The following is a 72,089-nucleotide window of genomic DNA, read 5'->3' on the forward strand; positions in this document are numbered from 1 at the left end:
CAAGCTCTGGTGGATCACAAGGGACGTTTCACCAACATCAACGTGGGATGGCCGGGAAAGGTGCATGACGCTCGCATCTTCAGGAACTCTGGTCTGTTTCAAAAGCTGCAGGAAGGGACTTTATTCCCAGACCAGAAAATAACTGTTGGGGATGTTGAAATGCCTATATGTATCCTTGGGGACTCAGCCTACCCCTTAATGCCATGGCTCATGAAGCCGTACACAGGCAGCCTGGACAGTAGTCAGGAGCTGTTCAACTATAGGCTGAGCAAGTGCAGAATGGCGGTAGAATGTGCATTTGGACGTTTAAAGGCGCGCTGGCACAGTTTACTGACTCGCTTAGACCTCAGCGAAACCAATATTCCCACTGTTATTACTGCTTGCTGTGTGCTCCACAATATCTGTGAGAGTAAGGGGGAGACGTTTATGGCGGGGTGGGAGGTTGAGGCAAATCGCCTGGCTGCTGGTTATGCGCAGCCAGACACCAGGGCGGTTAGAAGAGCACAGGAGGGCGCGGTACGCATCAGAGAAGCTTTGAAAACCAGTTTCATGACTGGCCAGGCTACAGTGTGAAAGTTCTGTTTGTTTCTCCTTGATGAACCCCCCCGCCCCTTGGTTCACTCTACTTCCCTGTAAGCTAACCACCCGCCCCTCCTCCCTTCAATCACCACTTGCAGAGGCAATAAAGTCATTGTTGCTTCACATTCATGCATTCTTTATTCATTCATCACACAAATAGGGGGATGACTACCAAGGTAGCCCAGGACGGGTGGTGGAGGAGGGAAGGAAAATGCCACACAGCACTTCACTTCAAAAGTTTACAACTTTAAAATTTATTGAATGACAGCCTTCTTTTTTTGGGGCAATCCTCTGTGGTGGAGTGGCTGGTTGGCCGGAGGCCCCCCCACCGCGTTCTTGGGCGTCTGGGTTTGGAGGCTATGGAACTTGGGGAGGAGGGCGGTTGGTTACAGAGGGGCTGCAGTGGCAGTCTGTGCTCCAGCTGCCTTTGCTGCAGCTCTACCATACACTGGAGCATACTGGTTTGGTCCTCCAGCAGCCTCAGCATTGAATCCTGCCTCCTCTCATCACGCTGCCGCCACATTTGAGCTTCAGCCCTCTCTTCAGTCCACCACTTACTCTCTTCAGCCCGCCACTTACTCTCTTCAGCCCGCCACCTCTCCTCCCGGTGATTTTGTGCTTTCCTGCACTCTGACATTATTTGCCTCCATGCATTCGTCTGTGCTCTGTCAGTGTGGGAAGACAGCATGAGCTCGGAGAATATTTCATCGCGAGTGCGTTTTTTTTTTCTTTCTAAGCTTCACTAGGCTCTGGGAAGGAGAAGATCCTGTGATCATTGAAACACATGCAGCTGGTGGAGAAAAAAAAAGGGACAGCAGTATTTAAAAAGACACATTTTCTAAAACAGTGGCTACACTCTTTCAGGATAATCCTTGCTGTTAACATTACATACATAGCACATGTGCTTTCGTTACAAGGTCGCATTTTGCCTCCCCCCACCGCGTGGCTACACCCTCAACCTTCCCCCCTCCCTGTGGCTAACAGCAGGAAACATTTCTGTTTAGCCACAGGCAAACAGCCCAGCAGGAATGGGCTCCTCTGAGTGTCCCCTGAAGAAAAGCACTCTATTTCAACCAGTTTCAGAGTAACAGCCGTGTTAGTCTGTATTCGCAAAAAGAAAAGGAGTACTTGTGGCACCTTAGAGACTAACCAATTTATTTGAGCATGAGCTTTCGTGAGCTACAGCTCACTTCATCGGATGCCGATGAAGTGAGCTGTAGCTCACGAAAGCTCATGCTCAAATAAATTGGTTAGTCTCTAAGGTGCCACAAGTACTCCTTTTCTTATTTCAACCAGGTGACCATGAATGTTATCTCACTCTCCTGAGGGTAACACAGAGAGATAAAGAACGGATGTTGTTTGAATGCCAGCAAACATACACTGCAATGCTTTGTTGTACAATGATTCCCGAGTACGTGTTACTGGCCTGGAGTGGTAAAGTGTCCTACCATGAAGGACACAATAAGGCTGCCCTCCCCAGAAACCTTTTGCAAAGGCTTTAGGAGTACATCTAGGAGAACCGCGAATGCCAGGGCAAAGTAATCCTTTCACATGCTTGCTTTTAAACCATGTATAGTATTTTAAAAGATACTCACCAGAGGTCCCTTCTCCGCCTGCTGGGTCCAGGTGGCAGCCTTGGGTGGGTTCGGGGGGTACTGGCTCCAGGTCCAGGATGAGAAACAGTTCCTGGCTGTCGGGAAAACCGGTTTCTCCGCTTGCTTGCTGTGAGCTATCTACAACCTCCTCCTCCTCATCATCATCATCTTCTTCGTCCCCAAAACCTGCTTCCGTATTGCCTCCATCTCCATTGAAGGAGTCAAACAACACGGCTGGGGTAGTGGTGGCTGAACCCCCTAAAATGGCATGCAGCTCATCATAGAAGTGGCATGTTTGGGGCTCTGACCCGGAGCGGCCGTTCGCCTCTCTGGTTTTCTGGTAGGCTTGCCTCAGCTCCTTCAGTTTCACGCGGCACTGCTTCGGGTCCCTGTTATGGCCTCTGTCCTTCATGTCCTGGGAGATTTTGACAAAGGTTTTGGCATTTTGAAAACTGGAACAGAGTTCTGATAGCACGGATTCCTCTCCCCAAACAGCGATCAGATCCCATACCTCCCGTTCGGTCCGTGCTGGAGCTCTTTTGCGATTCTGGGATTCCATCATGGTCACCTGTGCTGATGAGCTCTGCATGGTCACCTGCAGCTTGCCATGCTGGTCAATCAGGAAATGAGATTCAAAAGTTCGCGGTTCTTTTCCTGTCTACCTGGCCAGTGCATCTGAGTTGAGAGTGCTGTCCAGAGCGATCACAATGGAGCACTCTGGGATAGCTCCCGGAGGCCAATACCATCGAATTGTGTCCACAGTACCCCAAATTCAAGCCGGCAAGGTCGATTTAAGTGCTAATCCACTTGTCAGGGGTGGAGTAAGGAAATCGATTTTAAGAGCCCTTTAAGTCGAAATAAAGGGCTTGATTGTGTGGACGGGTGCAGGTTTACATCGATTTAACGCTGCTAAATTTGACCTAAAGTCTTAGTGTAGACCAGGGCTTAAGCAGTTTAAATTCTCAAATCCCATGGGAGTTGGAAACCTCACAGCTTTGGGTTCCTTTGAAAACCGGGAGGAAACTCTCTAATGGGTTGAGGACCTATTGTTTCTCAGGCGGGGTACAGAGCCCTCAGAGCCCAGCTCAGCAATATTTAAGTGTGGGCAATCTCTTGCAAATATTGTTATGTAAAATCCCACAGCAGTCTGGGGTTGGGATATTCCAAAGAGTTTAAGGGAGATAGTAGGGCAGGGGATGATTCTCAAGGATGCAAATTAATTAGTGATTTCATCTAGACCCTAGACCAATTTCTTAGGTCTTCATTCAGGGAAGCATTTAGGCATTTGCTTAACCCCATCTCTGTGCAGGACACCTTATCCATTTCAGCACAATTCATAGTGCCATGGATTTAACTTCACACTTAATTCTCAGTAATGCCTGTGGCTATTCAAGATCTGAAAGAATATTTGTCTCATGTTACTAAAACACATAGAAATCCCTAAATACTTACATGCTGATATGTGCACAAACATGCCCTTTAATACTGACTCCTTAAATAATTTACTATAATAGTATTTAATTTTAATTCACTGCTGCCCTCTGCAGAGTGTTGGCAGAGTTGTTACCATTTCAGCTCGGTTTTTGCTTCCTGCTTAATAGCTTTCTGTTCACTGTGTGCCCAGCACAGTAATACCGGGCGGTGTCCTTGGGCTTCAGGCCGGTCATCTGCAGATACAGCAGGTTGTTGGGGTTGTCCCTGGAGATGGTGAAGCGTCCCTTGAAGGGCTGTGCATAGTTGATGTTGGTTGAAGTTGGGTGTATTTCCCCGATCCTCTCCAGTCCCTTCCCAGGGGCCTGTCTGACCCATTGCATCCAGTAGCTGCTGAAGGTGAAGCCAGAGGCTTTGCAGGAGAGGCGGAGAGAGTCTCCGGGCTTTTTCACATCCCCTCCCGACTCCACCAGCTGCACCTGGGACCGGACACCTCGGAATAGAAACATAATGTAATTATCATTAGTATTAAGAGCAACAAGAGACTGTTCCCCTGCCCCGCCAATGGGTGTGAGGGGAGGAAATACCTTCCAAAGCCACTGCAAGGAACACTAACTGGAGCCAAAATCTCATTTTCCCTGGTGCTGGAGGGGAAAGTTCTCAGGGGACTGGCTGGTCACTGCACAGACCCAGGGGGCTGCGGATTGTCTCTCCGGGTGCAGCCTGGGCAGAGGGAGACTCAGATTTAAACAGGAAACTGTCCCCCTGATTTGCATATCCCGCCCCTTATAACACACACAAACTCCTTCCCTTGCTGATCTCATTTCTTGCCCTCCGATTCCAGGAGAGGGGGGTAAATGTGTGTAGCGCTCTGACCCAAATCCCATTGAAACCCAAGGGGATTTTTGAGTGGCTTGGAGCTACATGGGATCCGGTCCCACGTGTTTGTGTGGAGTCCAGCACAATTTGGGAACCCGGTCCTGAATAGCTTTGGAAATGGGCTGTCAAAGCAGAACCTGAGGAAGAATGGAGTGAGCAGAAAAGAGAGAAAGCAAGAAAGGAAGCTGCAGTCCTTTCAATCATCACCATCATCTTCAGTGCAGAATGAGCCCTGCAGTGGGGCTGTGCTGTCTTTCAGCAACACAGATTATTCAGCGAGAACTGGCAGAGGAGCCCCAGGGAGTCGGATTTGGGATAACTAAATGACTTGGGAACCGAAATCCTAATCACTGTCTCTGGGATTTAGGCTCCTAAATTTAAGTCACTATCGAAAGTTGGCCTTGGGCTCCCAGCTCACTTAAACTGTTCCCGATTTGCACAATGGGAATTATATTTCTCTACCTTAAGATTCACTAAGGAATCCTAAATGCAGCATTGATGGGAGCCTTAAAATGCCTAGATTGAATTAGCCACGTGGAGAATAGAGGCTATTAATAGGCAGCTGGATTTGGCAGCTGTCTCTGTTTCAGCTTTTCACGTTGGTTCCCCCTCAATGCAAAGACTTGTGGGTATGCCAGATATTCTTGTGGTCTGGTCTTTTCTTTGGGCAGGATCCTAAACAGCAGAATTCCGGTTGATCCACCAGGTCTAGAGGAAGGATCCTGAAATTAGCCAGGAAGCAAAACCAAAGCTTTATCTAGTCCCTCAGCGCATGTGTTTATGCACTGCAGTTCAGTCTTTAATTGTTCAGGACAGACGATGTGTTGTAGAAGCACCATTCAGTGGTCTGCGCAAACAGCAACAAAATTATGGTGTACAAAATCCTAGTGTCGGTCCGCCACAAATTTTAAGAACATAAGAACGGCCAGACTGGGTCATACCAAAGGTCCATCTAGCCCAGTGTCCTGTCTTCCAACAGTGGCCAATGCCAGGTGCTCCAGAGGGAATGAATAGAACAGGGAATACTGACCGGTGTCCTAGGATTTCAGGCTGGTCATTTGCAGATACAGCAGGTTGTTGGGGTTGTTCCTGGAGATGGTGAAACGTCCCTTGAAGGTCTGTGCATAGTTGATGGTAGTAGAAGTTGGGTGTATTTCCCTGATCCACTCCAGTCCCTTCCCAGGAGCCTGTCTGACCCAGCTCATCCTGTAGCTGCTGAAGGAGAAACCCGGTGGGTTTGCAGGAAAGGCGGAGGGAGTCTCCAGACTTTTGCACATAAGTTTGGGACTCTGGGATCTGGATCTGCGACCAGGCACCTGGGAATAGAAAAATATTATAAATCATATTGATAGTAATAGCGATAATAGACTGCTCCCTTGCCCTGCCAATGGTTCCCAGGGGAGAAGATACCTTCCCGAGCTGCTACAAGGAACACTAAATGGAGCCAAAGTCTCATTTTCCCTGGAGTTGGAGCGAAAAGGTCTCAGGGGATCAGCTGGTAACTGCACAGACCCAGGGGGCTGTGGATGGTTTCTCTAAGTGCAGCCTGGACAGAGAGAGGGACAGATTTAAACAGGAAAGCATCACCCCTATTTGGATATCCCGCTCCTTATAAGAGACACAAACTCCTTCCCTGAGCAATCAAATGTCTTGCCCTCCAATTCCAGGAGAAGGAAGGGGGAATGTGTGTAACGTTTGGACCCAAACCTCCCTGAAATCAGAAGGGATGTGGCCTTGACTGCGATTGACATCGGATCAGATCTTACATGGGGAGCAAATATTCATTTGAAACCAGGGGTGCTGGAACAGTTTTTATAGTGGGGGTGCTGCAAGACATTGAGCCAAACTGTAAACTCTGTATATAAAGGAACCACCTTCAAGCCAGAACCCCTAATTCCAGCCCCTATGTTTGAAATTCTTCCTTCCAATGCTGGACTACAAGACAGAATTATTATTAGATTACTACCTTAAAATGAATGGGAGTTGGGTGAGGATCCCTGCCTCGCCTGCTTAGAATGTTTTAGCAGAATTCAGTTATTCGGACTTCTGGGCTAAGTCATACAGTAAGAATGGACAGTCGGCACCCTGAAAGAATGTACAGATTAGGGTTATAATCCTGCAGGTGTTTGTAGGCCTCTGCAACTGAGAGTACTTGCCTTGCTTTGAGTGGGGCTAATGATATGAATAAAACAATTCAGTTGCATAGAAGTGTTCTATCACTCTTCTTCTTAGTATTACCATTCATATTATTTTCAACACCCACTATAAATAGGTAATAAAATAGATAAAAATGTCAAACTAACGTTTCTGTGGAAATGCTGGATAAAATAATACAAAAACAACAATACATAGACCTTAAAAGCTCTGCCTTGCGGCTGTGTTTATGCAGCAGGGTGGATTTTTTAAAAGGTCTTAAGCAAGGCAAATACTCAAATCCCAAGGGAGCTGGAACTTCACAACTTTGGGTTCCTTTGAAAATCTCAGTCTCACACTCTCTAATTGGTGGAGGACCTGTTGTTTCTCAGGTAAGATACAGTGCACTCAGGCACACAGCTCAGCAATATATAAGTGTGGGAAATCTGTTGCAAAGACTGTAATGTAAAATCTCACAGCAGTGCAGGGTTGGGATGTTCCAAATTGCTTAAGGGAGATGGCAGGTCTGTGGATGATTTTCAAGGATGGAAATGATTTCAGGGGGACCCTAGTACAATTTGTTAGGCCTTGATTCATGAAAGCATGTAAGAATTTGTTTAAACCCATCTCTATTCAGGATACCATTTTAAATTGAAGCACAATTCTGAAGAGTGATGCATTTAGACAAATAGGATGACCACACTCAGTAGATTATAAGCTTTGTAATGATACCTTACAAGAGACATTTTGCAGGAAGCATATTCCACTTACATTATATTCATAATCATTAGCATATTTTCATAAAATCATGTGGAGTGCAATGTCCCACAATGGGTCAAGGAAATATGAAGGCTCCAGATTACCTTCAAGTCCTCAGTCCCTTGGTTAGAATGCTCCCATTAGTATATGCTCATAGTCCAGAGGGTGGAGCAGAAAAGAGGTAAAATGGGGAGGTTTCGAGGCCAGGGCCTTTTAGCTTCTGCCAAGGGGCAAATAAAGGGAAATCTGTTCTCACTGTGAAAGATGGTGTTTGGAGTCACATGGGAAAGTTACATGTCCATCACCCCCACCCATATTCTAATGAGAACATTCACCAAAAGTCCATTAAGTGTAGACAGGCATTTTTCAGGGTTCATTGTGAGCTCAGTGTCCATTCAACTTTCCCTTCATGTGCTGGATCAATATCTTGTGGGCGTTACCACAGGAGCAAGCATGTAGTAAACATAGCTAATATTCATAACTTCAGATACCAAGATGAATACACATGCATAGAAATAGCATAATCATAAGTACCAGCTATTTCACCTGCATGACTATTCCCAAAAGAGATTCTGAAAAATCACACCACTTACCTGAGACCCCCTGTGCCAGCACCAGGCCCCACTGGAGTTTTATCTTTTTTATCTTTATCTGGAGTTTTATTTTATGTAAGAACAGACAGGGAGCCAGTGACAGGACTCTCCATGTAGCCTAAAAGGGCAAAGTTAATTCTGAGCTGTTCAGGTATGACTGCACCTTTAGTCCGTGAGGGCAGACTGGCTGGCCCACATGCAGGTTAATGGGCTTCAGTGTTCCTTTCCAGTTAACTTTCTAATGTTCATAAACCTGGCATGGGCTGAGGTGGTTTAAAGCATAACACAGCTTTTTAGGTTTGCAAATCTGTGAACCTCTGCCTCTTTGAGATTGTATTACTATTATTATTGCTGGTCATAATGTGGGAGGGTATCCTCTCCGCCCTCTGCTCATGAGGTTGTGTATGTGTCTTGTAGCACTCTTCTGAACACCAGTTGGAAGGAATTTTTTTTTTCCCAGTAAATGTGGACTGATTCTTTTCTCTTAGAAGGCATGTAATTTTCCCAGGTTCACACTGATTACCACAGAAAACAATCAGGGCTGTTAAACTTTTTTCAAATTCCATACAAAAATTAAGTTCAGCTATATTTTCCAGTACAGGGATGAAATGGGTGTTTGTATATACAAGCATCAACGTGCTTAACTACTCACTTTCCCTCCAAATATGTAGAATTTCAGTCTGTTTATATGGAATATGGGAGTTGGGTGAAGAGTCATTTCAGCGTATGTATGACTTATTAAAAGACAAATCTTAAGTAGAGCTGAATCCTAAACTGCATTATGGTATTGTACCCAAACATTGCATTTAAATGTGAGATTCAACTTCCTTTATAGGAACAGAACGGACTCCTGAAACTCTTACCACAAAAGTGGTACATAGACATGCAAATAGTCCCATTGTCTTTGTCATAAACCCACAGCTAAGGGTAGCCTAAAATCCCTCCTTTACCTGTAAGGGGTTAAGAAGCTCAAATAACCTGGTTGACACCTGACCAAAAGGACCAAAAAGGAAAGAAGATCCTTTCAAATCTGTGGGGGGAGGTTTTGTTTGTGCTCTTTGTCTGGTTCTCTCGGACAGAGAGGGACCAGGGCAGAAAAAGCCATCTCCTAAAACAATACCTGAAACAAGCCTCTAAGATTACAAAAATTGTAAGTAAAGCAAGGAAATGTGTTAGATTATCTTTTGTTTAGCTTGTGAATTTTCTCTATGCTAAGAGGGAGGTTTATTCCCCTTTTTGTAACTTTGAAGTTAAGCCTAGAGGAAAATCCTCTGTGTTTTAAATCTTTTTATTACCCTGAAAAGTTATCTTCCATCCTAATTTTGCAGCTGTGACTCTTTTACTTTTTTTTTAAATAAAATTCTTCTTTTAAGAACCTAATGGATTTTCAGCATCCTAAGAACCAGGGTTTGATCTGTTCTCACTTTGTAAACAACTGGTTAGTATATTATTCTCCAGCCTCCCCAGGAAAGGGGGTGAAGGGTCTTGGGGGGATATTTTGGGGAAACAGGAACTGCAAGTGGTCCTTTTCCTGAATTTTGTCAAATCACTTAGCGGTGGCAGCCATACCGTCCAAGAACAAGAAAAAAAGTGTGCCTTGGGAAAGTTTTAACCTAGGCTGGTAAAAATAAACTTTGGGGGACTTTCATGCAGGTCCCCACATCTGTACCCCAAAGTTCAGAGTGAGGAGGGAACCCTGACAGTCTTCAATGGGACTGATCAAATGATGAAGGGTTTACAGGATTAGGTCCCAAGTTTGTGAATTGTTCTAGATGAAACTGGCAAGGCCGGAGCTGTCAGATCAGAAGGAGCGTCATTGGAATAGAGTTGGGCAGATGTGGGTTACGTCTTAGCTCCATGGTTAAGATGACGAAGATATTTTCAGCAAAGTTCTTGGCAGATTCCTGAGGCAGCTGGTTTAAGGTCATCATTAGAATCTTCACTTACAGTTCTCTCATCCACAAAGCTGGAAAATGAGGCATTTGTTTGGCTGCTCCGGTTCCAGTTATCACAGTGCACGTTGGACTAGTTCGGCTGCAAAGAAGAATTCTCGGTACATGGGGACAACACCTGGTTCCCGCCAGGCTGCAGAGCTGGGCTGACAGCAGAATCCAGACATCCGCTGGTCAGGGCAAGCAGAGGCATTGCTCTCATGATCTGGACTTGACGTGATGCAGTATGGATGCCATGGGTAATTCAGACCAAGGGGGAGAAACCGAATCAAAAACACTGTTTAAAAAACTTCCATACCTTCCCTCCCCCGTCCCCTCCTGAGGATTCCTGGCCAGTTTAACAGCACGACACAGATGGTGATGAACTTAAACAAAGCCTCTGCGCTGCTAATGCAGCCTGGGCAGACAGCGGCAGAGATTTGAACAGGACCCTGTCTCCCTGGCCTGCATGCCCCGCTCCCCACTAAACACGTCAAACGCCTTCCCCGGCTGAGCTCATGAGCTGCCCTGCGGTTCTGGGAGAAGGACGAGGGAGGGGGAGGGGTAGCGCCCTGACCCAAATCCCCCTGAAATCAAAGGAGCCTCAGGGAGTCGGGTTTGGGGTAATTACATTATTTGGGAAGCTAAACCCTAATCCCTGTCTCTGGCATTTAGGCTGTGAAATTTAAGCCCCTTCTAAAAATTGGATTTAGGCTCTCAGGTCATTGAAAGGTTTCATTGAAACTGTTTCCCCGTTTGTCCAATGGGAATTTTATTTCTCTACGTTAAGATTCGCTCATGAATGTGAGACGCAGAGATACCGAGGTGATGCGGCCCTTAAAACACCTCTCCTAGATTAAATTAATCGCGTGGCAATAGTGGCTATTGACACGCACCTGGATTTGGCAGCTGTTTCTCTTTCAGCTGTTCCGCTCTTACTACAAGACCTGTGGGTATGCCCGTTCCTTAGAGAATGTTTGTAATCACACGCTGCGGGCCGTCACGACTCTCCCCTTTCAATCCACCGGCAGGCCATGCAGCTGGCTCGGAGCTAGGCCCAGACAGGGTCACCGACCACAGTAACTGCGTCTGCCCATGATCTTTAGGGCAGGTGACAGACCTCCCCATTAGTGATGACCGTGCAATCTATGTTGCTGCTTGAGGTCCAAATGGCTCTCCGGGGTTCGTCCTAGGTGCCTCTTTCTTGACTTCTCAGAACACCAAACATTTGCTGAGAATTGACCATGTCCCTGCGACTCCAGTGGGTGCTCTGTGTGCATGAGCTAAAATAAGGGAAAGGCCAATGGCGAATAAACCTTTAAAAATCTTCATAAGTGTTCTAACATTTGATAATTTTAGATCTAGCTTTAGGTTTCACTGTAATGCTCCCCCCACCCCCCCTTCTGTCTTGGTCTAAGATGCCACTATTAATAACATTGGCTTTGCGTTGTTCAGATTAAACTGATTTATGGCAGAAACCAATATACAAGCATGGAGAGGTCCAGAGGAAAATTCTCCTGTGGTCAGATTATTCCAGAACTGCCCGTTGCAACGTTCCTGCAGCTGGTGTTTACCGCTAGAGGAGGCAGGGGAATGGACTCGTTCGGTGCTTCTTCTCATCCATTGTGACAATTCCCATCTTCCTGCGTGAGCCTCCTTTGTCCATTTGTTAACTTTTTAAACAAGGACAGTTCTGCTTTCCCCCGCGGCTGCCCCTTGCCTTGGGAGGGGAGGGGAGGGGAGGGGGGAACTTGGGCAAAGCTACCTCAGTGTTTCCCTTCAAAGCTCTCCTAAAATACATCTTTGCCATGAAGCCTAGAAAAATACTTGTCTGTTAGGGGCTCTTTTGCTGAGGTCACTGATCAATATTGTCTTAGTGGTTCCTTGTCCCCGCCCCCATGTGTCTCTATTCCCATCTGTTGTCTTACATTGACTTCATAAGCTGCCTGGGGCTGTTTGGTCTGTGTTTGTGCAGCACCTAGCACAATAGAGCTCTGGTCCGTGACCCTGGCTCCTACGGGTCATAATACAAAATAACAATTGACTTCGCTTGGAGCAGGAGGAGGAACTACTCTCTCATGCCTGAGAGAAGCAAGTAAAAATCACCTACTAGTTAGTGCTGAACCGTGTTCCTTTCCCCACGTGTGTGTTTTTGTCCCTTAAAGGGCTGTGCGCAGTTGACGGTCGTTGAAGTTCGGTATATTTCCCCTATGCACTCCAGTGCCTTCCCGGGAGCCTGGCGGACCCATCTCATCAAGTAGCTGCTGAGGGTGAACCCGGTGGGTCTGCAGGAGAGGCGGAGAGAGTCTCCGGGTTCTGCACATAAGCTTGGGGGTCCAGGGGCTGGATCTGCGACTGGGCACCTGGGAATAGAAATATATAATAAATCACATTAATCTTAATAGGAATAATAGACTGTTGCCCTGCCATTTTGTTACACTAATAAAATAAGACCAACAGGAGCTTGTAAATGGGGATAAGGCAAAATGCTGCATTTATTGTAAATATAATAAAAAGATAGAAACACACAATGTTAGATCACTACTATTCCTTATTTATCCACATATCCATCCATACATTCATTCATGCAAGTTCTGCGTAGTAGTTATAGTTACCAGCCTAAAAGCTGCTCCTGACAGAGTCCTGGCCAGGCGGCCTGTACAGGAGAGTGGAGCCGAGGCCCTGTCAGACGCGCATCCGATGCTCCTGGAGGGTGGTGGCAGAACCAGAATCCAAGTTCCCAGTCCTCAGAGTCTATTTTGATAGGAATTTATTCCTATGCCAGTCCATGGGCGCTGCTTCATCATGCTGGCTGTCATGACAGCTCCATGGTGGCTGTCAGGTGCTTATCAGGTTTCTCATCCTTTGGGTTAGTCCGGTGGATTCCAGTTTGCTCCCCCGGGGTCCTCCGGTTGTTTCCACTTGGTGCCTTCTTCAGCCAAGCGACACTGAATTCCTAGGCTGGCACCTCCCTAACCATTCATTGGTCATCTAAACCAAGCCTTCATTCGCAGACATTCTCTGTCTTAATCTCATTTATTATTTCACCATCTCTTTAACTTTCGGGGTGTTACTAATTTATTTGAAAAAAGAAAAGGAGTACTTGTGGCACCTTAGAGACTAACCAATTTATTTGAGCATGAGCTTTCCTGAGCTACAGCTCACTTCATCGGATGCATACCGTGGAAACTGCAGCAGACTTTATGTACACAGAGAGAAAATGAAACAATACCTCCTCCCACCCCACTGTCCTGCTGGTAATAGCTTATCTAAAGTGATCATCAAGTTGGGCCATTTCCAGCACAAATCCAGGTTTTCTCACCCTCCACCCCGCCACACAAATTCACTCTCCTGCTGGTGATAGCCCATCCAAAGTGACAACTCTCTACACAATGTGCATGATAATCAAGGTGGGCCATTTCCAGCACAAAACCTGGATTTGTGCTGGAAATGGCCCACCTTGATTATCATGCACATTGTAGGGAGAGTGGTCACTTTGGATGAGCTATTACCAGCAGGAGAGTGAGTTTGTGTGTGTGGTTTTTGGGAGGGGGGTGAGGGGGTGAGAGAACCTGGATTTGTGCAGGAAATGGCCCAACTTGATTATCATGCACATTGTGTAGAGAGTGGTTGGTCACTTTGGATGGGCTATCACCAGCAGGAGAGTGAGTTTGTGTGGGGGGGCGGAGGGTGAGAAAACCTGGATTTGTGCTGGAAATGGCCCAACTTGATGATCACTTTAGATAAGCTATTACCAGCAGGACAGTGGAGTGGGAAGAGGTATTGTTTCATATTCTCTGTGTGTATATAAAGTCTGCTGCAGTTTCCATGGTATGCATCCGATGAAGTGAGCTGTAGCTCAGGAAAGCTCATGCTCAAATAAATTGGTTAGTCTCTAAGGTGCCACAAGTACTCCTTTTCTTTTTGCGAATACAGACTAACAGGGCTGTTACTCTGAAACCTGTAATTTATTTGAGACTCCCTCCCTTTTAACATTCATGATAAAGCGCCTTAAAAACTACAGAGAGTGGGAGTCTCTCTGTGCTATTTCTAAGAACAGTTGTTGTTACAAGGTATCACTTGCACAGCATGGCTTTGAGCGCAGAGTCAATTAACGGCTTCCGGAGGTGATTGTTACAAAGTGTCAATATCGGTTACAAAGTATCATTTAGGGAGCAGAGTCAATTAACGGTTCACAAGCTTTACACAAAAAGAAAAGGAGTACTTGTGGCACCTTAGAGACTAACCAATTTATTTGAGCATGAGCTTTCGTGAGCTACAGCTCACTTCATCAGATACATACCGTGGAAACTGCAGCAGACTTTATATATACACAGAGAATATGAAACAATACCTCCTCCCACCCCACTGTCCTGCTGGTAATAGCTTATCTAAAGTAATCGTCAGGTTAGGCCATTTCCAGCACAAATAAATTGGTTAGTCTCTAAGGTGCCACAAGTACTCCTTTTCTTTTTGCGAATACAGACTAACACGGCTGTTACTCTGAAGCTTTACACAGACACCTTCAGCCCCTTGCCAGTTAACAAGAGACCCAAGAGATCTTTCAATTGCTAATGCCCTGGGATTTAAATTGTGGGGGACTAATTATGGGGAATCACAGACCTTCTTCGATATGCCTACAATTTGAGGGGAGGAGCTGTTATAATTAAAACTTAAATGGAGCCAAAGTTTCATTTTCCTTGGGATTGGAGAGGAAACTTCCCTGGGGGATCAGTTGGGGGATTAACTGCACAGACTCAGGGGGCTGCGGATTGTCTCCCCGGGTGCAGCCTGGGCAGAGGGAGGCACAGATTTAAACAGGAAAGTGTCACCCCCATTTGCATATCCCAGTTGCTTCTTATAAGAGACACACAAACTCCTTCCCTGAAAGATCATACTTCTCACCCTCCGAGTGCGAGGGACGGGCGAAGAATGTGTGTAACGTTCAGACCCAAACCTTCCTGAAATCAGAAGGGACGTGGCCCCTTGACTGCCACCAACAGGGGATCAGTTCCTACGTGGGGAGCAAATATTTAATCCTGGGCGCTTTAATCAGACAGACAAAGGTATAACATGAGGCAAGGGCTGGAAGTTGAAGCTAGTCACATTCAGACTGGAAATAGGGTGCAAATATTTAACAGGGAGAGTAGTCAGCCACTGGAACAACTCACCAATGGTCTCAGTGTGTTCTCCAGCACTGACAATTTTTAAAGCCGGATTGCACTTTTCCCCCCTAAAAGATCTGCCCCGAGGGATTATTTCTGGGCAGTTCTCTGGCCTGTGGAGGTCAGATTAGATGTTGACAATGGTCCTTTCTGGCCTTGGAATCCATGACTCAAGGAGCGACCAGTAGCATGTGGACAATGGCGCTTATCTCCCTGTTAGCCACCGTGAGATCGAAGCGGAAGTGGTGAGGGTGATTCCCAGTCGCTTGTCTCTGAGAGCAATCGGTGCATCTGCTTCAGAAACTGGGGCCGTGCATCCCCCAGTGCGCAGTTATATGATAATTTACCCCGAGAGAGAGAGGGGGGGGGGTGTTTCTATTTCCCCTGGTTATTGCAGGAGGCTCTGGCCACAAAGGTTTTGGGAAGGACCTAGGGGGGATGGTCAGGGAGAAGGGGCGCTGGACCGGAACCCAGGAGAAGTCTGTCCTGCTCCCACCTGTGCGGCAGGCATCCTTTTAACCGTGGGCAAATCTGTTCGGAGGAGATTTGCAGAAGCACAGTCGGGGGGACTGACTCTCACTCAAAGTCGGTGATAGTTGGGTGCCTCCCTTTGAATCTCTCTGTGCCTCGCTCCCTTATCTGTGAAACGGGAATAATGCTTCCCTACCTTACAATTTACAAATGATGGTGAAACTCTCAGTGCACGGATAAGGTCCTCCAAAGTCCTTCCCTTAATCTACTGTGTAGCATAAACCAACCTATGATTTAGGAGAGTTTTAGAGAAATTTCCCGGTGAATAGACTGTTGCATAAATTCCCACAGCAGCCGGATTTCTTGCAATTTTTAATGGTCCCTAACAGAGACAGAAAATGGCCTAGTTTGTTGCCTGCTCTTGTCAAGTGTGGCGATTCTTATCTACCTCTGCAATTGAGTTCAGCTGGAGCGGTGGGGAGCACTACAGGATTCCTGAAAGGGCTAAACAAATAAGTAAATAGTAAAGGCTGTTTTAAAAGCGTCTTTATTTTCTGCTTTTATCTGCTCTGTGTTGGATGCAGGGAGAGGAGGACAAAGGAGGGAGACCAGCCGGTCCGGCTCTGAGTGTCTTTGGGGCCACGGGCCCCTTGCTGCGTGTAGCTCCGGAGCGCCACCTGCTGGGGGCTTCTTTTGAAACTGGCACCAGGGGAGGTTTGTGTCTGAGCCCAGACCGGCTTCCCCTCACTGTGTCCCTCGCCCAGGGATACACCGCGGTGTCCTCGGGCTTCAGGCTGCTCCTGTTAGGTAGACGCTGGAGCTGTCCTTGGAGGCTGTGAATCGCCCCTGGATGGCAGGCGAGTAGAAGATGCTCGACTGGGAATAGTAGTGAACCAGCCACTCCAGTCCCTTCCCTGGAGCCTGTCTTACCCAAGTCATGATAAATGTGCTGTGATCAGCCCCCGACACAGCGCATTTCGGAAGAGTGGACTCACCTGGCTTCCTCACTTCCGGACCTGACTGGGTCAGGACAACCTGGGAGAGGACACCTGACAAAGAAAAAAAGATTTTTTTTAAAAAAAATATAGTTTTAAAAATACTCCTCTGTCCATGCACTCGCAAGAGCTGCCCATCCTTCTGTCCATCCCCCCATTCTACCTCCTCTCTGCACTCTGGCTGTCTATTCTTTCTGCAATATCCATCAAACTATCCTTCCCTCTCTATGTATGCTGATTGGATCTCTCTCTCTCCCTCTCTCTCTCTGGTTGCCTCTCTCTAATCTATCCCTTCACCACTGTAATTTCCCGACCAGATTTATAACGGTATATACATAATTATTAATAAATCATTAAGTAACATGAAAGTCTGATCAGGAAAATGAAGCTGCAGACAGCTAAGGGCACAGCCATAGGACTGGACAGAAGGTGAATGCAGAAGGTCGCTGACAAATTGAAAGAACAAGCTTCTCTGGATCACTGAGTTTTTAAATATCAAATAAAATGGGGGCGTTTTGCATCTTTGAGAGAACTTATCTATGTAGAAGGGGGAAATGATCATGTTTTTGAAAGGAGAACAAGACATCCTCCTTCACGAACAGTGCTGGGAAAGAAAGAAAGAAAGAAAGAAAGAAAGAAAGAAAGAAAGAAAGAAAGAAAGAAAGAAAGAAAGAAAGAAAGAAATTGCTTCCTTCCATTCACAAACACCGAATGCCTCTTAGGCATTTTTAGCACCAGCCGTTGCTATTTCAGTTATGAGCCTCTTCCAGAAATACACATTGAGCGATGAAGGAAAACATAATCGGGGAGTAACTCTGAGGACAAGTTTGTTTCTACCGGTAACACTGGACAAAAAGGCGTTTTCAGTGAGAAGAACATTTCTCACCTGCTAGCTGAGCTTATCAGAGATCCCCCAGTAGAACAAATGCAAGATTTTAATAAGGAAAGTTTTCAGAGTAACAGCCGTGTTAGTCTGTATTCGCAAAAATAAAAAGAGTACTTGTGGCACCTTAGAGACTAACCAATTTATTTGATAAAGCCAGAAGAGTTCCCAGAAGTTACCTACTACAGGACAGGCCTAACAAAGAAAATAACAGAACGCCACTAGCTGTCACCTTCAGCCCCCAACTAAAACCCCTCCAACGCATTATTAAGGATCTACAACCTATCCTAAAGGATGACCCAACACTCTCACAAATCTTGGGAGACAGGCCAGTCCTTGCCTACAGACAGCCCCACAACCTGAAGAAAATACTCACCAACAACCACATACCACACAACAGAACCACTAACCCAGGAACTTATCCTTGCAACAAAGCCCGTTGCCAATTGTGCCCACATATCTATTCAGGGGACACCATCACAGGGCCTAATAACATCAGCCACACTATCAGAGGCTCGTTCACCTGCACATCCACCAATGTGATTTATGCCATCATGTGCCAGCAATGCCCCTCTGCCATGTACATTGGTCAAACTGGACAGTCTCTACGTAAAAGAATAAATGGACACAAATCAGATGTCAAGAATTATAACATTCATAAACCAGTCGGAGAACACTTCAATCTCTCTGGTCACGCAATCACAGACATGAAGGTCGCTATCTTAAAACAAAAAAACTTCAAATCCAGACTCCAGCGAGAAACTGCTGAATTGGAATTCATTTGCAAATTGGATACTATTAATTTAGGCTTAAATAGAGACTGGGAGTGGCTAAGTCATTATGCAAGGTAGCCTATTTCCTCTTGTTTTTTCCTACCCCCCCCCCAGATGTTCTGGTTTAACTTGGATTTAAACTTGGAGAGTGGTCAGTTTGGATGAGCTATTACCAGCAGGAGAGTGAGTTTGTGTGTGTATGGGGGTGGGTTTTTGGAGGGGGGTGAGGGAGTGAGAGAACCTGGATTTGTGCAGGAAATGGCCTAACTTGATTATCATGCACATTGTGTAAAGAGTTGTCACTTTGGATGGGCTATCACCAGCAGGAGAGTGAATTTGTGTGGGGGGGTGGAGGGTGAGAAAACCTGGATTTGTGCTGGAAATGGCCTAACCTGATGATTACTTTAGATAAGCTATTACCAGCAGGACAGTGGGGTGGGAGGAGGTATTGTTTCATATTCTCTGTGTATATATAAAGTCTGCTGCAGTTTCCACGGTATGCATCTGATGAAGTGAGCTGTAGCTCAGGAAAGCTCATGCTCAAATAAATTGGTTAGTCTCTAAGGTGCCACAAGTACTCCTTTTCTTTTTGCCAATAAGGAAAGTCTTACCCAAAAGCAATGCATATGTACTTTATTTGATCACAGGGTATAGAGCGGAAAGAAGAAACAATTTGTATAAACGTATGTTTCATTGACTGTTTGCTTTGCAATAAATAAAACTTACCTGGACCGAATTGGCAGTAAAACCAACCCACTAAACCATAAATAGATTTCACAGGCTAAATACAACAATTAATTAAATCGGAGCGTGTAAATGGAGATAGCTCAATGGGCCAGATCCCAAAATAGTTTAAAAGAGTATAGCTCCATTGAAGCCAAAACCCCTTATCTAGTAAAGTTGCTCTCTCTCTCTCTCTCTCTCTCTGTTCTTAGAAAGATTAATAAAATAATAGACGGGGTGACTTTTAGGCTGCTTTCCCGGTTTGGGGGTCTAGTGGGCAAGATGAGGGTGGGAGGTGGCGAGCCAGCACTCCTGGGTTCTAGTCCCAGCTCTGGTGGAAGGAGAGTGGGGTCTCGTGGGTGGGAGCAGAGAGAGAGAAGGGGACAAATCGCTGGCTTTGGCACAGTTTCCTTTCCAATATTTGAAAGGGTCCCAATCATTGTGCCTAAGAAACATAGAACCTGCGCACAGTAATATGTGCCAGTATCTTCTGCTGCCGCAGAGCGGACCTGTAAGAGGACTCGTTCCTGGCTGTGTCTCAATTACCACACAAAGGTTCATTTTGCCTAGTGTTGGAGGGGAAAGTCCTCAGGGGATTGGCTGATCACTGCACAAACACAGGGGCCTGAGGGTTGTCTCTCCGGGTGCAGCCTTGGCAGAGAGAGGGACAGATTTAAACAGGAAACTCTCACCCCTAATTGCATATCCCGCTCCTTATAAGGAACGCAAACTCCTTCCCTGAAGGCTGTGAATTTCTTGCCCCAGGGTTCAGACACGAGTCAGATCGCTCCTTCCTGTTTGTCTGTGCAGCCCCAGTGCGGTGGGGTGGTGTATAAAGGGGGAAAGAAGCAGCTCCCAGATGAGATGTGAGCCCAATTCTCCGGTTATTAACGTGGGGCCTGATTGTCATCAGATTATCCGGGCGTGGGGAAGGGGTCTCCGGAGCCCCTGCCTCTGCGAAGGTCGGGTCAGTGGGGTCAGTGAAGGGGAGGGGTCGGGTCGGGTCACAGGGTTGCACTGGGCTGGGACACCTGCTGGAGAGTTAAATTTCCTGGGGCGGCGAGCGGCGTGTGTCTGGAAATCTTTCTCTAGGTGAGGATGCAGGCAGCGCTGAAGAGAGACGATTATTAATCATGGAGATTCATATTGTTGCTCACATTCCCATTCCTGTTCCCATTCCTACTCCTACTGCACTTCCCATTGAGACCTAGGCTGTAAACTCACTGCAGTGGAGACAGGCCTTGTGTTCTGTCTTGGGACAGTGCCTAGCACTGTGGGGTTGTGGTCTGTGATTGGAGGCCTTAGGCGCTTGGCCCACAGCCACCCCCAACTCCAACACTAATAATAAAAATAGTCATAATAATTCTATTCTCACATTCATACCCCAATAACCACCCCCGACACTCATCTTCCAATTCCCCTCTCCAGTCTGACACATGTTCTCTTTAATATCCCCGTGCTCATTCTCACGCATGCTGATGTTCTCATTAACACTCATCTGCCTGTTTGCATGAACTGCGATCGGCTGAACCTGCGGACGCTGCAGGTGGGCAGGCTGTCCTGGCCCACAGGCGGCTTTCCCTGAGGGGCCGCGTGCCAAGGGTTGCCGATCCCTGGATTAGTTCATCTGTTAGCTAATGTTTTGCTCCTAAAATATCATCTAGGTACTGGTTTAATTTCATTTGTGTTAATGTCTTCAACCAACATAAATATTTGGTGTGGGTGTGTGTCGAGAAAATCAGTGACTTTAAACTAAGCACACAGGGCAAAATGATTGTGAGTTACTCAGTTACTGAGTCATAGATAGCACAGAGTACCCAAAGCTCATGCTCAAATAAATTGGTTAGTCTCTAAGGTGCCACAAGTACTCCTTTTCTTTTTGCGAGTACCCAGAGAGTACATAGTACATCATTAAGGTAAATGTATCTTTTAGGCATCTTAGAAAATTTTGCATTGGAGACCCTGTCTCAGGTGCTTTTGATGAGAATGTCAAATAGATGCTCAGCTTGGTTTCACACGGAATAAACAAAAGGTAACTTTTTAAAGGAGCATAGGGGTCATCGTATCCTACTACATGAGCATGATACAAGTTAATCTTGGCCTTGAGACGCCTAAGATGTTGCTCAGTTTCTGTGGTGATGGGTGTCTGTTACTTGTGATAGGTTGCAAGAACTTGTTGGATAGTGTATCTGACACACTAGCAGCTTTGATTAATCTAATTTAATACTCTAGAAGGAAGAACAGATGGTGCTAAGTAAGAGTTTCTACCTCAACACTACAAATAGGAAAATGGAGTTTGAGATCCCCATGGTTTTGGTAATTAAATATTCATGGTAAATAGGCCCAATGGCCTGTGATGGGATATTAGATGGGGTGGGATCTGAGTTACCCAGGAAACAATTTTCTGTAGTATCTGGCTGGTGAATCTTGCCCATATGCTCAGGGTTTAGTTGATCGCCATATTTGGGGTCGGGAAGGAATTTTCCTCCAGGGCACATTGGAAGAGGCCCTGGAGGTTTTTCGCCTTCCTCTGTAGCATGGGGCATGGGTGACTTGCTGGAGGATTCTCTGCTCCTTGAAGTCTTTAAACCACGATTTGAGGACTTCAATAGCTCAGACATAGGTGAGAGGTTTTTCGCAGGAGTGGGTGGGTGAAATTCTGTGGCCTGCATTGTGCAGGAGGTCGGACTAGATGATCATAATGGTCCCTTCTGACCTTAGTATCTATGAATAGAGCAAGAGCTAATGAGGATGATTCCTACAGAGACTCAGCAATTCTGATTGAATGACACACCCCAGTGAGCAATAAGACGAGTGAAATATTCCTGTGCAGATCCGTTTGCGGGCATGAAATAATCAAATCCTGCGGGCTTTATTCCCTGTGTGTGTAACCCCATTGATTTAACTGGGACCAGTTGTGGGAGTAAAGAATAAAGGGTCTTGTGGAAGATTAGTAAGGACATTGGCTCATCAAAGCACCAATCATTTGCTATGCATAGTTGGGACTATGCTTTCCAATGTGCATTATTTCGCATTTATCAACATTGAATTTCATCTGCAATTTTATTGCCCAGTCACCTAGTTCTCAGAGATCCTTTTGAACAGGGGTCTCCAGCCTTTTATGCCCAAGATCATTTTTTGAATTTAAGGGCAACCCAGGATCTACCTGACTCCTTCCACAAAGTCCCACCCCACTCACTCCATCCCCCACCCCTTCACTTGGTCTCCCCCACCCTCACTCATTTTCACAAGGCTGGGGTAGGGGGCTGGGGTTCAACAGGGGGTGTGGGCTCCTGGCTGGAGCTGAAGGGTTCACAGTGTGGGAGGGGTCTCTGGGCTGAGCCTGGGGCAGGGGGTTGGGGTGCAGGAGGGGGTACATGGTGCTGGCTCTGGGAGGGGGTCAGGGCTGGGGTTCAAGTTGCAGGAGGGGGTTCAGTGTGTATGAGGGGGTATGGTACAGCTGGGCAAAGTTTTTGGCCTGAGGGCTATATCTGGGTATGGAAATTGTATGGGCTCCGGCTGCGGGGTGCAGGCTCTGGGGTGCATGAGGCTGTGACTGAGGGGTTTAGAGGGCAGTAGGGGGATCAGGGGTGCAGGCTCCGGGTGGCACTTACCTCAAGCAGTTCCCGGAAGCAGCGGCATGTCTCTACTCCAGCTTCTACACGCTCCCCTGGTTGCCGGCCAATGGGAGCTGCAGAGGTGACAGTTGGGGCAGGGGCAGTGTGTGGAACCCCCTGGCTGCCCCTATGCATAGGAGCTGGAGCGGGAACATGCTGCTGCTTCCTGGAGCCACATGAAGCCACGGCACATGTGGAGAGGGCAAGCCCCAGACCCCGCTCCCTGGCAGGAGCTCAATGGCAGGATTAAAATGTCTGAAGGGCTGGCATGGGGTGTTGGCTCTAGTAGGGGGCTCAGGGCTGGGGGTTGGGGTGCGGCCTCCCGCCAGGCAGCATTTAACCCCAGAGGCTCACGGTCAGTGGCACAGTGTGGCTGCCACTAAGGCAGGCTCCCTGCCTACCTGTGCACGGCGCCACTCCTGGAAAGGGCCAACGCACCCCTCCGGCCCCTGGGGAGGGTCAGGCAGCACATGGCTCTGTGCACTGCCCCTCTCTGCAAGCACCACCCCTGCAGCTCCCATTGGCCACAGCTCCCCATTCCCGGCCAATGGGAGCTGTGGGGGTGGTGCTCGCAGGAAGGAGCTGCATTCAGAGGGAGAACCCTGTCTCCCCACCTCTGGTGCCATGGGGCCACGCTGGCCACTTCTGGGAGGGGCGTGGGGCTGGGGCAGGCAGGCAGCCTGGCTTAGCGGTGTGCTGCCGGAGATCGTGATCGATCAGGTGGTGACCACTGCTCCTGTAGCTCTTGGCAGTCTGCCTGCGACTTAACTGTCTTGAGTCGTTTTGTATCATCTGCAAATTTTGCCATCTCCCTGTTTACCCCAGCAGGTTCTGGGTGTTGTCTCTGGAGATGGTGAATGGTCCTTTAACCAGGTCTGTGTAGTATGTGGTGTCACCAGCCCCGTTTGTAATTGAAAATCCCCTTTCCAGTCCTTTCCCTGGAGACCTCCGTGCCCAGTGCATATCGTGGCTAGTGAATGTGTGTCCAGACACTTTACAGGAGAGTTTTGCAGAGTCTCCTGGCGTTTTAACTTCTGCTCCGGACTGGCTTAACTGGATTTGAGAGAAGAGACACCTGGAAATAGACAAATATTAAAGATCTAGGCCATGATTCAGCAAAACACCTTCTTTAGTGCTCTGGAGAATCAACGATTCCTTTTGGCTGCATTTGTTTCCTTCTTTTATCCCAGGTGCCTCTGAGGTTCTTACCTGAGAAAGCTGCCAGCAGGGAAATAAAAATGAAACACATATTTAGTTTTGAATCAGAAATCTACCGGAACAGATGAAGGAATACAGCACAAAGTAAGTTACTTGGGGTGTGTCAGAGAAGGAGAAATTCTCTGGCTCTTAAACAAAGAAGTTGCCCTACTTAATTTGCATGAGGCCTGAGGTAGTTCAAAAAGCCTGTAAAGCCAGGCAGCAAACAAAGGGGCAGGAGAGAGGGAAGAGGAGATAACAATAGGGGTAGTTTTCCAGATGACTTGGGTTAAGATTTCCAAAACCGCCTTTCTTCCTCATATAAACCAGGCATCTAAATGCCTTTAGGTGGCTTTGAAAATCTCAGCCAGAATTAAACTAAAAAGGGTGGGAGGGGGAACCGAACTGGTTTCAAGACTGAGTTTGATAAACTTATGTGGAGGGGGATGGTATGATGAGATGGGCACATCGACAACTGCTGGTAGCAAATATCCCCAATGGCCAGTGATGGGACACTCGGTGGGGAGGGCTCTGAGTGACTACAGAGAACTCTTTCCCAGGGGTCTGGCTGGGGGATCTTGCCCACATGCTCAAGGTCCAACTGACTGATATTTGGGGTTGGGAAGGAATTTAATGCTACTTCCCCCTGCCAGAGCCTTTCCTTGCTGGGTTTAGCTACATAGGAAGAGTGTGTGGATGCAGCCTATGTATTTCAGACCATGTCTCCAATTTGTCAAGCTCATTCTGAATTCTAATCCTGGTCTCTAAAGTGCTTGCAACCCCTCCCAGATTGGTATAAACTGAAAACTTTATAAGTGTACTCTCCATGCCATTATCCAAATAATTTATGGAGCTATTGAATAGAAGTGGACCCAGGACAGATCCTTGAGGGAACCTTCTCCGTATTCCCTTTCAGTTTGACTGTGAATCGTTGATAACTACTCTCTGAGAACATTTTCTAACTCTTTCTGCATATACCTTATAATAGGTTCAACAGTCTATATTTCCCTGGTTTGCTTATGAGAAGGCGATCTGAGACTGTATGAAATGTCTGACTAAAGTTGAGATATACCACATCCACTGTTCCCATCCCTGCCCCCATTCCCTCATCTTGTTACCCTGTCAAAAGTGGATATGAGGTGGATTTTGTACAGGGAGACTTTGGCAAACCAGTAAAGTGCCTGAAACCACTATGGCTTATTGCTAAAAGCAGCCAAGTCAGCAGGCTGTAAATTGGCCATTCAGCACTCTAAGCTTGACCAAAGCAGGAGCCGGGGGGTGGGGGGGGCGGGGGGGGAGGTAGTTTTGGGTGCCACAGAGAGGGCAGCTTGACCCCGTGTCCTTCCTGATAAGAATTGTGTTGAAGTTGCTGATACATGCATCTTTCAAGAGCAGAATGTGCCCCAGGAAAGTCTATTGGGGCCTCAAAGCTGCAAACTCTGGAGAAACCCACACCTGGTTAATTGATATCAGAAGGAACCTCTCGCTTGACCATTGAAACTGCTTACTTAACAAGTTTGCTTTAAGGGACATGTCATTCTATTATGAAGGTATAAATAAGGGGGGAAAGTTTGCATTTACCGACACCACCTCACACAGAGTAAGAGTTTTGGGTTGAAAGAACCCCGGGTAACAGGTTTGACATGATTTGTTCTTTACAAATCCATGTTGACTGCTAGTTGTCACCTCATCTTCCAGGTGCTTGCAAATTGATTATTTGCTCCATTCTTTCCGGGTACAGAAGTTAAGTTGAGTGGTTTATAATTCCTGGGTTGCCCTTATCTGCTTTTTATTGATAGGTACCACTTGCCCTCTTCCAGTCCTCTGGGATCTCTCCTGTCCTCCGAGAGTTCTCAAAAATATTCTTTAATGGCTAAGATCTCTTTGGCCAGTCTCTTAAGTATTCTTTTGTATTTCATCTGGCCCTGCTGACTTGAGGATGTCTAACTTGTCTACGTAATTCTTAACTTGTTTCCCTATTTTAGCCTCAGATCCTACCCCATTTACACTGATGTTCACTGTTAGTCCTCTTATTACTACCAATCTTTTTGGTGAAAACCTAAACAAAAATGGCATTTAATACTTGGACAATTGCTGCATTTTCTTGTGACTGTGTTTCCCTCCTCATTGAGCAGTGGTCCTTCCCTGTCCTTCATCTTCCTCTTGCTTCTAATGTATTTGTAAAATGTTTTCTTGTTACCCTAAATACTTCAATGGTTGTGATGCTCAAACACTACAGTAATGTGGACAATATGAAAACCTAAGATAGCTTGAGGGCTTGTCATAAATATAAAGAGAAGGGTAAACCCCTTTGAAATCCCTCCTGGCCAGGGGAAAGCTCCTCTCACCTGTAAAGGGTTAAGAAGCTAAAGGTAACCTCGCTGGCACCTGAGCAAAATGACCAATGAGGAGACAAGATACTTTCAAAAGCTGGGAGGAGGGAGAGAAACAAAGGGTCTGGGTCTGTCTGTATGCTGGTCTTGGCCAGGGATAGACCAGGAATGGAGTCTTAGAACTTTTAGTAAGTAATCTAGGTACGTATGTGTTAGATTATGATTTCTTTAAATGGCTGAGAAAAGAATTGTGCTGAATAGAATAACTATTTCTGTCTGTGTATCTTTTTTGTAACTTAAGGTTTTGCCTAGAGGGGTTCTCTATGTTTTTGAATCTAATTACCCTGTAAGATATCTACCATCCTGATTTTACAGGGGGGATTTCTTTATTTCTATTTACTTCTATTTTTTATTAAAAGTCTTCTTGTAAAAAACTGAATGCTTTTTCATTGTTCTCAGATCCAAGGGTTTGGGTCTGTGGTCACCTATGCAAATTGGTGAGGCTTTTTATCCAACATTTCCCAGGAAAGGGGGGGTGCAAGTGTTGGGAGGATTATTCATTGTTCTTAAGATCCAAGGGTCTGGGTCTGTAGTCACCTAGGCAAATAGGTGAGGCTTTTTACCAAACCTTGTCCAGGAAGTGGGGTGCAAGGTTTTGGGAAGTATTTTGGGGGGAAGGACACGTCCAAACAGCTCTTCCCCAGTAACCAGTATCAGTTTGGTGGTGGTAGCGGCCAGTCCAAGGACAACGGGTGGAATATTTTGTACCTTGGGGAAGTTTTGACCTAAGCTGGTAAATATAAGCTTAGGAGGTTTTTCATGCAGGTCCCCACATCTGTACCCTAGAGTTCAGAGTGGGGGAGGAACCTTGACAGGGCTCGAGCTCAAACATGGCTTATTTAAAAAAGAAAGAAAAGATATGCAAATGCATATCCTTGATGCCCTGCCTAAGTCATTTAATAGCTCTGCACCTGCATGGCTAGGACACAAGGATGGGTCTGGGCAGCTAAGGCCGGGACACCATGAGCACTTTACCCAGCATCAACAGCATATTTTGGCTGAATTGTCTCTTCAGTCTAGAGGCCTTTAAAGGAATTATGGTTTCTGACATTTTCTGGAGATATTGGGTAATATTTATGGGCCTGGTGCAAAGTTCACGAAAGGCAAGGGGAGGACTTCCCTTGGTCTGAGTGGCGTTTAGAGCAGGGCCTACTGGAATGTTGATTGACATTTCTGAAGGGGACTTAGGTAATGGGGTACCCCATATTACCTGGACTCAGGGAAGGGGCAATTCACCGTCTCCAGAGATGCCTCCAGTAACCTGGTGCATTTGCACATCAGCAGCCTGAAACCTGAAGATGCCAGTGTGTATCCTTGTGCTAGAGATATGGGATCCCACAGTGATTCACTTCATTACAGATACCCTAAAGGGATCCTGCGCTGGAGAAAGTCCCTAAAGAAAGTGAAATACTCTGACTGCCTTCTGCTTCAGTCACAGAGTACAAGAAATTCAGAGAATTGTAGAAAGGTAGGGCTGGAAGAGGGACTTCAAGAGGGCAACTAGCCCAACCCCCTGCACTGAGGCAGGATTCAATATACCGAGACCACCCTTCATCTGTTCTTAAAAACCTCCAGTGCTGGGGATTTCACAATCTTCATAGGTAACCTGCTCCAATGCAGATAGTTAGATATGCTTATCCTTAAAAACTTCTCTCCCCCCTACCCCATATCTAACCTAAGTCTCCCTTGATGGATTTTGCATTTCTTTATTTTCTAAAAGACACAGAATCATAGAGATGATAGTTGCTAGTGATGGAGACTCCACTATGACTCTTGATCAGTTGTTCCAATGGTTAATTCACCTCAATGTCTTTTTAAAAAATCACCTTCTTGTTTATTCCCCCAGCCAGGGGATGGAAGAATAATTTAGTTGCTATAGCTTGAGTCTAGGTATGAATATTCCTGGGGTCTTTCCCACACACACAGGGATGGAACCCGGGAGAGCCAACGTGCCAGGTTTGCGAGGGGAGAGCGACTCAGAACAGGACTCACTCCGGATTGGAGTTCACAGATGGAGCGAGGGATCTCTGCACCGCAGCCCAGCGGGGCTCTGGGCAGGAAGGGGAGACACATTGCCCGGGAACCAAGAGTGGTACCAGGGGGGCGGTGCCCGTGGGCTTCAGACCGGTCATTTTCAGATGCAGCAGGTTGTTGGGATTGTCTCTGGAGATCTCTGTCAAGATCTCTGTCAAGCTTTCTTACAACTACAATACCCACCTGCGGAAGTAAAGAAACAGATTGATAGAGCCAGAAGAGTTCCCAGAAGTTACCTACTACAGGACAGGCCTAACAAAGAAAATAACAGAACGCCACTAGCCGTCACCTTCAGCCCCCAACGAAAACCCCTCCAACGCATTATTAAGGATCTACAACCTATCCTAAAGGATGACCCAACACTCTCACAAATCTTGGGAGACAGGCCAGTCCTTGCCTACAGACAGCCCCGCAACCTGAAGCAAATACTCACCAGCAACCACATACCACACAACAGAACCACTGACCCAGGAACTTAACCTTGCAACAAAGCCCGTTGCCAACTGTGCCCACATATCTATTCAGGGGACACCATCACAGGGTCTAATAACATCAGCCACACTATCAGAGGCTCGTTCACCTGCACATCCACCAATGTGATATATGCCATCATGCGCCAGCAATGCCCCTCTGCCATGTACATTGGTCAAACTGGACAGTCTCTATGTAAAAGAATAAATGGACACAAATCAGATGTCAAGAATGATAACATCCATAAACCAGTCGGAGAACACTTCAATCTCTCTGGTCACGCAATCACAGACATGAAGGTCGCTATCTTAAAACAAAAAAACCTCAAATCCAGACTCCAGCGAGAAACTGCTGAAATGGAATTCATTTGCAAATTGGATACTATTAATTTAGGCTTAAATAGAGACTGGGAGTGGCTAAGTCATTTTGCAAGGTAGCCTATTTCCCCTTGTTTTTTCCTACCCCCCCCACCCCCAGATGTTCTGGTTTAACTTGGATTTAAACTTGGAGAGTGGTCAGTTTGGATGAGCTATTACCAGCAGGAGAGTGAGTTTGTGTGTGTCTGGGGGTGGGGGAGGGGGGTGAAAAAACCTGAATTTGTGCTGGACATGGCCCACCTTGATTACCATGCACATTGTAGGGAGAGTGGTCACTTTGGATGAGCTATTACCAGCAGGAGAGTGAGTTTGTGTGTGTCTGGGGGTGGGGGGGTGAGAAAACCTGAATTTGTGCTGGAAATGGCCCACCTTGATTATCATGCACATTGTAGGGAGAGTGGTCACTTTGGATGAGCTATTAGCAGCAGGATAGTGAGTTTGTGTGTGTGGTTTTTGGGAGGGGGGTGAGAGAACCTGGATTTGTGCAGGAAATGGCCCAACTTGATTATCATGCACATTGTGTAGAGAGTTGTCACTTTGGATGGGCTATCACCAGCAGGAGAGTGAATTTGTGTGGGGAGGTGGAGGGTGAGAAAACCTGGATTTGTGCTGGAAATGGCCCAACTTGATGATCACTTTGGATAAGCTATTACCAGCAGGACAGTGGGGTGGGAGGAGGTATTGTTTCATATTCTCTGTGTGTATATAAAGTCTGCTGCAGTTTCCACGGTATGCATCCGATGAAGTGAGCTGTAGCTCAGGAAAGCTCATGCTCAAATAAATTGGTTAGTCTCTAAGGTGCCACAAGTACTCCTTTTCTTTTTGCGAATACAGACTAACATGGCTGTTACTCTGAAACATCTCTGGAGATGGTGAATCTCACTCAGTGGGAGCTGCGCTCTGTGACCCTTGTGCCCCCCTGTCCCTCATAGAATCATAGAATCATAGAATATCAGGGTTGGAAGGGACCTCAGGAGGTCATCTAGTCCAACCGCCTGCTCAAAGCAGGACCAATCCCCAATTAAATCATCCCAGCCAGGGCTTTGTCAAGCCTGACCTTAAAAACTTCTAAGGAAGGAGATTCTACCACCTCCCTAGGTAACGCATTCCAGTGTTTCACCACCCTCCTAGTGAAAAAGTTTTTCCTAATATCCAACCTAAACCTCCCCCACTGCAACTTGAGACCATTACTCCTTGTCCTGTCCTCTTCTACCACTGAGAATAGTCTAGAACCATCCTCTTTGGAACCACCTCTCAGGTATTTGAAAGCAGCTATCAAATCCCCCCTCATTCTTCTCTTCTGCAGACTAAACAATCCCAGTTCCCTCAGCCTTTCCTCATAAGTCATGTGTTCCAGACCCCTAATCATTTTTGTTGCCCTTCGCTGGACTCTTTCCTATTTATCCACATCCTTCTTGTAGTGTGGGGCCCAAAACTGGACACAGTACTCCAGATGAGGCCTCACCAATGTCGAATAGAGGGGGACGATCACGTCCCTCGATCTGCTGGCTTTGCCCCTACTTATACATCCCAAAATGCCATTGGCCTTCTTGGCAACAAAGGCACACTGCTGACTCATATCCAGCTTCTTGTCCACTGTCACCCCTAGGTACTTTTCTGCAGAACTGCTGCCTAGCCATTCGGTCCCTAGTCTGTAGCTGTGCATTGGGTTCTTCCGTCCTAAGTGCAGGACCCTGCACTTATCCTTATTGAACCTCATCAGATTTCTTTTGGCCTAATCCTCCAATTTGTCTAGGTCCCTCTGTATCCTATCCCTGCCCTCCAGCGTATCTACCACTCCTCCCAGTTTAGTAGCATCCGCAAATTTGCTGAGAGTGCAATCCACACCATCCTACAGATCATTTATGAAGATATTGAACAAAACCGATCCCAGGACCGACCCCTGGGGCACTCCACTTGACACCGGCTGCCAACTAGACATGGAGCCATTGATCACTACCCGCTGAGCCCGACAATCTAGCCACCTTTCTACCCACCTTATAGTGCATTCATCCAGCCCATACTTCTTTAACTTGCTGACAAGAATACTGTGGGAGACCGTGTCAAAAGCTTTGCTAAAGTCAAGAAACAAAACATCCACTGCTTTCCCTTCATCCACAGAACCAGTAATCTCATCATAGAAGGTGTTTAGATTAGTCAGGCATGACCTTCCCTTGGTGAATCCATGCTGACTGTTCCTGATCACTTTTCTCTCATGTCAGTGCTTCAGGACTGAGTCTTTGAGGACCTGCTCCATGATTTTTCCAGGGACTGAGGTGAGGCTGACTGGCCTGTAGTTCCCAGGATCCTCCTTCTTCCCTTTTTTAAAGATTCCTCCGCCCCACGGGCCTCTGCTTCTCCCTCGGCAGCCGCCTCCCCCTGAGCGACCCCATGAAATCCCACCGTGTCCCTGTCCACAGCCCTTAGCCACGTGACTGTCCCCAATGCCCTGCGGGCCAGAGCTGGGCTGAGTGAGGCCATCGGGGGTTGAGGGGCAGGGCCTTTTATCTCCATGCTTACTCTGTGACATGGGGGCACTTTATTGTGGGCAGGATCCTGAGTTGCACCGTTTACACCAGGGCTGTGATTTCCAGCTGTCAAATGGATGGAAAAAATGCTCGAGTCTCTTTGGAAAGTCCCGGCGGTGCCCTATCCCCCGGCGCAGCGGAGCTGGGTTTATTCCGGCGCCGGGTGATCTCTGCCCCCCAGCCCCGCCCGGACCCTGCATGGCCCATTTCCACACCCCGGCCTCCATCTCTGGGGTAGGGAAATAGGCCATTCAGTGTCCGGGAACGGAAGGGTTAAACTGGCGGGAGGTTTGTGTCCCGTTCCCCCGGGGGCCGGGTCTCCTGCCCGAGCCCGAAGCGGGGGGTGTCGCTGCTGCCCCCGCGCGGCCGCCGGGAGAAGGGCGATTCCGCAGCCTGGGTTTTTGTACGATCACAAACCGGTTTTGTTTCACTGTGTCTCTCGCACAGTAATACACGGCGGTGTCCTCGGGCTTCAGGCCGGTCATTTGCAGGTAGAAGTTGGTGCTGTCCTTGGAGGCTGTGAACCGGCCCTGGACCGAGGAGGCGTAGTACTTGCTTCCCTCACTGTAATAGTAAGCCAGCCACTCCAGCCCCTTTCCAGGCTCCTGTCTGATCCAGCCCATCCAGGAGCTGCTGAGAGTGAACCCGCTGGTGGCACATTGCAGTTTCTGGGACTCTCCGGGCTTCTTCAGCACTGGCCCCGACTGGGTCAGAACCACCTGCGAGCGGGCCCCTGGGGGAGAAGGGAAATGGCAGATTGGAATTAAAGCTCAGTCACCACATGAAACCAGTCATTAGCCCCGGGTTCAATGGCAAGTGAACAGGGAACAGTGGGAGAACCAGCCACACTGGACACTTTGTACATCAGTCGGTGGGAGACGACAGAAGAAAGAAGTGTCCCACCCCACATCGATAGCAGCCACAATAGTCCCAGATACCCCACCCCTCCTGTGTATTAATGGGGGATAAATTACCTTCCAGAGCCGCTACAAAGAAAACCAAATGGAGCCAAAGTGTCATTTTCCGCGTTGTTGTTGGGGAAAGTTTTCAGACTTTTGGCCGGTAACTGCAGAGACCCAGGGGCTGCGGATTGTCCCTCCGGCTGCAGCCCGGGCACAGAGAGGGACAGCTTTAAACAGGAACCTTTCAGCCCTATTTGCATATCCCCCTCCTTATAAGAGAGACAAGCTCCCTAAGAGCGGCCTCTGAAAACCTTGGTTTGGGGATTCAGGGAGGGGCAGTCAGACGTCAGTGGGTAGGGATCCAGAGTGGAGTTAGGGGTATGGGGATCCATCCCCCTTTTCCTCCATAGACTCCCTGGGTTACCCGGGGCAAGTGTGACGTGTCCCCTTGTGTTTCAGGCCCCCACCCGCACCTCGGACACTCCGGCCCTTTCCTGCCTCACAGCGCTGTTGTGAGGACAAACTCATGAAAGACCAGGAGGTCCCCAGATGCCATGTGATGTGGCCACGAGAAGGCCTAAAACGGAGGAATATCTCTTAGCCTCCTAAGATCATGGCAATGACCGGGGGTCTTTTCAGAACCTCACGGGAACATTTCCAGCCATACATCGTGTGGATTCTCCTTACCATGGGAAATGTGACTGGTTTCTGAGCTGGGTAACTTGAGTCACGCTGCGTTGTTGTGGGCAGTGCGCTGTAAATACTCCAGCCCTGCTACAGACTGATGGGAAGCCCATGAAAGTCAGAGAAACAAACAAACAAACCCAGAACCACCGGCTGGTTAGTCCCGTGTTCGCTGGAGGACGCCCTGTGTACACACACCTGAATCCCGACAATTCTGCCGCTGTGCCTTGAAATTTCGGTGCAAGTGTTTGCTTCCAGTGTTACTCGCGGTAGGACATCTTTGAATTGTGATGCACTACTGACCCCTGCTGTCCATTGGGAAGATTGCACCCGCCTCCAAATCAGTTTTCGTCTGGTCCTCACGAGCTTTGTGCTCACTGCGGGATTCTCCAATAATAATACAGGGCGGTGTCCTCAGGTCTCAGGCTGCTCAGCTGCAAATACACCAGGTTTTGGGGATTGTCTCTGGAGATGGTGAAGCGGCCCTTGAAGGGCTGTGCGTAGTTGCTGGTAGTTGCAGTTGGGTGTATTTCCCCGATCCCCTCCAGTCCCTTCCCAGGGCCCTGTCTGACCCAGCTCATTCAGTTATCGCTGAAGGTGAAGCCGGAGGCTTTGCAGGAGAGGCGGAGAGAGTTTCCGGGCTCTTTCACACCCCCTCCGGACTCCACCAGCTGAGCCTGTGAAAAAGCCCCTGAAAATAGACACAATGAGATTCCTAGAGCCCCTGGCTCCCAAGTGAGATTGTAACAAACCCTGGGGGAAATCGATGTACCTGTGAAAGCTGTTTCAATGAGAAGGAAAAATAACCACAGTGCCATGTTCCCGTCTGTGGGGTGAGTTCTGGTGGGGTTTGGCAGGTCTCTGGGCAGACACGGGCTGCGAACTCTGTACCCCAGAGCTGCAGGGTCAGGGGAATCCCTGGCTTTAAACAGGAAATGTAAGGGGATAATTTGCATGCACCGCTCTATATAAGAGAGACATGAACACCAATCCCAAATAACTGATATTTGCCTGAGTTTTACTCCACAGGTTTCATAGATTCTAAGCCCAAAAGGGACCATTGTGATCATCTAGTCAGACTTTCTGTGTAACACACACCTCAGAACTTCCACCAACAATTCCTAGAGCAGATCTTTTAGAAAAAAATCTACCAATGTTGATCTAAACATTATCAGTGACGGAGAATCCACCACTACCCTGATAAATTGTTCCAATGGTACATTAGTTTCACAATTAAAAACTTATTAACCACTATGATTTTGTGGGTTAAATTTCCTACTGTTCCGAGGGCCCATCAGCCCTCTGGACCACTTGAATCCCTTCAACTGAATATCGAGGAATTAAGTGGTCTATAAGCTTTGTATTGACATATTTGCCTAGGGTTGAATTTAAGCTATAGAGAACAAGGATAGATAGGCCTACCTGAGTAAGTAAAGTATGGGACATTCCTTTGATGCCCCACTGCAGTTCCCTCTCTCTCCTTCCCTTTACTGTCCCCTCTCCCTCACTTTAAACTCTCTCTCTCTCTCTCATAGATCGACATGCAGAAGTATTGACAGATCCTGAAATCCTTCATTTTGCAAGGCAAACAGTTCTGTCCCTGTGCTATGAGTCTGACACATCTTTCCATCACTGGGGACGGAATCCCAGTCCCATTGCATCAATGGGAGTTTTGCCTTTGAGCTGAATGGACCAGGATTCAACACTTCACAGCTGTGTCACTGTGGTGAAGTGTGTAGTGAGGGCAGCTGTGCTGGAAGGGAGCAGTCAGCCTGTATTAGCTCTCTCCACACTTTCCTTTGTGATATTCCAGGCCTGGCCCTTTCAAAGCTTATATGTGAAATGATTCCCCTGAACTTTTCCCCTCTTAGTTAATGGTCTGTCTTTCGCAGACGTGGGCCGAAGGAAGGAAGACGATGCGATGCTACAAGGTGACACGCTTGTGGGACAGGTTGTGTTCTGCCCCGTTGTAATCTTAAATTTGATTTCAGTTGGAACAAATGTATCGAAACACAAAGGCGCAGAATGACTGTCTGACACAGGAATGAACCAGACACCAGTGGTGTTAACTTTCAGTGCGCTCAGAAAACCACGATTCCTTCTCTTTTTTTAAAGGGAATTCTTAAACTGAGACGCTCTCTGCACACGGGGTGTTTTATTATGAATGGGCAAGTGCAAGAAACTTGGAGTTTGGCTAAAGATGAGTCCACTAGAGTCTGTAAAGAGGATTCCCACGCTCTGCCTGTGAATTTAGGACGACTGACCCCCATTTCCTGCTTCCTGCAGAACGTGGCATTGGCTATTCAGGAACCCCAGACACTTTGGAAATAAAGCAGTGGGTTCAAGAAGTACGATTTGTCCTTTCTTTAGGTGAGTGCAAACTGTGGCAAGATTCCGGTGTGAAAAATTCTGGTTCACGTTCCACCTTCGGCTGCATGGCTCCTGCTTCCTGCCTGTCTTCTCCAGCTTAGTTTGCTGGGAAAGGAGGGTGAAGGACGGAGAGCTAAGTGTGAATAACACTTTGGAGAAGCTTATGCTCAAATAAATTGGTTAGTCTCTAAGGTGCCACAAGTACTCCTTCACTTTGGAGAAGGAATCTATTTCTGCATCACTAGGGAATGTTTAAGGACGGTCTCGGTTCTGACAGAACCGTGGGTCTTTCATCATCAAAGTGAATTTTCCGAGGAGTGAAGCCCGGATAAAGGACTGAAGGCTTCACACTCTGGGTTCCTGTGTGAATGGCTCTGTTCTGGCGGTGACTGTGGGCACGGAGAGGGAGGGGGATTCGCGCTGGAGGTTTCTGTGCTAACCGCAGGAGGTTTCTGATCGCTGTGTCTCTCGCACAGTGATACCGGGCGGTGTCTTCGGTCTCAGGCTGGCTGTTCATTTGCAGATACACCGTGCTGCTGGACTCATCTCTAGAGATGGTGAATCGCCCTTTCACCGCATCACTGTAATATGCTGCTGAACTATAAGCAGGACTGAGTATCTGTGCGACCCACTCCAGTCCTTTCCCTGGCGCCTGACGGACCCAGTCCATCCAGTAGCTGCTGAAGGTGAATGCGGAGGCTTTGCAGGAGAGGCGGAGAGATCCCCCAGGGGGTTGAATCCCCCCTCCGGACTCCACCAGCTGGACCTGTGACCGGACACCTGGATAGAATGAGAATCACGTTCACACAGGGCCTGGCTCAAAGCCCATTGGAAGCAGCAGAAAGGTTCCCGTTGACTTCACTGCCCTTTGGGTCAGGCTCGGGATGTGCAGCATCCCCCGGTGTCTCCAGTCCGTGTAGCAAGGAAGGTGATAAAATTACCTGGAAGGGCTGCTAGTAAGAAAGCGAGGGTCAGCCACAGTCGCATGTTGCTGACGCTGGAGGGTTTTCTGGTGGGAACTTCACCGACACCCGGACTTGTCCTTCCTCCCTTCTCACACTGCGGGGTCCCGGAGATCACAGGGTTTCTATAGTGCGCCGAGGCACTGAATTTGCATCTCCTCCTCTTTATAAGACACAGATCTTGGACCTCAGCCCTCAGCAAACTCAGCCTCCTGGAGGTGGGTGTAGTGGGAAAGGGTTATGTGAGTAAAGGAGAAGATTAAGAATTCCACTCACAGAATAATTTCTGCAGTCTTCTCTACAATTCTTAGAGACAAAATTCCTTAAGAACATAAGAGCAGCCAGACTGGGTCAGACCAAAGGTCCATCTAGCCCAGAATGTGGGTCCAATGCCAGATGCCCCAGAGGGAATGAACAGAACAGGGAATCATGAAGTGATCCATCCCATCAGCCATTCCCAGATTCTGGGAAAGAGAGGTTAGGGACACCATCCCTGCCCAACCTGCCATCCTGGCTAATAGAATTGATCTAGTTCTTTTTTGAACCCTGTTATAATCTTGACCTTCACAACATCCTCTGGCAAGGAGTTCCACCGGTTGACTGTGCATTGTGTGATAAAACCTTCCTTTTGTTTGTTTTAAACCTGCTGCCTATTAATTTCATTTGGTGACCCCTTGTTCTTGTGTTATGAGAAGGAGTAAATAACACTTCCTTATTTACTGTCCCCACATCAGTCATAATTTTATAGACCTCAATCATATCCCCCCTTTGCTGACTCTATTCCAAGATGAAAAGTCCCTGTCTTATTCATCTCTCCTTATATGGCAGCCGTTCCATTCCCCTAATCATTTTTGTTGCCCTTTTCTGAACCTTTTCCAATTTTGATATATCTTTTTTGAGATGGGGCGACCACATCCGCATGCAGTATTCAAGATGTAGGCATACAGTGGATTTATATAGAGGAAATATGATATTTTCTGTCTTATTATCTATCCCTTTCTTATGATTCCCCACATTCTGTTCGCTCTTTTGCCTGCTGCTGCACATTGCGTGGAGGTTTTCAGAAAAACTATCCACAGTGACTCCAGGATCTGTTTCTTGAGTGGGAACAGCTAATTTAGCCCCATCATTTGCTATGCATAGTTGGGATTATGCTTTCCAATGTGCATAACTTCGCATTTATCAACACTGAATTTCATCTGCTATTTTGTTGCCCAGCCACCTAGTTCTGAGAGAGCCTTTTGAACAGGGGTCTCCAACCTTTTACGTCCAAGATCACTTTTTGAATTTAAGGGCAACCCAGGATCTACCTGACCCCTTCCCCAAAGTCCCACCCCACTCACTCCATCCTCCACCCCTTCACTGGCTCTCCCCCACCCTCACTCACTTTCACAAGGGTGGGATAGGGGGCTGGGGTTCGACAGGTGGTGTGGACTCCTGGCTGGGGCTGAAGGGTTCACAGTGGGAGAGGGCTCTGGGCTGAGCCTAGGGCATGGCTTTGGGGTGCAGGAGGGGGTGAGGGGTGCAAGCTGTGGGAGGGAGTTTGGGTGCAGGAGTTGGCTCTGGGGTGGGGCAGGGGGTTGGGGTGCAGGAGGGGGTACATGGTGCTGGCTCTGGGAGGGGGTCAGGGCTGGGATTTGGGGTGCAGGAGGGGGTTCAGGGTGTATGAGGCGGTATGACAGGGCTGGGCAAAGTTTTTGGCCTGAGGGCCACATCTGGGTATGGAAATTGTATGACGGGCCATGAATGCTCACAAAATTGGGGGTTGGGGTGCAAGAGGGGGTGAGGGGTCTGGCTGGAGGTGCTGGGCTCTGGGGTGGGGTCAGAAATGAGGAGTTCAGAGTGTGGGAGCAGGCTCCGGGCTGGGGCAGGGTGTTGGGGTGCAGGTGGAGGGGTGAGGGCTCCGGCTGGGGGGTGCAGGCTCTGGGGTGCATGAGGGTGTGACTGAGGGGTTTGGGGGGCAGGAGGGGGATCAGGGTTGCAGACTCCAGGTGGCGCTTACCTCAAGCAGCTCCCGGAAGCAGTGGCATGTCTCCACTCCGGCTTCTACACGCTCCCCTGGTTGCCGGCCAATGGGAGCTGCAGAGGTGACAGTTGGGGCAGGGGCAGCCTGTGGAACCCCCTGGCTGCCCCTGTGCATAGGAGCTGGAGCAGGAACATGCTGCTGCTTCCAGGAGCCACGTGGAGCCACGGCACATGTGCAGAGGGCAAGCCCAAGACCCCACTCCCTGGCAGGAGCTCAAGGGCCAGATTAATATGTCTGAAGGGCCAGATGCAGCCCCTGGGCCATAGTTTGCCCACACCTGGGGCATGCGGTGCTGGCTCCAGGAGGGGGCTCAGGGCTGGGGGTTGGGGTGCGGCCTCCCGCCAGGCAGCATTTACCTCCAGAGGCTCACGGTCGGTGGCACAGTGTGGCTGCCACTAAGGCAGGCTCCCTCCCTACCTGTGCACGGCGCCACTCCTGGAAAGGGCCAACGCACCCCTCCGGCCCCTGGGGAGGGTCAGCAGCACTTGGCTCTGTGCACTGCCGCTCTCTGCAAGCACCACCCCCACAGCTCCCATTGGTCACAGCTCCCCATTCCCGGCCAATGGGAGCTGTGGGGGTGGTGCTTGCAGGTAGGAGCAGCATGCAGAGGGAGAACCCTGTCTCCCCACTCCTGGGGCCACGGGGCCACGCTGGCCACTTCTGGGAGGGGCGTGGGGCCGGGGCAGGCAGGCAGCCTGGCTCAGTGTCAACCCGCTGAGCTGCCGGAGATCATAATCGACCGGATGGTGACCACTGCTCTTGTAGCTCTTCGCAGTCTGCCTGCGACTTAACTATCTTGAGTAGTTTTGTATTGTCTGCAAATTTTGCCATCTCCCTGTTTACCCCAGCAGGTTCTGGGTGTTGTCTCTGGAGATGGTGAATGGTCCTTTAACAGGGTCTGTGTAGTATGTGGTGTCACCAGCCCCATTTGTAATTGAAAATCCCCTTTCCAGTCCTTTCCTTGGAGACCTCCGTGCTCAGTGCCTACCGTGGCTAGTGTATGTGTCTAGACACTTTACAGGAGGGTTTTGCAGAGTCTCCTGGATTTTTAACTTCTGCTCCTGACTGGCTTAGCTGGATTTGTGACCAGACACATGCAAATAGACAAATATTAAAGATCTAGGCCATGATTCAGCAAAGCATCTAAGCACGTTCTTCAGTGCTCTGGAGAATCAACAATTCCTTTTGGCTGCATTTGTTTCCTTCTTTTATCCCACGTGCCTCTGAGTTTCTTACCTGAGAAAGCTGCCAGCAGGGAAATAAAAATGAAACACATATTTAGTTTTGAATCAGAAATCTACCAGAACAGACGAAGGAATACAGCACAAAGTTAGTTACTTGGGGTGTGTCAGAGAAGGAGAAATTCTCTGGCTCTTAAACAAAGAAGTTGCACTACTTAATTTGCATGAGGCCTGAGGCAGTTCAAAAAGCCTTTAAAGCCAGGCAGCAAACAAAGGGGCAGGAGAGAGGGAAGAGGAGGTAACAATTGGGGTAAGTTTCCAGATTACTTGGGTTAAGATTTCCCAAACTGCCTTTCTTCCTCATATAAACCGGGCATCTAAATGCCTTTAGGCGGCTTTGAAAATCTCAGCCAGAATTAAACTAAAAAGGGGGGAGGGGGAAGCGAACTGGTTTCAAGACCAATCTTGACAAATTTATGTGGAGGGGGATGGTATGATGAGGTGGTGACATGCCATTGTAGGCACATCGACAACTGCTGGTAGCAAATATCCCCAATGGCCAGTGATGGGACACTAGGTGGGGAGGGCTCTGAGTTACTACAGAGAACTCTTTCCCCAGTGTCTGGCTGGTGGGTCTTGCCCACATGCTCAAGGTCCAACTGACTGATATTTGGGGTTGGGAAGGAATTTAATGCTACTTGCACCTATCAGAGCCTTTCCTTGCTGGGTTTAGCTACATAGGAAGACTGTGTGGATGCAGCCTATGTATTTCAGACCATGTCTCCAATTTGTCAAGCTCATTCTAAATTCTAATCCTGGTCTCTAAAGTGCTTGCAACCCCTCCCAGACTGGTATAATCTGAAAACTTTATAAGTGTACTCTCTCTGCCATTATCCAAATCATTTATGGAGCTATTGAATAGAAGTGGACCCAGGACAGATCCTTGAGGGAACCTTCTCCGTATTCCCTTCCAGCTTGACTGTGAATCATTGATAACTACTCTGTGAGAACATTTTCTAACGAGTTGTGCACCTACCTTATAATAGGTTCATCAGTCTATATTTCCCTGGTTTGCTTATGAGAAGGCGATCTGAGACTGTATGAAATGTCTGACTAAAGTTGAGATATACCACATCTACTGTTCTTGTCCCCACTCCCATCCACTCGTCTTCGTAGCCTGTCAAAGGAGGATATGAGGTGGGTTTTGTACGGGGAGACTTTGGCAAACCAGTAAGGTGCCTGAAACCACTATGGCTTATTGCTAAAAGCAGCCAAGTCATCAGGCTGTAAATTGGCCATTTGGCACTCTCAGTTTGACCAAGGCAGGAGCTGGGGTGTGTGTGTGGGGGGAGTTTTGGGTGCCACAGAGAGGGTAGCTTGACCCCATGTCCTTCCTCTCGCCTTTCCATTGAAACTACTTACTTAACAAGTTTGCTTTAAGGGACATGTCATTCTATTACTAATGTATAAATAAGGGGGAAAAGTTTTTATTTACTGACATCACTTCACACAGAGTAAAAGTTACCAAGAGTTTTGGGTTGAAAGAACCCTGGGTAGCAGGTTTGACGTGATTTGTTCTTTACAAATCCATGTTGACTGTTAGTTGTCACTCTATCTTCCAGGTGCTTGCAAATTGATTATTTGCTCCATTCTTTCTGGGTACAGAAGTTAAGTTTAGTGGTGTATAATTCCTGGGTTGCCCTTATTCTGCTTTTTATTGATAGGTACCACTTGCCCTCTTGCAGTCCTCTGGGATCTCTCCTGTCTTCCGAGAGTTCTCAAAAATAATTGTTAATGGCTAAGATCTCTTTGGCCAGTCCCTTAAATATTCTCTGGTGTATTTCATCTGGCCCTGCTGACTTGATGACGTCTAACTTGTCTACGAAATTCTTAACTTGTTGTTTCCCTATTTTAGCCTCAGATCCTACCCCATTTGCACTGATGTTCACTGTTAGTCCTCTGATTACTGCTAACCTCTTTGGAGAAAACCTAAACAAAAATGGTGTTTAATATTTCAGCAATTGCTGCATTTTCTTGTGACTGTGTTTCCCTCCTCATTGAGCAGTGGTCCTTCCCTGTCCTTCATCTTCCTCTTGCTTCTAATGTATTTGTAAAATGTTTTCTTGTTACCCTAAATACTTTAATGGTTGTGATGCTCAAACACTACAGTAATGGAAACAATATAAAAAACTAAGATAGCTTGAGGGCTAGAGCTTAAACATGGCTTATTAAAAAAAAAAAAAGATATGCAAAGGCATATCCTTAATGCCCTGCCTAAGTCATTTAATAGCTCTGCACCTGCATGGCTAGGACACAAGGAGGGGTCTGTGCAGCTAATGCTGAGACACCATGAGCACTTTATCCCACATCAACAGCATATTTTCGCTGAATTGTCTCTTCAATCGAGTGGCCTTTAAAGGAATTATGGTTTCTGACATTTTCTGGAGATACTGGGGAATATTGTGCTCTATGGGCCTGGTGCAAAGTTCACTAAAGGCAAGGGGAGAACTTCCACTGGTCTGAGTGGGGTTTGGAGTAGGGCCTACTGGAATGTTGAATGACATTTTTGAAGGGGACTTAGGTAATGGGTACGTAATTCCCCTTGACTTTACCCTTTGAAAATTCCAGATGTGATTCATGATACCTTGCCCCCGCAGGAGCTCTGTGAGAGGTCCAGCTGTTGGAGTCTGGAGGGGATGTGAAAAAGCCCGGAGACTCTCTCTGCCTCTCCTGCAAAGCCTCCGGCTTCTTCATCAGTAGCAAGTGGCTGGATTGGATCCGTCATGTTCCTGGGAAGGGACTGGAGTGGGTATCCACCATAGATAGTGCAGGTACCCCATATTACCTGGGCTCAGGGAAAGGGCAATTCACCATCTCCAGAGACGCCTCCAGTAACCTGGTGCATTTGCACATCAGCAGCCTGAAATCTGTAGTTGCCGGTTTGTATCAATGTGCTACAGATGTGGGATCCCCCAGTGATTTACTTCATTACAGATACCCTAAAGGGATCCTGCGCTGGAGAAAGTCCCAAAAGAAAGTGAAATACTCTGACTGCCTTCTGCTTCAGTCACAGAGTACAAGAAATTCAGAGAATCCTAGAAAGGTACGGCTGGAAGAGGGACTTCAAGAGGTCATCTAGCCAGCCCCTCCTGCACTGAGGCAGGATTCGATATACCTAGACCACCCCTGGTTCTTCATCTGTTCTTAAAAACCTCCAGTGATGGGGATTTCACTACGTGCCTAGGTAACCGCTTCCAATGCGGATAGTTAGATATGCTTATCCTTAGAAAGTGCTCCCCCACCCCCGCATATCTAACCTAAATCTCCCTCGATGGATTTTGCATTTGTTTATTTTCTAAAAGACACAGAATCATAGAGACGATAGTTGCTAGTGACGGAGAATCCACCATGACTCTTGATCAGTTGTTCCAATGGTTAATTCACCTCAATGTCTTTTTAAAAATCCACCTTATTTCCAGTTGGACATTGTCTAGCTTCAGCTTCCAGCACTGGATCCTGTTGTACCTTTGTCTGCCAGACTGAAGAGCCCATGATCAAATTTCTCTTCCCCACCTAGGATCTAGAACCAGCATCAGTGTAAAGACTCCTTGTTTATTCCCCCAGCCAGGGGACGGAAGAATAACCTAGTGGCTATAGCTTGAGTCTCGGTATGAATATTTCTGGGGTCTTTCCCACATACGCAAGGATGGGACTCGGGGGAGCCAACGTGCCAGGTCTGTGAGGGGAGAGCGACTCAGAACAGGACTCACTCCGGATTGGAGTTCACAGATGGAGCGAGGGGTCTCTGCACCGCAGCACAGCGGGGCTCTGGGCAGGAAGGGGAGACACATAGCCCGGGAACCGAGAGTGGTAGCGGGCGGTGCCCCTGGGCTTCAGGCTGGTCATTTTCAGAGGCAGCAGGTTGTTGGGATTGTCTCTGGAGATGATGAATCTCATTCAGTGGGAGCTGCGCCCCGTGACCCTCGTGCCCCCCACGGGCCTCTGCTTCTCCCTCGGCAGCCGCCTCCCCCCGAGCCACCCCATGAAATCCCACCGTGTCCCTGGCCACAGCCCTTCGCCCCGTGACTGTCCCCAATGCCCTGCGGGCCAGCGCTGGGCTGAGTGAGGCCATCGGGGCTGAGGGGCGGGGCCTTTTATCTCCATGGTGACTCTGTGACATGGGGGCCCTTTATTGTGGGCAGGATCCTGAGCTGCACCGTTCACACCAGGGCTGTGATTTCCAGCTGTCAAATGGATGGAAAAAATGCTCGAGTCTCTTTGGAAAGTCCCGGCGGTGCCCCATCCCCTGGCGCAGCGGAGCGGGGTTTATTCCGGCGCCGGGTGATCTCTGCCCCCCAGCCCCTCCCGGACCCTGAATGGCCCATTTCCACACCCCGCCTCCATCTCTGGGGTAGGGAAATGGGCCATTCAGAGTCCGGGAACGGAAGGGTTAAACTGGCGGGAGGTTTGTGTCCCGTTCCCCCGGGGGCCGGGTCTCCTGCCCGAGCCCGAAGCGGGGGGTGTCGCTGCTGCCCCCGCGCGGCCGCCGGGAGAAGGGCGATTCCGCAGCCTGGGTTTTTGTGCGATCACAAACCGGTTTGGTGTCACTGTGTCTCCCGCACAGTAATAGCGGGCGGTGTCCTCGGGCTTCAGGCCGGTCATTTGCAGATACAGCTCACTCTTGGCGTTATCCCTGGAGATGGTGAATCGCCCTTTCACTGCATCGAGGTAGTTTATAGTACCCCCACTGCTGCTGATATAAGCGACCCACTCCAGTCCCTTCCCGGGAGCCTGTCGGACCCAGCTCATGTCGTAGCTGCTGAAGGTGAACCCGGAGGCTTTGCAGGAGAGGCGGAGAGAGTCTCCGGGCTTCTTCACACCCCCTCCTGACTCCACCAGCGTCTGGGACCGGACACCTGGGAATAAAGACAGGCCATTAATGTCGGTATAAAAACAGCGAGAACACAATATTCTTCGAACTCTGCCAGTTCTTCAGAGGAGGAAAATACCTTCCAGAGCTGCTAGAGCGACAATGACAAGGAGCAAAAATCCCATTTTCCCTGGTGCTGGAGGGGAAAGTTTTCAGGGGACTGGCTGGTGACTGCACAGACCCAGGGGGCTGCGGATTGTGTCTCCGGGTGCAGCCTGGGCAGGGAGAGGCTCAGATTTAAACAGGAAACTGTCTCCTCATTTGCATGCCGCGCTTTATAAGAGACACACACTCCTGCTGCCAGTGATCGGATTGACTCGCCCAAGGGCTCCGGCTGCAGGAGTCAGAGTGTCCCGTCCGGAGTGTCTGTGCAGCGCCGGGCGCAGTTTGCTGGGGTCCCCCTCATACTTTTGCACACCTGGGAGGAATGAACAGCTCCCTGCAGTGACTGTATTTCCTCACATAGGAACTAAGGGTCTGACTATTGTAATGTGATATTGTGGATTTTGGGGCGGGGGAGTGAGGATTATCAGCTCTGAAGCCCCGTTCCACGCGCACAAGGGATATGCAATGTCCGGTCAGTGGGGTCATTGTCTGGTGGCGGGGGGTCGTGTCCCAGGGATCCATTCGTCTGGGCCCCCCGCTGGAGAGGGAATATTTGCCATGACGCTGGGAGGGATTTGGGAGGGAAGCCCCTTTCCCTTCCCAGTAGTGACCAGATACATTGACATGATCCATGACACAAGGAACGTGACCTTAGCGAGCCTGGCTCGTGGTTTGGACCAGGTCTGGGGACCCGCCTGTGGGTGCAGGTGGGAGAAGCTGGGCGAGGTTGGGGAATCTGAGGACAGAGTTAAGGTTTTGCAGCTGAGCCTCCCTGACTTTAGAGGGCCGAGAGTGGCATGTCTGAGAAGTTTTCTTGAGGGGAGAGTAGAGGAAGTATACAGGCAACAGTGAAGGAAGATTATGATCCACGGCTGATGTTTATATTCCTCTTTATATTCCTGTTCCCAGTCACACTCCACTTCCCATTTACACTCGGATTGCAAACTCGGTGGGACTGAGAGAAGTTTTATGGTCTGTGTTTTTACCGTGCCTAGGACTATGGGATCCTAGACTATAGTTAAGAACATAAAACGGCCAGACTGGGTGAGACCAAAGATCCGTCTAGTCCAGTATCATGTCTCCCGGCAGTGGCCAACGCCAGGTGCCCCAGAGGGAACGAACAGAACAGGGAATCAGCGAGTGATCCACCCCCTGTCGCCCATTCCCGGCTTCTGGAGACCCTGGGCACTGGGACCCCAACCAGCAACAAATCTATCACCGCTGAGCATCATCCTCAAGATCATTTACTTCTTTAATTATTAATTAGCAATAAAGTGCAGACAGAAGTTTTCTCCTGGTTGTGTTTAAAGAACTTGTGTGATAGGAAGGCTACATGTTTTCACAACATCCCCGTGATGTAATATTGAGGGATAGCAACAAAAAGAACAAAAGTATTTCCATTCCCACTTCCATTCAGACAAGTGTAAGCATTCACTCTGAAACACAGATTTCCATTTCCATTACCACTCATGTTCCCTTTCATATCCCCAAACTCATTCACACACATTGGATAGATAGATAGATAGATAGATAGATAGATAGATAGATAGATAGATAGATAGATAGATAGATAGATAGATAGATAGATAGATAGATAGATAGATAGATGTCTCCAACAATGATACCATTCCTTAGGGGCATTTGTCACTGAACTTTATGTGCTTCATTACTGATCATATTTCCTGCATTGGTAGCTCCAGAGCAATGATCTCTGCAAGAAGCAAAGGAATCTAGAACATGAAACGATTTTATACAGTCCTCCGGACGTTCAATCAAATTCTAAATATTTCAGCTTCTCCATTCTGTAAAATAAAACTGAGCACAAATCGGTGCCTTTGGCATAACGTTGACTATTGGGGTTCATTCCTGTGTTTTCTTAGATTTGCCCATTTTAAAACCCAGACGCGGTGTGAACCCACCGTTGGTTTTGGTGATGGGCTTTGTGACTCTGGTCTAGTCTCTCACACAGTGATTCCGGCCTGTGTCCTCGGGTCTCCGGCTGCTCGTTTGTAAATACAGCCGGTTGTTGGGATTGTCTCGGGAGGCAATGAATGGCCCTTGTTTCGCTGAAACGGTGTCGTGTGAACTCTTTCCCGTGTACTCTGCCCTGGAGACCCGCTCCAGATGGACCCAGCGCTGAAGTGGAATCCGGAGACTTTACAGGCGAGGCGGAGTCAAAGGGCACCGGCGGGTCCTACGTCCAAAGCAGCAGTTTCTGTAGGTGCAGAGTTGGAAAATGATGTTTCCCAACCTCTGGTGCCCCTTTTCCGGCTTGTCCCCCCGGCTGGGCTGTGCTCTTTGCTCATTGCTGCCCCTGGTGGCGGACGGGAGAAGGGGCCTCTGCAGCCTTTCCTCTCTTTCTCTCACTGACCCCCTTCTTGTATTGTTATTTAAACCAGAAATTGAATAGTTTTGGAGTTATTTATTTATTCGTTTAACCCAGGACTTTTTTTCTCCTAGGAAAATGTTTCTTGTGCCAGAAAAGCCAGCTTTGGTGGGAAAAGTATTCAACTAAGCAAAGGGGAAAAATCAATCAATCAAACAAACAAACTTGGTGTAGACTGGTGCCCAAATCTGAGAGTTCAGGGTCTTTCTGCTCGAATGTGTCACTGACCGGGCTGATACTAAGAGGGCGCTAGACTGAACCCGAATGAACCAGGTTGAGGCTCTATGGCCTGTGTTATGCCGGAGGTCAAACTGGTTTATCATACTGCTCCTTTCCGGCTTGGAAGTCTATGCATCTGTGACTATCCGGCAGACTGGGGGTGGGTTCAGAATTTGTCCCCGGCAGAGGAAAGAAAGAGGAAGGGTCCCAAGGAATAACGTTCTGTCTTTGTGGAAAGGTGTCAACTCCTTCACCTTCGGTAAAATTAAGGAGGAGGAACAATAATAAGAATAAAAAGGGTTTGTTGTTGCTAGCCCCTTTCCCAGAACTGATCTCATTTTCACTTAGAGGCCTTGGGCGCCCCCAACACCAGACTACTTCTCTCATTACTGCAGGGGAAGGCTTTTGTCTGAGCTCAGATCGGCTTCCCTCACTGTGTCTCCCGCACAGTGATACCGGGCGGTGTCCTCGGGCTTCAGGCCGGTCATTTGCAGATACAGCTCACTCTTGGAGTTATCCCTGGAGATCGTGAATCGCCCGTTCACTGAATCGAGGTAGTATGCAGACTCCCACCGCTGCTGATATAAGCGACCCATTCTAATCCCTTCCCGGGAGCCTGGCGGACCAGCTCATCCCGTAGCTGCTGAAGGGGAACCCGGAGGTTTTGCAGGAGAGGCGGAAAGAGTCTCTGGGCTTCTTCACATCCCCTCCAGACTCCACCAGCTGGATCTGCGAGCGGACACCTGGGAATAAACCATTCATAAACCAGTCAGAGAACACTTCAATCTCTCTGGTCACACAATCACAGACATGAAGGTCGCTATCTTAAAACAAAAAAACTTCAAATCCAGACTCCAGCGAGAAACTGCTGAATTGGAATTCATTTGCAAATTGGATACTATTAATTTAGGCTTAAAGAGAGACTGGGAGTGGCTAAGTCATTATGCAAGGTAGCCTATTTCCTCTTGTTTTTTCCTACCCCCCCCCCCCCATGTTCTGGTTTAACTTGGATTTAAACTTGGAGAGTGGTCAGTTTGGATGAGCTATTACCAGCAGGAGAGTGAGTTTGTGTGTGTATGGGGGTGGGTTTTTGGAGGGGGGTGAGGGAGTGAGAGAACCTGGATTTGTGCAGGAAATGGCCTAACTTCATTATCATGCACATTGTGTAAAGAGTTGTCACTTTGGATGGGCTATCACCAGCAGGAGAGTGAATTTGTGTGGGGGGGTGGAGGGTGAGAAAACCTGGATTTGTGCTGGAAATGGCCTAACCTGATGATTACTTTAGATAAGCTATTACCAGCAGGACAGTGGGGTGGGAGGAGGTATTGTTTCATATTCTCTGTGTATATATAAAGTCTGCTGCAGTTTCCACGGTATGCATCTGATGAAGTGAGCTGTGGCTCACGAAAGCTCATGCTCAAATAAATTGGTTAGTCTCTAAGGTGCCACAAGTACTCCTTTTCTTTTTGCGAATACAGACTAACACGGCTGTTACTCTGAAACCAACCATTAATTATATGAGTACCCATAGCAATAATGCAATCTTCCTCTGCCGCTTCAGTGCATTTAGGGGGAGAAACTACCTTCCAAAGCTGCTGTAATGAGAACAAAGTGGAGCCAAAGCCTCATTTTCCCTGGTGCTGGAGGGGAAAGTTCTCACCGAATTGGCTGGTAACTGGACAGACACAGGGGGCCACGGATTGTGAATCTGGGTGTAGCCTGGCCAGAGAGAGCCTCAGATTTAAACAGGAAACAGACACCTTTATTTGCATATCCACTTCCTTATAAGAAACAGCAACTCCTTCCCCGAGCGGTCACACTGTCTGGGGCTGGGGATCCAAGACAAGGAGGAAAACCCGTAACTAGAGAAATAAGGATAGCTAGCTAGCTTGATAAATTAAATAGATAGAGGGGGTGGATGGGGATAGATAGATAGATAGATAGATAGATAGATAGATAGATAGATAGATAGATAGATAGATAGATAGATAGATTAGATTAGATAGAGGGGGTGGATGGGGATAGGTAGATAGATAGGTAGATAGATAGATAGATAGATAGATAGATAGATAGATAGATAGATAGATAGATAGATAGATAGATAGATAGATAGGAGCTAAGGTCATAACATAGTGTCCAGCTAGTGTCTTAACAAGGGACTAGGCGATTCTGGTGCTTCTATTTTGCCTGTTCTCATGTGTTGCTGGGGGTATGGCAACTCTGTTTAACCAGGTTGATATCATGACCAGGGCACCAGGAGAGCATGAAGATGATTTGACTGTGCTACCCACTGACAGTGTGGACAATTTTAACACGAAGGAAATAATTCCAAAGCTTGTGTGTGTTGAGCTTGGTAACTTGTAGTGTTGCCAGCAAGAAGGGCTGCAAAGGGAAAGAGAGCGCCTCTAACCTTTTAACTATGGAATCTAGCAGCTTGCCTGAAAGGAACTTGTATAAAACTCCTCTAGATGGGCCAGAGGTGATTCTGGGTTTAAATGAAATTCAGAAAGAGTTGGTTGTGGCTCAGCAGAGCAATGCGTCTGTGGAGCAAGATAAAGGGGAATTGTTGCTTAAAGGAGCTCCTAAGGAGAAGAATCCTCATGGCAGTTTTTGCCATGGTAGATTTTGTGAGCAGTTTGCTGTAACTGAGAGGTGTGGAAGTGATTTGATTAAGGGAGTTTCAGTTCCTAACTGCCAGAGTCTTTCAGATATGTATGGATCCATGACCTTGCTTTTGAAAAATCCAGTGTGGATAGCCGAAAAGGTCTCAGATGGAATAAAAATTGTTTGGGATGTTGAACGGCCCTATAACCAAGTGACTGAGCTTGGCCAGCCTGTTGGGGAAACAATGTTGTTGGAACAGGGATGTCACCATGTTGACTCTTGGAGGGAAGAGTCTGTGTCTCAGGTTCGGAGAGAAGACTGCGTAGCTGAATCTACAGACCAAGACAGAGGTGAAGTTAATCTCTTGAGAATACAGGGGATAGCAGGCAAAATTTCATCTCTAAATACTTTAGATATATCTTTCGGTCTCTTAGTGAACCTAACATTTGATTCCATGTGGAAGCAGAGGTTGGTAATGGAAGGATAAAAGAACCTTGGGTCTAACATGCCAGTGAAAATGGATGGTATCTCTTTAAGACAGAGTCCAGCCTTGGAATTATTAGTTGTTATTATTATTGTTATTAGAGAAAGACTTGCCCATAGGCCTTAGCAAAGAGGACACACCCAGCCAGACAATGGATTCTGTTCCACAAAAGAGCTCAGATTTTGACACCCTCCTCCCCCCCCCCCCCCCGCCCCCAGAACAGGAGAGGAAGGGAAAGACTAAACCTTTCAAATAAAAGTCACCGGTTAACCCTAAAATGCCAAAACCCCAATGGTACTGAGCCAAAGGTGTGGCATGACACAAATGATTGGAAATGTAAACTTGTAATTAATTTAATGTTCATATTAATGCTAATGTTAACTCTTGTGACTAATGTTTTGCTGATACCAAAAACTGTGAAAATCTACAACGTGCCTAATCATTTGGAAAAACCTTTGAACATGTTGGAAGTGATACATAAGAGCACACTTTATGTTAAAAGACCTTGTGATATTGATATTTCACAGGTAGTACCTGTAACTAGTGTTGAAACTGTACACAGGAGAAAAGACATTGCAGACCTAATGTGCTGTATGAAAAGGGAAACTGAGGCATGTTACCATCTTGCTTCCATGACTAAATGCCAAGATTCCTACACTACACTTTGGAGAACATTAATATCTACATTGACTTGATAAGAATTGGGTTCCAAACATTTGCTAGAACTTGTAGAAATAAATTAGCTATTTTCATTAGCTTAGGGCAAGATCACATGAAACATACAGGAATCATGCTGCAAGAGCAGATCCAATCCACTATTGGTCTAACCAAGGTTTACCTTGGGTTTGTAAAGAAATTCAATCATCTTGTTACTTCCATAATGAACCTTACAAAGAAACATCCTGTTTTAGTCAAACATGATTTTGATACGCCGTTTGGCTAATTATCTTAGGTGCATGTACAGGAAAGCAAGAAGCCTGGGAAACAAGCAGGAAGAATTGGAAGTCCTGGCACAATCAAGGAACTATGATGTGACTGGAATAACAGAAACTTGGTGGGGCAGTTCACATGACTGGAGCAGTGTCACGGATGGGTATCAACTGTTCAGGAAGGACAGGCAGGGGAGGAAAGGTGGAGGAGTTGCATTGTATGTAAGAGTTGCATTGTATGCTCAGAGCTCCTGTTTGAAAATGGAGAAAAGCCTTTTGAGAGTCTTTGGGTTAAGTTTAGAGGTGAGAGCAACAAGGGTGATGTCGTGGTGGGCGTGTGCTATAGACCACTGGATCAGAAGTATGAGGTAGACGGGGCTTTCTTCAGACAACTAAGTGAAGTTTCCAGATTACAGGCCCTGGTACTAATGGGGGACTTCAATCACCCTAACATCTGCTGGGAGAGCAATACTGCAGTGCACAGCCAACCCAGGAAGTTTTTGGAGAGTGTTGGGGACAACTTCCTGGTACAAGTGCTGGAGCAACCGACTAGGGGCCATGCTCCTCTTGACCTGCTGCTCACAAACAGGGAAGAATTGGTAGGGGAAGTAGAAGTGGGAAGCAACGTAGGCAGCAGTGACCATGAGATGGTTAAGTTCAAGATCCTCACGAAAGGAAGAAAGGAGAGTAGCAAAATATGGACCCTGGACTTCAGAAAAGCAGACTTAGACTCCCTTAAGGAACTTAAGGATCCCCTGGGAGGCTAATATGAGGGGGAAAGGAGTCCAGGAGAGCTGGCTGTATTTAAAGAAGCCTTAGTGAGGTGCAGGAACAAACCATCCCGATGTGCGGAAAGAATAGTAAATATGGCAGGTGACCAGCTTGGCTTCACAGTGAAATCTTCAGGGAACTTAAAAGCAAAAAGGAAGCTGACAAGAAGTGGAAATTTGGACAGATGAAGAGGGAGGGGTATGAAAATATTGCAACAGCAATACAGGGGTGTAATCAGGAAGGCCAAGGCAAACTGGAGTTGCAGCTAGCAAGAGATGTGAAGGGGAACAAGAAGGGTTTCTACAGGTATGTTAGGAACAAGAAGAAGGTCAAGGAATATGTGGGATTCTTCCTGAATGGGGGAGGCAACACAGTGACAGATGATGTGGAAAAAGCTGAAGTACTCAATGCTTTTTTTGCCTCGGTCTTCACAAACACAGTCAGCTCCCAGACTGCTGCACTGGGCAACACAGTATGGGGAGTAGGTGAGCAGCCCTCACTGGTGAAAGAACAGGTTAAGGACTATTTAGAAAAGCTGGACATGCAGAAGTCCCTGGGTCCAGATCTAATGCATCCGAGGGTGCTGGGGGAGTTGGCTGATGTGATTGCAGAGACATTGGCCATTCTCTTTGAAAATTTCTGACAATTGGGGAAGGTCCCGGACGATTGGAAAAAGGCAAATATAGTGCCCAAATTTTAAAAAGGAAAGAAAGAGAACCTGGGGAACTACAGACAGGTCAGCCTCACTTGAGTCCCTGGCAAAATCATGGAGCAGGTCCTCAAGGAATCCATTTTGAAGAACTTGGAGGAGAGGAAGGTGATCAGAAACAGTCAACATGGATTAACCAAGTGTAAGTCATGCCTGACCAACCTGATTGCCTTCTATGATGAGATAACTGGCTCTGTGAATATAGGGAAAGCAGTGATATATATTGACTTTAGCAAAGCTTTTGATATGGTCTCCCACAATATTCTTGCCAGCAAGTTAAAAAAGTATGGATTGGATGAATGGACTATAAGGTGGATAGAAAGCTGGCTAGATTGTCGGGCTCAGTGAGTAATGATCAGTGTCTTGATGTCTAGTTGGCAGCCGGTATCAAGCAGAGTGCCCCAGGGGTCGGTCCTGGGACCAGTTTTTTTCAACATCTTTACCAATGATCTGGATGATGGGATGGATTGCACCCTCTGCAAATTCTCAGATGACACTAAGCTGTGGGGAGAGGTAGATACACTGAAGGGTAGGGATAGGGTCCAGAGTGGCCTAGACAAATTAGAAGATTGGGCCAAAAGAAATCTGATGAGGTTCAACAAGGACAAGTGCAGAGTCCTGTACTTCAGAAGGAAGAGTCCCATGCACTGTTACAGGCTGGGGACCAACTGGCTAAGCAGCAGCTCTGCAGAGAAAAACCTGGGGATTACAGTGGATGAGAAGCTGGATATGAGTCAGCAGTGTGCCCTCGTTGCCAAGAAGGCCAACGGCAAGTTGGGCTGTATTAGTAGGAGCATTGCCAACAGATGGACGGAAGTGATTATTCCCCTCTATTCGGCACTGGTGAGGACACACATGGAGTATTACGTCCAGTTTTGTTCCCCCCACCACAGAAGGGATGTGGACAAATTGGAGAGAGTCCAGCGGAGGGCAATGAAAATAATTAAGGGGGGTTCCAAAGAGGATGGAGCTAGGCTGTTCTCAGTGGTGGCAGATGACAGAACAAGAAGCAATGGTCTCAAGTTGCAGTGCGGGAGGTTTAGGTTGGATATAAGGCAACGCTATTTCACTAGGAGGGTGGTGAAGCACTGGAATGGGTTACCTAGGGAGGTGGTGGAATCTCCATCCTTAAAGGTTTTTAAGGCCCGGCTTGACAAAGCCTTGGCTGGGATGATTTAGTTGGTGTTGGTCCTGCTTTGAGCAGGGGATTGGACGAGATGACCTCCTGAGGGCTCTTCCAACCCGGAACTTTCATGATTCTATGATTTCTGTTATACACTAACACTTCTACTCTTGGGCTAGAAGCTGTAGTAATACAGAACTAAGAATGGGAAGATCCAACGATGCATTCAGCAGTGCCTGGGACACCCCTTCCTGCATCAATTTTGCATTGGGGGTGTGACGTTATCTGGATTTTATTTGATGAAATTGTTTTAAAGAACCACTCATCTTTAAGTCTAGTGGTTTTGGTGGTGATACAAGCACTGGAAAAGCTAAGGAAACTGCTTTTCTGACTTCTTGTCAGCTAGTGTGGTGAAACATCAGTTTACTTTTGTTGCTGGTTTGGTATATCTTATGAGATAATAACTACCAGTTTTAGGGTGTATTTTCCCTATTTCTCAGCAGTTTGTCCTGAATTTGGTATTCTCAGATGTGACCCACCAAGGCATGGTTATAGCCAGATCCCCAGTGAGTGTAAATCAGGAGTGACTCAAGTCTACTTGAAGAGGAACCTAAAGGGAGCGGGAAAGAATCCGCTGATCGTCCTTCATGTGGGAATAAATGATACCGATAGATTCTCGCTGGAATATATCAAGGGAGACTATGTCAGGCTGGGGAAGATGCTTAAGGAAATCGAGGCTCAGGTGATCTTCAGTGGGATTCTGCCTGTTCCTAGAGAAGGGCAACAATGGTGTGACAAGATTATGACTATCCACAGATGGCTCAGGCAGTGGTGTGGTAAGGAGGGCGTTGGGATGTGTGGCCACTGGGAGGCATTCATGGACAGAGGACAGGTCTCTCCGGATGGACTTCATCTGAGAAGGGAAGGAAATGGACTTCTAGGATGGAGGCTGGCACAACTAATTAAGAGAGCTTTAAACTAGGAATTTGTGGGAGATGGTTGGTTGGGGGATGTCCAGGTAATCCCCACACCGGATTTTAACATTGAGAGGGAAGAAAACAACAAAGTAAGAAAGGATACAGCCGTGGGTAGTAGAATGGACATAAGGAGGAAGGGCAGTGTGGGTACCAGTCTAATAGGTTCTACTGGCTTTAGAATGTCCGTGCCTAATCGGGTAAAGAACGTGAGCGAGGCCAAACAGCAAAAATTAAGATCTTTGCATACCAATGCAAGGAGCCTAGGTAACAAAATGGAGAAACTAGAGCTACTGGTGCAGAAAGTGAAACCAGATATTACAGGGAGAACAGAAACATGGTGGAATAGTCGTCATGCCTGGACCACCACTATTGAAGGGTATGTGCTGTTTAGGAAAGACAGAAATAAAGGTATAGGTGGTGGAGGAGCATTGTATATCAATGATGAGGTAGAATGTAAAGAAATAAGAAGTGATGGGATGGATAAGACAGAGTCTGTCTGGGAAAAAATTACATTGGGGAAGAAAATGACTAGAGCCTCCCCTGGGATAGTGCTTGGGGTGTGCTATAGACCGCCAGGATCTAATTTGGATATGGATAGAGCCCTCTTTAATGTTTTTAATGAAGTAAATACTAATGGAAACTGCGTGATCATGGGAGACTTTAACTTCCCAGATATCGACTGGAGGACAAGTGCTAGTAATAACAGGGCTCAGATTCTCCGAGATGCAATAGCTGATGGATTCCTCTGCAACTAGGGTTTTTGATTTCAAAAGGGCTGACTTTCAAAAATTAAGGAAATTATTTAGGGAAGTGGATTGGACTGAAGAACTTATGGATCTAAAGGCAGAGGAGGCCTGGGATTACTTTAAGTCAAAGCTGCAGAAGCTATCAGAAGCCTGCATCCCAAGAAAGGGGAAAAAATTCATAGGCAGGACCAAGCTGGATGAGCAAACATCTCAGAGAGGTTTCAGAGTAACAGCCGTGTTAGTCTGTATTCGCAAAAAGAAAAGGAGTACTTGTGGCACCTTAGAGACTAACCAATTTATTTGAGCATGAGCTTTCGTGAGCTATAGCTCACTTCATCAGATGTATACCGTGGAAACTGCAGCAGACTTTATATATACACAGAGAATATGAAACAATACCTCCTCCCACCCCACTGTCCTGCTGGTAATAGCTTATCTAAAGTAATCGTCAGGTTAGGCCATTTCCAGCACAAATCCAGGTTTTCTCACTCTCCACCCCCCCATACAAATTCACTCTCCTGCTGGTGATAGCCCATCCAAAGTGACAACTCTTTACACAATGTGCATGATAATGAAGTTAGGCCATTTCCTGCACAAATCCAGGTTCTCTCACTGGAATTCCACCATGATTTCAACAATTTCCATCCCACCATCAACCTCAGCCTGGTCCAGTCCACACAAGAGATCCACTTCCTGGACACTACAGTGCTAATAAACAATGGGCACATAAACACTACCCTATACCGGAAACCTACTGACCGCTATTCCTACCTGCATGCCTCCAGCTTTCACCCTGACCACACCACACGATCCATCGTCTACAGCCAAGCTCTGCGATACAACCGCATTTGCTCCAACCCCTCAGACAGAGACAAACACCTACAAGATCTCTGTCAAGCTTTCTTACAACTACAGTACCCACCTGCGGAAGTAAAGAAACAGATTGATAGGGCCAGAAGAGTTCCCAGAAGTTACCTACTACAGGACAGGCCTAACAAAGAAAATAACAGAACGCCACTAGCCGTCACCTTCAGCCCCCAACTAAAACCCCTCCAACGCATTATTAAGGATCTACAACCTATCCTAAAGGATGACCCAACACTCTCACAAATCTTGGGAGACAGGCCAGTCCTTGCCTACAGACAGCCCCGCAACCTGAAGCAAATACTCACCAACAACCACATACCACACAACAGAACCACTAACCCAGGAACTTATCCTTGCAACAAAGCCCGTTGCCAATTGTGCCCACATATCTATTCAGGGGACACCATCACAGGGCCTAATAACATCAGCCACACTATCAGAGGCTCGTTCACCTGCACATCCACCAATGTGATTTATGCCATCATGTGCCAGCAATGCCCCTCTGCCATGTACATTGGTCAAACTGGACAGTCTCTACGTAAAAGAATAAATGGACACAAATCAGATGTCAAGAATTATAACATTCATAAACCAGTCGGAGAACACTTCAATCTCTCTGGTCACGCAATCACAGACATGAAGGTCGCTATCTTAAAACAAAAAAACTTCAAATCCAGACTCCAGCGAGAAACTGCTGAATTGGAATTCATTTGCAAATTGGATACTATTAATTTAGGCTTAAATAGAGACTGGGAGTGGCTAAGTCATTATGCCAGGTAGCTTATTTCCTCTTGTTTTTTCCTACCCCCCCCTCCCACAAGATGTTCTGGTTTAACTTGGATTTAAACTTGGAGAGTGGTCAGTTTGGACGAGCTATTACCAGCAGGAGAGTGAGTCTGTGTGTGTTTGGGGGTGGTTTTTGGAGGGGGGTGAGGGAGTGAGAGAACCTGGATTTGTGCAGGAAATGGCCTAACTTCATTATCATGCACATTGTGTAAAGAGTTGTCACTTTGGATGGGCTATCACCAGCAGGAGAGTGAATTTGTATGGGGGGGTGGAGAGTGAGAAAACCTGGATTTGTGCTGGAAATGGCCTAACCTGACGATTACTTTAGATAAGCTATTACCAGCAGGACAGTGTGGTGGGAGGAGGTATTGTTTCATATTCTCTGTGTATATATAAAGTCTGCTGCAGTTTCCACGGTATACATCTGATGAAGTGAGCTATAGCTCACGAAAGCTCATGCTCAAATAAATTGGTTAGTCTCTAAGGTGCCACAAGTACTCCTTTTCATCTCAGAGAGGTGATTAAGAAAAAGCAGAAAGCCTACAAGGAGTGGAAGATGGGAGGGATCAGCAAGGAACGCTACCTTATTGAGGCCAGAACATGTAGGGATAAAGTGAGAAAGGCTAAAAGTCAAGTAGAGTTGGACCTTGCAAAGGGAATTAAAACCAATAGTAAAAGGTTCTATAGCTTTATAAAAAGAAAACAAAGAAAGAAGTGGGACCGCTAAACACTGAGGATGAACTGGAGTTTAAGGATAATCTAGGCATGCCCCAATATCTAAACAAATACTTTGCTTTAAGTCTTTAAAGAGACTAATGAGGATCTTAGGGATAATGGTAGCATGACAAATGGGAATGAGGATATGGAGGTAGATATTACCATATCTGAGGTAGAAGCGAAACTCAAACCAGCTTAATGGGACTAAATCGGGGGGCTCAGATAATCTTCATTCAAGAATATTAAAGGAATTGGCACATGGAATTGCAAGCCCATTAGCAAGAATTTTTAATGAATCTGTAAACTCAGGGGTTGTACTGTATGACTGGAGAATTGCTAACATAGTTCCTATTTTTAAGAAAGGGGGGAAAAAGTGATCCAGGTAACTACAGTCCTGTTAGTTTGACAACTGTAGTATGCAAGGTCTTGGAAAAAAAATTTGAAGGAGAAAGTAGTTAAGGACATTGAGGTCAATGGAAATTGGGACAAAATACAACATGGTTTTACAAAAGGTAGATTGTGCCAAACCAACCGGATCTCCTTCTTTGAGAAAGTAACATTTTTTTAGACAAAGGAAACTCAATGGATTTAATTTACCTAGTTTTCAGTAAGGCATTTGATACGGTGCCACATGGGGAATTATTAGTTAAATTGGAAAAGATGGGGATCAATATGAAAATTGAAAGGTGGATAAGGAATTTGGTTAAAGGGGAGACTACAGCGGGTCATACTGAAAGGTGAACTATCAGGCTGGAGGGAGGTTACCAGTGGAGTTCCTCAGGGATTGGTTTTGGGACCAATCTTATTTAATCTTTTTATTACTGACCTCGGCACAAGAAGTGGGAGTGTGCTAATAAAGTTTGCAGATGATACAAAGCTGGGAGGTATTGCCAATTTAGAGAAGGACCGGGATATCACACAGGAGGATCTGGATGACCTTGTAAACTGGAGTAATAGTAATAGGATGAAATTTAATAGTGAGAAGTGTAAGGTCATGCATTTAGGGATTAATAACAAGAATTTTAGTTATAAGATGGGGACACATCAATTAGAAGTAACGGAGGAGGAGAAGGACCTTGGAGTATTGGTTGATCACAGGATGACTATGAGCCGCCAATGTGACATGGCTGTGAAAAAAGCTAATGCAGTCTTGGGATGTGTCAGGCGAGGTATTTCCAGTTGAGATCAGGAGGTTTTAGTACCGTTATACAAGGCACTGGTGAGACCTCATCTGGAATACTGGGTGCAGTTCTGGTCTCCCATGTTTAAGAAGGATGAATTCAAACTGGAACAGGTACAGAGAAGGGCTACTAGGATGATCCGAGGAATGGAAAACCTGTCTTATGAAAGGAGACTCAAGGAGCTTGGCTTGTTTAGCCTAACAAAAAGAAGGCTGAGGGGAGATAGGATTGCTCTCTGTAAATATATCAGAGGGATAAATACCAGGGAGGGAGAGGAATTATTGAAGCTTAGTACCAATGTGGACACAAGAACAAATGGATATAAACTGGCCATCTGGAAGTTTAGACTTGAAATTAGTTGAAGGTTTCTCACCATCAGAGGAGTGAAGTTCTGGAACAGCCTTCCAAGGGAAGCAGTGGGGGCAAAAGACCTATCTGGCTTCAAGATTAAACTCGATAAGTTTATGGAGGAGATGGTATGATGGGATAACATGATTTTGGCAATTAATTGATCTTTAACCATTCATGGTAAATAGGCCCAATGGCCTGTGATGGGATGTTAAATGGGGTGGGATCTGAGTTACTACAGAGAATTCTTTCCTGGGTATCTGGCTGGCAAACCTTGCCCACATGCTTAGGGTTCAGCTGATCACCATATTTGGGGTCGGGAAGGAATTTTCTTCCAGGTCAGATTGGAAGAGGCCCTGGGGGTTTTCCACATTCCTCTGCAGAATGGGGCACAGGTCACTTGCTGGAGGAGTCTCTGCACCTAGAAGTCTTTAAACTATGATTTGAGAACTTCAATAGCTCAGACATTGGTGAGAGGTTTATTGCAGGAGTGGGTGAGTGAGATTCTGTGGCCGGCATTGTGCAGGAGGTCAGACTAGATGATCATAATTGTCCCTTCTGACTTTAATATCTATGAGTCTATGAATCTAGTGAAAGCAGTTGCAGAGACTTTACGCTAGCTGAAGATTTGGCCCCATGAGGAATTCGCTCCATCCTTTGGGTGTGATACAAACCCAAAGGAGGGCAAGAGGATGAATCCCGTTGTCTCTGATTGGCACTGAATCAATCCCTCAATGTGCTTGTCTCCTTTACACCAACAGGAGGGGTCCTGTGAGTCTGACACAGAGACGGGCCCCAAGAGAGCAGAGGTACCAGGTCTCCAAGGGGAGAGTGATTCAGAACAGGACTCACTCCAGATTGGGGTTCACAGATGAAACGAGAGATCTCTACACCCAGCGGGGCTCTGGGAAGGAAGGGGAGAGATATTGTCCGTGAACGGAAGGGTTAAAACTGACGGGAGGTTCGTGTTACATTCATCGGGTTGTTGGGATGTGATAACAGTTTGCAAGTACATAAAAGGAGGAGTACAAGGAGGAGGGAGACAAATTATTCTCTTTAACCTCTGAGGATAGGACAAGAAGCAATGCGCTTAAATTGCATCAAGGGAGGTTTGACATTAGGAAAAACTTCCTAACTGGCAGGGTGCTTAAGCACTGGAATCAATTTCCAGGGAGGTTGTGGAATCTCCATCAGGGAAGATTTTTAAGAGCAGGTTGGACAAACACCTTTCAGGGATGGTCTAGATAATACTGAATCCTGCCATGAGTGCAGGGGGCGGGACGAGATGACCTCCGGAGGTCCCCTCCAGTCCCAGGAGTCTATGGCTCTATAGGTGGATATTGAGCTCTGAAACCTGAGCACGGATTTGTTTTTCACTCTGGCTGTAGGTCCCGTTCCTGTGCCCAGGGCTGGGCTGTCTGTGGAAGTGCTGCCCCCGCGCGGGCACGGGAGAAGGGCGGTTCTGCCGCTCGGGTTTTTGTGTGAGCCCGGTCGGGATTCCCCTCGCTGGGTCTCTCGCTCAGTGAGACCGGGCGGTGTCCTCAGGCTTCAGGCCGGTCATTTGCAGGTACAACAGGCTGTTGGGGTCATCTCTGGAGACGGCGAATCGCCCTTTTACCGAGTCACTGTCCTATATGCTACAGCCATGAATCTGGGCGACTTACTCCAGCCCCTTCCCGGGAGCCTGGGGGACCCAGCTCATCCAGTAGCTGCTGAACGTGAACCCGGAGGCTTTGCAGGAGAGGCGGAGAGAGTCTCCGGGCTTTTTCACGTCCCCTCCGGACTCCACCAGCTGCAGCTGGGACCGGGCACCTGGGAATAGCAATTAATTATGCGGAACATGAGGACCTCGGGAAATAGCACAATAACCCCCCGCCTCCCCAGTACATGGAAAGGGAGAATGGATCTTCCGGAGATGCTGCAATGAGAACCAGGTACAACCAAAGCTTAATTTCCCCGGGTACTGAAGGGGAAAGTTCTCCGGGGACTGGCTGGTGACTGCAGAGACCCGGGGGGCTGCGGATTGTGTCTCCCGGTGCAGCCTGGGCAGAGAGAGGGACAGATTTAAACAGGAAACTCTCACCCTCATTTGCATGCCCCGCTCCTTGTAAGAGACCCCCGCCAGTTCCTAGCCCGAACTCAGTTCCTTTGTGTGGGGCTGAGAGAAGAGGCGGCGCTTTCTCTGTGTGGCACCTAACCCTTGTCTCAGTCGGAGCTTCCTACTCGACCATAAGGAGAGAAACTGGCACCTTCTTTATCCCTCCAGCTCCCCCACCTAACCGTGACCCTGAGGATAAACGCCACCTTCATATATGTCTGAACCGGAAAACTACATGAATACCTGACTTAGAGCCCCAAATCCGGACTCTACCCAGGGTGCAGTTCTGACCCTGAATGTAAATTCTAACCTGAGTTTTAATATTAGCCCTCAACCTTCATCCCTACCTCGAAAGTAACACTAGGCGAGACTTTGGGGAGTCCGGGGCCGTATCTCACTCAGTGGGAGCTGTGCTCTGTGACTCTCGTGCCCCCCCGACCCCCCACCCTCGGGCCTCTGCTTCTCCCTCGGCAGCCGCCTCCCCCTGAGTGACCCCATGAAATCCCACCGTGTCCCTGTCCACAGCCCTTCGCCACGTGACTGTCCCCAATGCCCTGCGGGCCAGCGCTGGGCTGTGATGTCATCGGGGGCTGAGGGGCGGGGTCTTTTATCTCCATGGTGACTCTGTGACATTGTGGAACTTTATTGTGGGCAGGATCCTGAGCTGCACCGTTTACACTGGGGCTGTGATTTCCAGATGTCAAATGGATGAAAAAAAAAAATGCTCGAGTCTCTTTGGAAAGTCCCGGCGGTGCCACATTCCCAGGCTCAGTGGTGTGGGGTTTATTCTGGTGCTGGATGATCTCTGCCCCCAGGACCAGCTCTAGGCACCAGCAAGCTTACATGCTTGGGGTGCCAAAAAACCTAGAGCCGGCCCTGCCAGTGAGCCACCGCCGCAGAGGCAGAGTGAGGGGCCGGGCCTGGAGCCACTCCTGAGAGAAGGAGATGCCACCCATGGCATGGGCTGAGTGGCCTCCTCTGGCCCTGCGGAGCCAGACTTCACTGCAAACAGCTGGCCTGGTGCACAGAGCTGCCCCTGGACTCGGGACTGACCAGTCCAAAGCTGCGTCCCACCCCCCTCCGGGCCAACTCGCCTGGGACTGGTCCAGCATCGGGACCCGGGTGTCTCGACACCAGCCCACCACCAGGCTCTGGGCACCATCCCTGCTCCCTGGCTGTTCTGGTGCTGTGGGACTCAGCTCTGCCTTCCAAGCCCTGGGAGCTCCACGGGGCTCCATGCTGGTGGAGTTTGGCTGAAGGTGCATTGCCAGGTACCCTTTTGTGGGTCTTAAATGAGCAACTGCAGGGGCCTGGCTTTGGATGCCCCTGGACCAGTTGATCCTTTCCTCCAGTTAGGTGCCAGAGGAATGGAGAAAGGTTTGACATTTGCCATCTTTAGGAAGAGGTCCAATGAAGTACCAGTCAGCCCAACTTTGATCCTGGAAAGGGACTGGAACAAATGACTAAACAATGCATTTGTAAGCTCCTGGTGGATGACGAGGACCAGCCAGCATGGATTTGCCAAACCAGCAGAATTTCCTTCTTTGGCAGGGTCACTGGCCCAGTGGATGCGGGAAGCAGCAGCTGGGCCATCTCTCCATTTTCACCAGGCTTTGGTGGCTCCAAGGGGAGGAGTGGAAGCTCCTTTGCTGGGATGCTGGTGTTAATGAGTACAGTAGTCGGAAATTGTTTTATTTCACTAACTACAAATTCTGTTTTCATTTTTTAAAATTTTAAACAGTCAAACGAAAACAAAATTGCAACGTGCAAACATGTAAAAGCCAAAAAAAGGGGGAGAAGCCAAAATTTTTTTGCTTGGGGCAGCACAAAACTGAGAGCCGTCCCTGTCTGCCCCACAGCCCTGCCCGGACTCTGAATGGCCCATTGCCATATCCCAGCCTCCATCTCTCTCTGCCTCAGTCCCACGTTTTGAACCTGGGGCTGTGATAGTTCCCCCGCCTCACGGTGGCGTTGTGGGGATAAAGGCAATAAACGTTTGTGAAGGGCAGAGATGCCACCGGGAGGGGTCCCACATCGGTTATAATTAACTAATTACCTTCCGCTGCATTAATGCCATAAACATCCCTGGTGTAAATCAGGAATAACTCGAGTCTAGTGAAAGCAGTTGCGGTGACTTTACACAAGCGGAGGATTTGGCGCCAGGAGCAATTCGCTCCATCCGTTGGGTCTGATGCAAACCCCAGCGCGCTTGTCCCCTTTACACTGACAGACGCTGGCCTGTGAGTCTGACACCGAGGTGGGCCCGGGAGAGCCAAGGTGCCAGGTCTGTGAGGGGAGAGTGATTCAGAACAGGACTCACTCCGGATTGGAGTTCACAGATTAAGAGAGGGATCTCTGAATCGCAGGCCCAGCGGGGCTCTGGGTAGGAAGGGGAGACACATTCCCCGGGAAGGGAAGGGTTAAACTGGCCGGAGGTTTGTGTCCCGTTCCCCCGGGGGCCGGGTCTCCTGTCCGAGCCCGAAGCGGGGGGTGTCGCTGCTGCCCCCGCGCGGCCGCCGGGAGAAGGGCGATTCCGCAGCCTGGGTTTTTGTGCGATCACAAACCGGTTTGGTGTCACTGTGTCTCTCGCACAGTAATAGCGGGCGGTGTCCTCGGGCTTCAGGCCGGTCATTTGCAGATACAGCTCACTCTTGGCGTTATCCCTGGAGACGGTGAATCGCCCTTTCACTGAGTTTGCGTAATATTGTTGGCTCCCATCAGAGTAAATGTAAGAGACCCACTCCAGTCCCTTCCCGGGAGCCTGTCGGACCCAGCTCATCCCGTAGCTACTGAAGGTGAAGCCGGAGGCTTTGCAGGAGAGGCGGAGAGAGTCTCCGGGCTTTTTCACACCCCCTCCGGACTCCACCAGCGTCTGGGACCGGACACCTGGAAATAAAGACAGGCCATTAATATCGGTATAAAAACAGCGAGAACACAATATTCTTCTTACTCTGCCAGGTCTTCAGAAGAGGAAAATACCTTCCAGAGCTGCTAGAGCGACAATGACAAGGAGCAAAAATCCCATTTTCCCGGGTGCTGGAGCGGAAAGTTCTCAGGGGACTGGCTGGTGACTGAGGATTGTGTCTCCGGGTGCAGCCTGGGCAGAGAGAGGCAGAGATTTAAACAGGAAACTGTCTCCTCATTTGCATGCCCCGCTTTATAAGAGACACACACTCCTGCTGTCAGTGATCGGATTGACTCGCCCTTGGGCTCCTGCTGCAGGAGTCAGATTGTCCCTTCCTGGTGTCTGTGCAGCGCCGGGCACAAGGCGCTGGGGTCCTCCTGTGACACTTTCGGACCCTGGAGAAATGAACAGCTCCCTGCAGGGACTGTATTTCCTCGGATGGGGTCTGAGGGTCTGGCTTTTTTGACCTGATATTGGGGATTAGGGGGACTCAGCTCTGGAGCCCGGTTCCACAAGCATAAGGGCCATGCAATGTCCGGTCAGGGGGGCCAGTGTCCGGTGCGGGGGAGGCGCGAAGTCTTTTCTCAGGGATCCATTGGGCTGGGCCACACGCTGGAGATGGAAGATTTCCCATGGCGCTGGGAGGGATTTGGGAGGGAAGCCCCTTTCCCTTCCCTTCCCGGCAGTGACCGGCTACATTGAAATGATCCCTGACACTAGGAACGTGATCTGACCAACCTGGCTCATGCTTTGGACCACGTCTGGGGGCCCACCAGTGGGAGAAGCTGGGGCACGGGGGAGTCTGAGGACAGAGTTAAGTTTTGCAGTGAAGCCTCCCTGACATTAGTGTGTTAAGAGCGGCGTGTCTGGGTGTTTTTCTTTTAGGGGAGAGTCGAGGAGGTTTCAGGCAACAGTGAAGGAAGATTATTATGCACAGTTGATATTTATATTCCTGTTTATATTTCCATTCCCAATCCACTTCCCATTTACATTCAGATTGTAAACTGGGCAAGAGGGGTCCCGTCCTCTGTGTGAGCTAGAATTGTCTGGGTCCGTCAGAGTGGGGCTGAGCTAAGGGAGTAAAGGTAGTTGGAGTGAGGACTCAGATCCTTTCGCTAGCCCATTTCACCGGGGTAGTGTATCAGCCAGGAAAGTTCCCCACAGTAGCTGGACCATTCCACCACTTACAGAATTGGCATCACGAACAGGATCCTATCCACAGGGTCCACCCCACTGGTTTCCTAGTTGAGTTCTGACAGCACTGTCCAGGCCTGGTCAAGAACCCAACTATGGCTGGAATTGAAGAACTATGGGCCCACTTTGCTGAACTTGTGCGCAGATGATCAGACCAAGCTGAGACATTACAACAAACTAGAAGAGAACAGAGAGAAGCCTTATCACTGGCTAAGGCAGTAATAGACCATCAGGCAGCAGAAGCTAAGAAACCCCCTACTATTTATGTCCTACGGGAGCAGAAAGTCACAGAGTTTGGTGGCTTCCCAACAAGACCAGGAGACATTACAGTAGAGGAGTGAGTCAAGCCTGTGAAGGCAAGTCTGTGTGTGCTAAGAGTAGCTGAAGAGGATCATATGGACTTCATAGAGGCACACCTCAAGGGCCAGGGCCAAGGCCACGGTTAAGCTCATGGCAATGGCAGACAAGAAAGATGTGGAAAAGGTATTTGAACTCCTCCTAGAAGTTTATGGAGACAAGGTGTCACAGTCACAAAAAATAGCCTCATGGGAATGTCCCAGGCACGATAAAATTGCCCCCCATGAGGTCTCCCGGGTAAGCACCAGCATTGTGTATTGCAGCATTTACCTCCAGCGGCTAAGGCAGGCTCCCTGCCTACCTGGGCCCCACACTACTCCTGGAAATGGCCAACAAACTCCTGTGGCCCCTGGGGTGGGGTGAGGGGGGCGGCACATGGCTCCGCATGTTGCCCCTCTCTGCAAGCACTGCCCCTGCAGTTCCCATTGGCCACAGCTCCCCTTTCCTGACAAATGGGAGCAGCGGGGTGGTGCTTGCAGGTAGGAGCAGTGTGCGTAGGGAGATTCCCCCTGCACCTCTACTGACCTGGGCATATTCCAAATAATTTAATGGACATAGGAGCTCAGTGGATAATTTTCAAGTTTTTTTTCATCTAGACCCTAGAACAATTTCTTAGGCCTTGCTTCAGGAAAGCACTGAGGCATTTGCTTAACCCCATCTCTGTGCAGGACACCTTTTACATTGAAGTACAATTCTTAGTCCCATTGATTTAACTTTACACTTTATTCTCCGTAGTGTCATTGGCTGTAGAAGACCTGAAAGAATATTTGTCTCATATTATTAATATACATAAAAATCCCTAAATATTTACCTGATGCTATGTGCACAAACATGCCCTTTAATACTTATCCTTGAAATAGTTTACTATAACAGTATTTAATTGTAATTCACTGCTGCCCTCTGCAGTGTGTTGGCAAAGTTTGTACCATTTCAGCTTTTTTTTTTCTTCTGGGCTTAATAGCTTTCTGCTCACTGTATTTCAGGCCGATCATTTGCAGATACAGCAGGTTGTTGGGGTTGTCCCTAGAGATGGTGAAGCGTCCCTGTGCGTCACTGATGGTAGTTGAAGTTGGGTGTATTTCCCCTCTGCACTCCACTCCAGTCCCTTCCCAGGAGCCTGTCTGACCCAGCTCATTGAGTAGCTGCTGAGGGTGAACCCGGTGGGTTTGCAGGTCCATCCTCCCCGTGGAAGGAAAAGGCCTGGGTAGGGACCGTCGAATCGTGGAAGTCAACAAATGGCTACGCAGGTGGTGTCGGAGAGAAGGCTTTGGATTCTTTGACCATGGGATGGTGTTCCATGAAGGAGGAGTGCTGGGCAGAGACGGGCTCCATCTTACGAAGAGAGGGAAGAGCATCTTTGCCAGCAGGCTGGCTAACCTAGTGAGGAGGGCTTTAAACTAGGTTCACCGGGGGAAGGAGACCAAAGCCCTGAGGTAAGTGGGAAAGCGGGATACTGGGAGGAAGCACAGGCAGAAATGTCTGTGAGGGGAGGGCTCCTGCCTCATACTGGGAATGAGGGGCGATCAACAGGTTATCTCAAGTGCTTATATACGAATGCACAAAGCCTTGGAAACAAGCAGGGAGAACTGGAGGTCCTGGTGATGTCAAGGAACTATGACGTGATTGGAATCACAGAGACTTGGTGGGATAACTCACATGACTGGAGTACTGTCATGGATGGTTATAAACTGTTCAGGAAGGACAGGCAGGGCAGAAAAGGTGGGGGAGTAGCACTGTATGTAAGGGAGCAGTATGACTGCTCAGAGCTCCGGTACGAAACTGTAGAAAAACCTGAGTGTCTCTGGATTAAGTTTAGAAGTGTGTGCAACAAGAGTGATGTAGTGGTGGGAGTCTGCTATAGACCACCGGACCAGGGGGATGAGGTAGATGAGGCTTTCTTCCGGCAGCTCACGGAAGCTACTAGATCGCATGCCCTGATTCTCATGGGTGACTTTAATTTTCCTGATATCTGCTGGGAGAGCAATACTGCGGTGCATAGACAATCCAGGAAGTTTTTGGAAAGCGTAGGGGACAATTTCCTGGCGCAAGTGCTAGAGGAGCCAACTAGGGGGGGCGCTTTTCTTGACCTGCTGCTCACAAACCGGATAGAATTAGTGGGGGAAGCAAAAGTGGATGGGAATCTGGGAGGCAGTGACCATGAGTTGGTTGAGTTCAGGATCCTGACTCAGGGAAGAAAGGTAAGCAGCAGGATACGGACCCTGGACTTCAGGAAAGCAGACTTCGACTCCCTCAGGGAACGGATGGCCAGGATCCCCTGGGGGACTAACTTGAAGGGGAAAGGAGTCCAGGAGAGCTGGCTATATTTCAAGGAATCCCTGTTGAGGTTACAGGGACAAACCATCCCAATGAGTCGAAAGAATAGTAAATATGGCAGGCGACCAGCTTGGCTTAACGGTGAAATCCTAGCGGATCTTAAACATAAAAAAGAAGCTTACAAGAAGTGGAAGGTTGGACATATGACCAGGGAAGAGTATAAAAATATTGCTCGGGCATGTAGGAATGAAATCAGGAGGGCCAAATCGCACCTGGAGCTGCTGCTAGCGAGAGATGTCAAGAGTAACAAGAAGGGTTTCTTCAGGTATGTTGGCAACAAGAAGAAAGCCAAGGAAATTGTGGGCCCCTTACTGAATGAGGGAGGCAACCTAGTGACAGAGGATGTGGAAAAAGCTAATGTACTCAATGCTTTTTTTGCCTCTGTTTTCACTAACAAGGTCAGCTCCCAGACTGCTGCGCTGGGCATCACAAAATGGGGAAGAGATGGCCAGCCCTCTGTGGAGATAGAGGTGGTTAGGGACTATTTAGAAAAGCTGGACGTGCACAAGTCCATGGGGCCGGACGAGTTGCATCCGAGAGTGCTGAAGGAATTGGCGGCTGTGATTGCAGAGCCATTGGCCATTATCTTTGAAAACTCGTGGTGAACCGGGGAAGTCCCGGATGACTGGAAAAAGGCTAATGTAGTGCCAATCTTTAAAAAAGGGAAGAAGGAGGATCCTGGGAACTACAGGCCAGTCAGCCTCACCTCAGTCCCTGGAAAAATCATGGAGCAGGTCCTCAAAGAATCAGTCTTGAAGTACTTGCATGAGAGGAAAGTGATCAGGAACAGCCAGCATGGATTCACCAAGGGAAGGTCATGCCTGACTAATCTAATCGCCTTTTATGATGAGATTACTGGTTCTGTGAATGAAGGGAAAGCAGTGGATGTATTGTTTCTTGACTTTAGCAAAGCTTTTGACACGGTCTCCCACAGTATTCTTGTCAGCAAGTTAAGGAAGTATGGGCTGGATGAATGCACTATAAGGTGGGTAGAAAGGTGGCTAGATTGTCGGGCTCAACGGGTAGTGATCAATGGCTCCATGTCTAGTTGGCAGCCGGTATCAAGTGGAGTGCCCCAAGGGTCGGTCCTGGGGCCGGTTTTGTTCAATATCTTCATAAATGATCTGGAGGATGGTGTGGATTGCACTCTCAGCAAGTTTGCGGATGATACTAAACTGGGAGGAGAGGTAGATACGCTGGAGGGGAGGGTGTAGCCAGACAGCCAGCCCCCCGCCCCCTCAGACCAGCATTGCTGGAAACACAGGAGGAAGCCGGAACAGGGCACTTAACATATATTCCAGCACAGCCTTTGAAGCTGTGAAAGCACAGGTGTGCTGCTACAGTGTGCCTCTGGGAGCAGATACAACGATTAAGCTCACAGCAGGCAGAGGCCCTGTGACAGACATGGCTCTTAGCCCCTACTAAATAGCGTGATGCACACACACCAGCATCCTAGTTGGGAAAATATTTACTCTGATAAAAGAAATGTCCAGTAGTCGACACTTATTGTTTCTCTCCCTTGCAAGTGTAAACTACTCTTGCGAAAGCTGGCGTCACCCAGACAGACCAGCCTCAATTTGGCATAAGAAAGGAGAAAGAGAATAAAGGAGTACAGAGGTATAAGTAGGGGACCTACAGCACCATGATTTTTGAGTGCTTTTCACTATCTATCTGCTGGTCAGATAAGTGACAGCCTCCCAAGGCTTCTGCAGCTAAGAGGGTCCCTACGCCTTGTCCCTTATTCGTCTTTCCGCGGAATTGAGTGACCGATCCTGGCTTGGCATCACTGGAATCGAGAGATGCAAGGAGGGTAAGAAGCACCCACACCTGATCTCCTATCTTTAGTGTACACATATTTTGAAATAGAGCTCTATACTTTGTTTTCTTCCTTTGGGATTGTGGCTTCAGTTTTGTAACTTGTTTGTGTGTGTAACATCTCTACATTTAAATAAGTAGGCACTAGCAATTTTGTAACCACATGATTAGAATCTAGCTTAATAAATTTTGGTAACCATTTATGCATAAGCCTGACTTGTTTTCTCTGGTTTACTGCAAAGCAGCCAACACAATGAAAGAACCTCAGCCGTTTTGGCTCTAAAGCCTGGCCATGAGGTGAGAGTACTAAGAGCCTAGCGTTGAGTTGTGCCGCCTCCACGGGGCAAACTCTTGGGGCACCTGTCAGTCAATCCTGGCTGCCCGCTGCGAAGGAGCTCTGAGCTCTAGCAGTTAAAGTCACGGGTGTGGAGAGGCTCTTAGTGCTGCCATAGGGGCACCTGTCAGTCAGTATTGACTGCCCGCTGCGAAGGAGCTCTGAGCTCTAGCAGTTAAAGTCACGGGTGGTTAGGACCTTGGGGCATCCGTCAGCCTAGCCCGGGCTGCCCGCCGCGAAGGGACAGTGCGTCCTAGCGGTTAAAGTCACGGATGGTATAAACGGGCATAGCTGGCACCTCACCAAACATCCTTAGCCATCGGCTAACAGAGGGATAGGATACAGAAGGACCTAGACAAACTGGAGGATTGGACCAAAAGAAATCTGATGAGGTTCAATAAGGATAAGTGCAGGGTCCTGCACTTAGGACGGAAGAATCCAATGCACCGCTACAGACTAGGGACCGAATGGCTAGGCAGCAGTTCTGCGGAAAAGGACCTAGGGGTGACAGTGGACGAGAAGCTGGATATGAGTCAGCAGTGTGCCCTTGTTGCCAAGAAGGCCAATGGCATTTTGGGATGTATAAGTAGGGGCATAGCGAGCAGATCGAGGGACGTGATCGTCCCCCTCTATTCGACATTGGTGAGGCCTCATCTGGAGTACTGTGTCCAGTTTTGGGCCCCACACTACAAGAAGGATGTGGATAAATTGGAGAGAGTCCAGCGAAGGGCAACAAAAATGATTAGGGGTCTAGAACACATGACTTATGAGGAGAGGCTGAGGGAACTGGGATTCTTAAGCCTGCAGAAGAGAAGAATGAGGGGGGATTTGATAGCTGCTTTCAACTACCTGAAAGGGGGTTCCAAAGAGGATGGCTCTAGACTGTTCTCAATGGTAGCAGATGACAGAACGAGGAGTAATGGTCTCAAGTTGCAGTGGGGGAGGTTTAGATTGGATATTAGGAAAAACTTTTTCACTAAGAGGGTGGTGAAACACTGGAATGCGTTACCTAGGGAGGTGGTAGAATCTCCTTCCTTAGAGGTTTTTAAGGTCAGGCTTGACAAAGCCCTGGCTGGGATGATTTAACTGGGAATTGGTCCTGCTTCGAGCAGGGGGTTGGACTAGATGACCTTCAGGGGTCCCTTCCAACCCTGATATTCTATGATTCTATGAAATACAGAGAGAGTCTCTGGGCTTTTGCACATAAGCTTGTGACTCTGGGATCAGAGGCTGAGACTGGGCACCTGGGGATAGAAAGATATTATCGATCAGATCAATCGTAATAGCGATAATAGACTGCTCCTTTGCCCCACCAATGCTTTCCAGGGGAGAGGATATCTCCCAGCTGCTACAATGAACACTAAATGGAGCCAAAGTTTCATTTTCCCTGGAGTTGGAGGGAAAAGCTGTCAGGTGATTGGCTGGTAAGTGCACAGACCCAAGGGGCTGTGGATTGTCTCTCTGGGTGCAGCCTGGGCAGAGAGAGGGACAGATTTAAACAGGAAAGTGTCACTCCTA

The 72,089-nt window shown here is 48.0% G+C and overlaps 1 pseudogene across 1 annotated transcript; it reads right to left on the reverse strand.

Moving 5' to 3' along the window:
• Positions 1–12,059: 12,059 nt before the first annotated feature.
• LOC144273280 (Ig heavy chain V region 5A pseudogene) lies at positions 12,060–32,547 on the reverse strand (annotated as a pseudogene). The gene is made up of 3 exons (XR_013347744.1): positions 32,502–32,547; positions 31,935–32,260; positions 12,060–12,185 (listed from the first exon to the last, which is right to left on the reverse strand). The product of XR_013347744.1 is annotated as an Ig heavy chain V region 5A pseudogene (transcript).
• Between the last annotated feature and the right edge of the window lie 39,542 nt (positions 32,548–72,089).

The sequence above is a fragment of the Eretmochelys imbricata genome, chromosome 13 (genome assembly GCF_965152235.1).
Source record: "Eretmochelys imbricata isolate rEreImb1 chromosome 13, rEreImb1.hap1, whole genome shotgun sequence".
In the NCBI taxonomy this organism is placed as follows: Eukaryota; Metazoa; Chordata; order Testudines; family Cheloniidae; genus Eretmochelys; species Eretmochelys imbricata.